The sequence below is a fragment of the Bos taurus genome, chromosome 22 (assembly GCF_002263795.3).
Source record: "Bos taurus isolate L1 Dominette 01449 registration number 42190680 breed Hereford chromosome 22, ARS-UCD2.0, whole genome shotgun sequence".
NCBI classification, from domain to species: domain Eukaryota; kingdom Metazoa; phylum Chordata; class Mammalia; order Artiodactyla; family Bovidae; genus Bos; species Bos taurus.
Genome location: NC_037349.1, coordinates 5594780 through 5666868, shown reverse-complemented (window position 1 = coordinate 5666868; position 72089 = coordinate 5594780). Strand labels below are relative to the sequence as shown.

Here is a 72089-nt window from a genome sequence, read left to right as displayed (position 1 = left end):
TGGGGAACAGGGAGGCCCCTGACCTTCTTCCCTATGATTCACAGTGACAGCGACGACAATGATGGTAACTTAACTGCTCCTGTGTGCCACCCAGGAGGCTAAGTCATTTCTAATTCTTGCAGCAGTGCTTCAAGGAAAGGGTTAGTTTACAGACACGGAAGTGAATGAGAGTGCAGGGAGGTAAAGTAAAATTTCCAAGGTCAAATCACTCACAGCGGCAGAAGTAAGAGGCACACCTGGGTCTTTCTAGGTCCTGTCTCCTCTGCTGCAGTGCGTCCCAGAGGCATTCAGGGACCAGTCCCGTGACCAAGCTTTAGATGAGTCTGTCTGCCGTAGGCACACGCAGGTGGCCCTCCTGGGGACTGGGGCTCCCCTTCTCTCGGGCTGTGCTCAGCTCGTCAGAAGGTGCACTGACCCCTGGACTCCGAGACTCTCCCCACTTTGCCTGCATCCATCTCCCCTCCCCCACATTTCCCCCATGTTTTACTTAAATCTCCGTGTGTGTTGTGTTTGTACCCAGAGGATTTCCCTCCGTGTTCAAATCAGGCGTTGTATGCTGTTGCCACTCTTTCATCCACAGATTTATCCCTTTAAAGGTGTACGTCTAAACTGAGACAGTGTACAATGTAAAGCCATAGAAAGCAGTTATTGCCTTTTGAGCCTTCGTATGCTAAGGTAGATAATAATAGCAACGGGCCAGTGAATAGCAAACATCACACAAACACATCCACACATGTCAAGATAGAACAGCACATGGCAATGATGAATCCAGGTATACCTGAATCTCAGCTTCACACACACCACTTTGTAATCTGGGCAGGTTACTTAATCATCTACCTCTCGGGATACTCAACTAAAAATTGGAAATGGTAATAATGTCTCATAGGGTCGCTGTGGGGATTATAGTTTTTGTGTGGGAGGACTGTAAGTGTGGAGTGGCAATTACAAATGTTAAGCACTTAGCCCAGTGCCTGACTCATAATGAGAACTCAATAGTATTAACTATTTTTATTAGTGTATGTATATACAAGAAAAAATAAAACAGTCATAATATATACACTTGCTGTGTAATATGCACAAGTGTGGAATCAGATTTGTAAAAGAATAATGGAGGCTGAAATATATAGATATATATATTTGGTTATTGCAGTTTGGCCCTAGAGACCAGACAGCTCTTTAGAGAGGATGCTTTTCATGAGAAAAATGGAGTCTTTTATCCATTCAGACTGTAGTCAGGGACTAAGAGCCACAGCTTTTGACACACAGTCTCTGAGGTACTCAGACATAGTCTGGATATAGAAATGTCTCATCGGGACATATCAGGACCAATCGCCAACTATCAGGGGCACCGGTGAGACAACAGATCATTCTTGAAGAGTGATGCCCACAAACGATTCAAGAGTCGTTGTTGATTTCCAGGGGCCCCCAGGTCTCAGCAGAGAGAACAAGACAGGAAGTATTGTCAGCTGTTAATAGGGCAAATTTCACACGCCTCTCACACCCACTCAGTGACCGCAGTTTATGTCTCCTCAGTCTTCGTGTGCTGTTGGCACAGCTCCGATTCTCCTTTTCTGAGAGCTGCCACCAAGGTAGCACACCCCTGAAGCCCTGTCTCTATTAGCCTGATGCCCTCATCTAGCATCATTGATTAAACAGCTGGGCCTATCAGTCCCTCCTGTAGTAGTCTGCAATTTGCAATGTGTCGTTACTGGTGAGCTTTCTGAACTGAGGGCTTAACAACTTGGGCCCTTGGGAGAGTGAGGGCCAGGCGAGGATGGAGAGGAGTAGGAATGAGAGCAAGAGAAAGAGGGAGAAAGAGAGAAGGGACGATGCCTCAGTTCCCGACTGCTCTCCAGGTCTTGGTTCTGCCACCTGCCTCTGCCCACCACCCCCCAAAAACCATCACTCTTGAATATTTTTTGAGTCCTAATAAATGCCACTCACTTTTTTGGGCTTCCCTGGTAGCTCAGCTGGTGAAGAATCCGCCTGCAATGCAGAAGACCCTGGTTTGATTCCTGGGTCAGGAAGATCCCCTGGAGGAGGGCATGGCAACCCACTCCAGTATTCTAGCCTGGAGAATTTCATGGACTGAATAGCCCATGGGGTTGCAAAGCATGGGATGTGACTGAATGACTTTCACTTCACTTCACTTTTTTGTTAATACTAGCTTGACACATGTCCTGTGTTAACTTTAAAAAGTATGTAAACAGATAATATCCAAGTTTCCCAATATTTCTTTTAATCTCTTTTTAACTTTAAATTTATTAATTTAAGATTTCTTTTTAATTAAGGGTACCATGTACACAGTTAACAGACACATATCATATTGAGAGAAAACATTTGCAATGTCTAAACTGACAAGTTATAATTTCTAGACTATATTAAAAACTTTAAAAAATTAACAAGAAAAACCCAACACTCCAACAGAAAAACAGATAAAAGATATGAGCAGGTAGAGTATAAAAGATGGACTCCCAAATGGCTAAGAAGCATACAGAGAATACTCTAACTCATTAATAATCAAGAGTTAATAGTAAAGCAATGATGAGTTACTAATATCATTTGACACCCATTCCCAGGTGGCTCAGATGGCAAAGAATCTGCCTGTAATGCAGGAGACCCAGATATGATTCCTGGGTCAGGAAGATCCCCTGGAGAAGGGAATGGCTACCCACTCCAGTATTCTTGCCTGGAGAATTCCATAGACAGAAAAGCCTAGTGGGCTACATATTCCACGAGGTCACAAAGAGTTGGACACCACTGAGCAACTAACACTTTCACTTTTCAGGCTGGCAAAATATAGAAAATCTGGAAAGGGGAGACGTGGGGATCATGTAGACCTGCACAGCCACCTTGGAGAGTTTTGGCATTCTTGGTTGTGTGGCATCTACTTGTAGTCTGCTCTTGGGTGTATAGCTCAAAGAATACCCACCCTGGTCTACAGGAGGCATGTAGAGATCTCATTATTCCAGCTTGTTTGTGGAGGTGAGGAGCTGGAAGTGATTCCACCATCCGAGGAATGCATAGGCAAAATGTGGTTTTGCATATGTGAACAGCAGAAATGGACTTGAGCCGTCTATAACAACGAGGACATTTAAGAAATTAGTGCTAATATCCAAAGTATATAAAATACTCATACAACTTCAAAGTAGAAAACCAAGCAATCTGATTAAAAAACGGACAGAAGATCTGAAAAGACATTTTTCCGAGGAAGACTTACAGAAGGCCAACAGGCACACGAAAAGATGATCAACATAACTGATCATCAGGGAAATGAAAATCAAAACAATGAGGTAGTGTTGCTATTGTGCTGAGGCGTATCATCTCACAGCTGTCAAAATGACTCACCAAAAAGACGAGAAATTACAGGTGTTGGCAAGGATTGGAGAAAAGGGAACCCTCCAACACTGTTGGTGGGAATATAAATTGGTGCAACCACTATAGAAACATGGAGCTTCCTCAAAAAATCAAACCTAGAACTGCCATATGATTCAGAAGTCCCACTTCTGGGTATTTATCTGAGGAAAACAAAAACACTAATTCGAAAAGATACACGCACCCCCATTCATTGTAGCATTATTTACAACAGCCAAGATACAGACACAACTAAGTGTCCATTGATGGATGAATCGATAAAGAAATTGTGATTTATACACACACACACTCACACATACAATGAAATACTATTCAGACATAGAAAAGGGTGAAATCTTGCCATTCATGACATCATGATGGGACCTTGAGGGCATTATGCTAAATAAAATAAATCAGAGAAAGACAAATACTGTATCATCTTGCATATGTGTAATCTAGAAAAAAAATCAATAAATATAAAAAGTAAAGCTAAGCTCACAGATACAGCAAACAGAATGATGATTGTAAGGTGGGAAATGGGGCAGGGGTAATGGATGAACTGTATTTTTTTGTTTGTTTGTTTAAATAAATAAAAAAAAATTTAAAAGCTAGTGCTTAGTAGAGGTTGGAAGGAAGCATAATGAGGTGGGTCACATTTCACATAGGAGAGATGCTGCAGAGCAAAGAGCAGCGTGTATTTATAGCATGGACCTAAAAACAGGATGATGGCTGCTGATGGGGAGGGAAACAGGAAAAAGAAAAGTCATAAGAAGTGTGGGTAAGTAAATAAAGCAAGAGTAGGCTCTTGTCCAGACTGATCATGATAATGTCCCATGGACCAAGGGATATGATTAACTCCACGCTTTCCATAGAGGTCCACGTTTTGGTCATGTGGGGTGACTCGAGTAGCCCTGGCTTTACCTAAAAGCCTCAGGCAGTGGGAATGGAGAGGTGGGTGGCATAAGGACCCTCAGGCAGCATCCTCTGTGTTGTTAACATCCTGTTTTCTACCAGATGAGTGTGGGTGACTCAAATGCATGTGGAGGTTCTGTTTTGTTTCCAGCTTCTCCCATTCACTATTTCTTGCCCTTGAATTGGAAGGATTTATTACAGTTACAAGGCTTTATCTTCTCCTTTTCTCTGTTCTGTTCAGTTCTGTTTAATTTAAACCTTGCTTTCTCCTTCTCCAGATTGCTTTGGATTCAAACTTGCTGCCAAAGCATTGCCAGATCCCTCCCCCTTGCCAGTCAGGCTTGGCACAGTCGCAGACTCCTTGTGTGGAAATGTTTTTCATGGCAGTGTCTCTCAGCTGACTGTGGTGATGTCATAGGTGGCCTCAGCGCACAGGACAGACATGTAACAGGACCCCATGTAACAGGGGTCGTGAAGCTGCCATGAAAATCAGACTGTGTGCATTGGGCATAGGATACTGGCAGCAATTGTGTGTGGTGGTACACGCTTGGGGATTCAGCTGGTCCATAGGACTGTTTATCCTTCTCAAGTAGGTTGGGCCACTCCCTTGGCTGATTACACACCCAAAATTCTATTTTATGCAAAGCTTACATGATTCTCTCCATGATTTTATAAAAGGAACAGCCTCCTTAAATTGTGAGCTGGTTTGACCCAGTCTCACTGATGGAAGTAATAAGCAACTATATAGAAATGTGTCCTTTCTGGACTGCCCGACTGAAATGCTTAATATTTACCAAACAAACATGTTGAGATCAGTTGTCCTTTTTCTGTTGGTTTCTGTTTGCAAATCATGACTTTGATGATTGAATTTTACAGTCTTCCATGTGGTAGATTTATTTTTTGGGGCTCCAAAATCACTGCAGATGGTGATTGCAGCCATGAAATGAAAAGACTCTTACTCCTTGGAAGGAAAGTTATGACCAACCTAGACAGCATATTAAAAAGCAGAGACATTACTTTGTTAACAAAGGTCCATCTAGTCAAGGCTATGGGTTTTCCAGTGGTCATGTATGGATGTGAGAGTTGGACTATAAGGAAAGCTGAGTGCCGAAGAATTGATGCTTTTGAACTGTGGTGTTGGAGAAGACTCTTGAGAGTCCCTTGGACTGCAAAGAGATCCAACCAGTCCATCCTAAAGGAGATCAATCCTGGGTGTTCATTGGAAGGACTGATGTTGAAGCTGAAACTCCAATCCTTTGGCCACCTGATGCGAAGAGCTGACTCATTGGAAAAGACCCTGATGCTGGGAAAGACTGAAGACGGGAGGAGAAGGGGATGACAGAGGATGAGATGGTTGGATGGCATCACTGACTCAGTGGACATGAGTTTGGGTGGACTCCGGGAGTTGGTGATGGACAGGGAGGCCTGGCGTGCTGCAGTTCATGGGGTCACGAAGAGTTGGACATGACTGAGTGACTGAACTGAAACTGGAATGTGGTAAGATAATTTTTCTGGTCTTGGCCTGTAGTCCTATTTGGATAAGATCCCGTCTCATTGAAGTTCCAAAATTCTGAGTGAACAAGTTGGAGGACCAGTAAAGGGGGCAGGACACACTCACTCACTCACTCACTCACTCTGTGTCTCTGTTTTCATGAGAGAGAGTCAGTGAAACAGAGAGAGACACATGCAGAAAGGAAGTCGGCATCAGGGTAGCCCGAGAAGCTTGTCCTCTGTGGTCAGGGAAATACGTAATGGTCATCATATTCCCAGAGGAGTAATGATGACTCCGATGCTCTCTGTGGTGGCTGCAGATTTGGATTCCATCTTGGCCAGTGTGATGAGGGATGTGGAAGTGTAGAAGAGATCTCCCTTCTACTTTGATCAGTGATTTCTCCATTTCTTGTAGGCACCAGCCTCCCTGGGCCTGATTGCTGAAGAAACCAAAGTTATAAATATGTGTAATGTTCTAATTCTATTTTTGTTGGGCAGGAGTGAAATTGGAAAAGGAAACTAATTTCCTTAAAAAACAAAATGCATCAATGCATCATGCTAAAACAGGGATGGACCTCAGAAACATGCCGAGTGAAAGAACCAAATGCAAAAGACCACATTATTATGTGATTCTGTTTATATGAAATTGCCAATAAAGGCCATAGGTAGAGACAGAAAGTCAACTGATAGCTGCCCAAAGCCAGGAATGGGAACCAGAAGTGCCTGCAGATGGATAGAGCAGATCTTTATTGGGCTGATGGAGGTGTTCTAGTATTAAATTCTGGTCCTGGTTGCGTAACTCTGTGAATTCACAAAAAAAATTGTTGAATTTATATTTAAGACAGGTGAAATTTATGGTGAATAAGGTATACCTCAATATGTATATTTGTTAAAAAAGAAGATAATTATGCTCAATGATGTTGTAGGTTACTGCCATTTGGTTCTGTACAAGTTGACAGTGTAAGCCAGTTCTTGTTTCCTGGTCTGGAGGAAGTGGATTCCTAGTGCCAGGAGACAGCCACTGCCTGCTGGTTTATATGGAGCTGCCCCACATGCCATCCCGCCGCCGTCTGAGGACTGGAGGGACTCGTCACTGGGCTGGTCACTCTGTGCCCAGTGGCGGCCCCATGCCTGCCTCCCGGCCCATCATGGGCTCTGCACCTCCTCAGCCTGTGGTCTTCTCTCTGTGAAAGATGGTGTCTCTTGGACAGTGGAGTTACCACTCATCACCCCTGGGCTGGGAAGGCAGTCCAGTGCCCATCTTAGACTCCTATGGTTTTCCAGGTGTGGTTTTCTGGGTGTCCGTGTCCCACACAGGACACGAGCTCTTCCAGGATGAGAGCCTCTGATAGTCGTCCTCAGTGCTTGGCGCATCGTGAATGCGCAGTCATTCGTCACTGGTCTGAGAGGACGCTGTCTGCCCGAGAGTTGCTGCTGACCTCGTGGAAGGGGATGGTGACGTTGACTCATTAAGGGCAGTAGGAGAGCGCCAAGTCATAAGTAGACTGATTTTTGTTGTGTCATTTTCTTTTTCCACAAAACTCCTGACCTAAAAACCACCCAAACTCAGTGTGGAAGCAGAGCTGATCTTCTCACTCATGCACCTGTGTGTTGGTCGGGGGATGAGGTTGACTGACTGAGGCCTTGCTTGTCGGAGCTCACCTTGAAGCTGTGGGTTGGGTCCAGGTGTTTTCCATGTCTCTTGTCCTCCTTGCACCAGTGAGCTACCTGACCCATGCTCTTCTCACGGCCGTGTGAGCAGTGTGAGCAGGAGAAGAAAGCATGATGCCTCCTAAGGTCTATGCTCGGAGGTGTTACGATGCCACCCACACCCAGCTGGCGAAAGTTAAGTTGCTTAGCTGAGTCCCACACCAGTGCTTGAGAAATGGACTCTGCCTTTATCAGAAACTGCAGACTCAGTTGCAGTGTCTCTAATGGGGAATTGGAAATAATAATACAAGTACAGTATGCTTACTTGTAAATGCTTTCACCAATAAAGCCATGTGGATCACAGGAAGCATGTTAAAAATGTATGTGGGATGCTCTATATGCCCTGTGATTTCCCATCAGACGACTTGTACCAGTCATAAAAATCACTGCCTTCTCATTTCAGCTGATTTGCTGACCCATCCCTTCCACAGGCTCAAGTTGTCAAGAACGCCGGGTCAACAGGCAGTTCCGCTAAGGTGAGGCCATCACACAGCTCTCGGCAGCTTACAAAGGAGGGCTCAAGTGAACGCACATAAACTCAAAGCATCGTTTCACTTTCAGAAACCTTGCTCTCACCTGCTGAGGACACTGGAGTCAGAAAGGGACACCCTCGTAGGGAAGGAAAATTGTCCCAGTGCCCGTGGAGGGCGCAGGGATATTCCGCCTGACAGAGTAATGGCGAGCTTTCTGAAGGGCTTCCATTTCCTGAGGACACCAGCAGAGCACGATCATTTAAGTGCAGTGTTCTGACCAGTGTGTTTGCAGGCAGTGCCTATTAATTTGTATTTCATTAGGTCTCTTTCCAGGCAGGAAAAAAGCCTGTGGAGAGAGTTACCCACCAGTCAACCACAGAAGCAACTTTGAAAGCCTGAGATGCATTGCGAGGTTGCAGCAGTATCTAATCACTCCTAGTAAGCACATCACAGAGGCCCTGCTGGAGACAGATGCCCTCCATCCTGACCTCGTTTCCTTTCTTTCCATACCAGTTAGGGAAATTCAGTGTTATGTGTCTGTCCTTTTTTTTTTTGTTCACCTGGACAACACTTTTTTAAAGATTTGTTTGTTCAAAAGTGTGATAGGTGCTGTCAAAGGAGGAGACAGAGGCTTGTAGTAGAAAATATCAGTTGGAGACCTGCTGGTGTGGTGACCAGGAAGAGGAGGCACCCAAGCTTAGGTGCCTGGGAGAACACGAACCAGCTGGTGAAGGGCGAGGGGAGACCACCCAGTGAGAGAGCAGGATGAACAGCGTCCTGAGGCTGAAGAGAAGCCCTGGGTGGGAGCTGGTGAACCTGGGGAGAAGGGCCTTGGGGTGAGCTTGGAGACAGGCTGGGGCCTCGGGCTGTGATTGGAAATGTGAATTTTTAAAAACTTTTATTAAAGTTTGAGGTACATGGAGAAAAGTACGTAAACCACAGTACAATTTTTATAAATTTTGTCACACAAAACATAGCTGTGTAACCAACATTCAAATCAGGAAACGGAACACAGCCCGCAGCCAGAGCACTCCTGGTCCCCTTTCCAGTCACCATGGACTCCCTCCTGCCCAAGAAGCACTTACCAGACTTCTGATCACCCTCGTCAGTTTTGCCTGCTTTTGAATGTGGCGCAAACAAGTCATGCAGTAAGCACGCTTTTGCTGTCTCTTGTTCAGTATGACCTTGAAATTCAAGCATGTATTTCCTGTGATTTAAATCACTTTCATTGCTGTTGAATAATCCATTACATGACTAAACCAAGATTTATTTATTCATCTGCCATCAGTGAGCCTTTGGTTAATTTCCATCTGGGGCTTATTTATGAGTAGTGCTGCTGACAGTGGTCTTGTAGCTGTCTTCAGGTGTATGTATGTATGCAGAGACCTGGCAAGCCCTATGTGTGTATACATACAGAGGAGTCTGGGGGGTTGCAAGCAGTCGGACATGACTGAAGCAGTTTAGCATGTTCACATGCATACGTCGATTTTGGGGGTGTGTGTGTGTGTAGCTGAGGGTAGGATTGATGGAGCGTAGGGTGTGCATATGCTCAGCTTTAGTAGAAACTGCCAGATAGTTTTCCTGCCATTTTGTACCAAGTCACGCTGTCTGCAGAAGTGGGTGAGCATTCCAGGTGCTCCATACCTGCCCTAATGCTGGATGTTATTCCATACGCCTTGTTCACTTCAGCCATCCTGACGGATGCAGTGGTCTTGCATTGAGACTCGATGAGTGAGCTGAGCCCTTTTCATATGTATGTTGACCATGTGGATGTTCTCTTTTGTCAAATATTTGGCTCATGTTTCTACAGAGTAGTTTCTAATTTTCTTATTTGTCTGAGTTCTTTTATTTTTAAATACGAGTCCTTTGTCAGGTATGCGTTTGTAAATACCATCTGTTGCTCAGTGGGTTGCCTTTTCAATTAATTCTGTTTGATGATTGAAAGTTGTTAATTTCAACATAGTTCAATTTATCTTATTTCCCTTCATTGTGCGTGCTAAGTCACTTCAGTCATGTACGAATCTTTGCAACCCTATGGACTGTAGCCCACCAGGCTCCTCTGTCCATGGGATTCTCCAGGCAAGAATACTGGAGTGGGTTGCTGTGCCCTCCTCCAGGCGATCTTCCCAACCCAGGAATCGAACCGGGGTCTCCTGCGTTGCAGGCGGATTCTTTACTACTAGCGGTTTTTGTGTCCTATTTAAGACATTTTTACAGATTCTAAGATAAGTGTTTGGAATTTTATCTGTGCAGTAAAGATCCATTGATAGGCATGAGCAGGTAACTGACAAGACCTGATTTATGTCTGTAGAAATAAATGGATGTTGCTGCCTAGAACTTAGAATTTAAGGGAAAGGTGTGGAGGAAGTGAGTGAGTATAGGGTCAGCTGCCTTAACCCTGGATGATAGATGACGATGAACTGACAGAATTCCCAGGTGGACTGGTCGAGCCATATGGAGGAAAAGCGAGGTACCGAGAGTGACCCACAGATGGAGGGTTAGAACTGAGTTGTTAGTGAGGCCATTCATTGAGATGGGGAAACTGAAGGGACTGTGGGTGGCAGAGAAGGGATGGCTTCTTTGAAAAAAGTGAAATACATATTATATATGTTATGTTTGAGACGTTCTGAGGCATGCAAGTGGAAATGTCTGGAGGCATTTAGATATGCTAATTTGGATCTCACACTTGGGGGAGGAGTGTGTGTGTGTATGTGTGTGTTGGAGGAGGGGGAGTCTGAACTCAAAGACCCTTAGAACGTTTTCTTATCTCTCCAGAGGAAAACTGATCACTCCCTCCCTTACATACCTCCTTGTTCTGTATAGATTTCTCTCATGGTATCTGTAATTTTTTGAAAACAAATCTATCCCACTCAATTAGTCTGGGAGCTCATTGAGGGCATGAAAAAGTGCTTGTGCTTTGCATGAATCATTCATTTTTGTTAACCAGATGAATGGGTTTTCTTAAAGAGGTAAAACACAACTGAAAAAAAAAAAAAAGACTTTTTAAAATCAAAACCTACTAATCAACCAGAATTCACAAAATGTTCTGCAAATCCCAGTAATAAGTCAATAGGATAAAGAAAGACCTCAGTACTTGAGTAAATAGAACAAAGTTGGCTTCCAGGATATTCAGATTGCCTCCCAACCGTGAGTAATGAAATGATTTTGAGCTGGTGCCTCAGTGCAGAGTGGAGGCTGCTGGCACACCCGATGGCCGGCTTATTGAAATAGACTGCTGGGCCGAGTCAGGGCAGCAAAAAGAGGCAAATTTCCATGACCCAGTGGAGCTCAAACAAAAGCTGAAAAAACTGGGGCAGAGAAGGGAACTGACACCTTTTCCTGCTTCCTGTGTTGTCAGCATCCCCCCAAAGGTGATTGTTTTCTGGAGGCAAAAGGAAGAGTTAATGCATGAAATAAAGCCACGCTTGTGCTCCTGGCTGGCAGGCAGGTCCAAACCCTCCTGCCTGATAGCCTTGCTGAGGCTGGTGCCAGTGCTTCTCATGGGAGTAGGACGCTCTGGGGTCCAGAGGAGGAGGGCACATTTCCACAGATGACCTTACCCACCGAGTTGTAAAATTCTGTCCTTTGTCCGAATGTACTGAAACCAAATTCAGCTGCTCACCGCTGGAAAGACCTACACTCAGGAGATGAGTGTTGGTGGAAAAGGAAAAGTTGCTTCATTTAGGAGACCAGCAACCTGGGAAGATGGTGGATACGTCCTCCGACCGTCTCCAAGGTACTGGTTAGGAGACAAAGGTTATTTCGGTTGTTTGTTTGGCTGCGCTGGGTCTTCATTGTGGTGCGGAGGCTTAGCTGCCCCGAGGGATATGGGATCTTTATTCCCTGACCAGGGATGGAATGCGCATCCCCCGCATTAGAAGGCAGATTCTTAACCACTGGACTCCCAGGGGAATCCCCAGGAGACACAGGTTTTAAAGGCAATATGAGGGAGGGGCTGCAGTGTGCGTGATCAGCTTGTGCACAGATCTCCCATTGGTTGGCATCAAAGGAAAGTTTTGAGCATCACCAGTCTTTGGTTTTAAACAATCTGGTGTCTGAGTGCTTGTGGTCAGCAGTTTTCATCTGGTGGGGGTCTTCCTCCTGTAAAAACAGCTTAGGAGTGTGACCTTTATCCATATATTCAGGGAATTGAGAGTTTGGTGACGTTTAGGTGGCTGGTTTATAGTCTAAATTGTTGCCTGCCTCCTGTCCCATGTCCTGGACGTTTTGGTCTGGAATTAAGCAAGCAAGATTAGTTCTCTCCTAGTCAATTAGTCATTGTCTAAAACAGCTCTCAGACATGCTTGAGTCAATGGGAATGGAAAATATGTGTTTCCAGTCTTGTGCTGCTCCAAGTGGGGCAGCTTTTGCTCTGGCTGCACAGACAAGTGGTGTTCAGTAGATAAGAGATATGGACTGTGTATGTGTAAAATGGGTGAAAATAGACAAGGGGGATTAATTTTAATAATGTTTTATTTAACCTAGCATATTACAGTTGAGGTCATTTCAGCATGCAGTATAAAAAACTAATGAGCAACAAATACATGTCTCCAAAATTGAATGTATATCTTAATTCTGAGCAGCCACATTTCAAGAGTTCAGTAGTGACATGGTGAGTGGTCACCATATTGGATGGTGTAGGCCTAGACTTAAAAAGTCATGCAGCTCCTGGTGACACGGTGCTTCCTAGAGCTCTGGCTTTGGTCTGACTGCCATAGACCTGTCTGAGATCAAGAACATCTTCTTCCACTTGCCTTTTCTTTCTGAAATCCCCCAATTTGACTTTGTCTCTTCCTAAAGCTACTGTTACTCACTATGTAACATTGGTTTCTGTTCCTTCTGAAACCAGCTGTTGGTGGGACCCAGACCTTCTGCCCTGTCTCACTCCATTTCCTGATTTGGGACCACAAGCGTCTTCCATATTGGGCTTTCCTATTAATATCATGCAAAAACAGGGAGATAAAATAACAAATGTAGGGTAATACAGCGTTGAGAATCAGCTTCAAAAGACTTTAATCTTTCTCTGTGCAGTGCCTGCCTCTTCAGTGAGACAGAAACTGGAAGCTTCTTTGTCCTTTGTGGAGGGCCTTCTGCATTTTTTTCCAAGGATGGGGCTCACCATGCCTCCCACTTCTGCAGCACCCACCATTAGTGAAGGTCGAAAGATGGCTTCCTGCTAATGGCCCATCTTCCTGGATGTCAGCCCAAAGGCCAAGATTGACAAGCAGTCTCTGAAGGACTCAGCTGCCTGACATCCTCCCTGAATCTCTGTCTCAAGCAGGAACTGTCAGACACCTCTGAATCTTTCCTCCTACAGGACAGACTTAACGTGAATGATTGCTTGGCTTAGAAAGGGGCACAGGTTACGATGAAAAGTAGGGTGGGGTTAATGGACTTGGATTGGGGTGGCAAAAGAAATTGGCTCCATTAGCTTGTTAGAATTTAAAGGACTTTTACAGAGGAAATAAAAAGTGGAACCAATTTATTTCCATGCCAACAAAGATAAAAGCCCCAACTGAAGGCAAACTCCATCCCTCTGTGCTCTGCACATGGCTGACAGCACCAGTCTCTGGCCTCAAGTCCACACTGAAGGGACAGCTCCAGGTCCCAGACACTCTCCTTTCTCTTCCCCTGTCTGCCGTGAGGTGTTTGACAGTCCCAGCCGGGGGGAGTTCTCGCTCTGTGACCTCCTCAGAAGGGTTTCCCCTTTGGGAGATAATCTCAGTGAACCATCTCGGTGCCTGGGATCTAGGAAAAGTTCAGGGAGCAAAATGGCAGCCAGGGTCCCACACTGAGGCAAAGGGTGTGTCTGGAACCAGCTCCTGGCTGTGAAGAGAAGTCTGGTGAGGAAACCTTCATACAAAACAAGAATAAACTCTAGATTCTGTTTCCAAAGACCCTTTATGGCCCAGGTTATTGATCATTAGGTGTCTTGGCTGCAAAGACTGGATAAGAATAAGTGCTTTCTAGGCAACCTTTCTACACCTGTGTTAGGTGTGAAGCTGTGCATGCATGTGGGGATATTCGACATTTTGCTGTATAATCAAGGGCTGGCGTGTGGCACAGCTACTCCTAAGTGGTTCTAATGTAGGTCTGAGCACTCAGATCAATGAAGGGAAAAGTGGTATGAATACCTAATCATTATGGAAAATGTTATCCTAATATGGGCGATGAAGATGTATTAAGCCCGTTGCCGTAGAAATGTGCATGTCAGACTCATGGTAGGTTCTTCACAGAGTTGAAGGCTAAAACTTCTTATTTCTCTAAAGGAAGATGAAAAGCTCAGAACTCACTGGGTGATAAGTCCAGTCCAGGATCCAGACGCAGGTTTTCTCTGCCAGGGCAGTGAAACAATGACAGCGACAGCAGACACTCATTGCCTGTGCCCGCTTATGAGAGAAGCCTTTTCCAGGAAGACTGTGGCTCTCATCCAGAGGCGCGCTTCCTCGGTCACCTGACCCCAGTGGTGCTCAAGTGTCTGCTGTGTGGTGCCCATCGTGTTCATCACATTCTCTGTGTGATTACATTTGGCCAGGGATGTGTGACCCCACTGTGGGCCAGTGACATGTGTGGAGAAGGCTTGTGGGCCTTCTGAAAAGTATTTTTTTCTCTATTAAATTGAGAAGAATGTCTTTTGGACAAACTTGAGGTTGAAAGTCTATATGTATACAGTCTCCTCAAGAAGACCATTCTGAGAAAGATATTTAAGTTCAAGAAGTTTATTTGGGAGTAATCTCAGGCAGCGTCCGCAGGGAAGTGAGGAATGACAGGGGAAGGAAGGCGGTCAGCATGCTATGCCTTAATGAGCAGGCTTCACTCCTGATCACTGAGCCTCAGTCCTGCTGGGACCTTGGGGATGAAGTGTAGGCCATATCTCAGAGTTGTCCCGCCTTGGAGGTGAGTAAGCGCTAATTCTGTCCATCAACCTCCTGAGGCATTGTGGAGCACTGTCCCTGGGTGTCACCTCCCTCCACATGGGGAGGAGACAGCCCCAGGGACAGAGAGAGGCTGCCACCAGAGGCCCCCTTAGATCTGGGGGTGCGGAAGGGCAGGCTCTGAGGGACGTGATGGGCACTGGCATTTCGACTAGTGGCACAATTAACCAACTCTGGAAGCATCATCCTTTTACGAGAGTTAATAGCACTTTCAGAAGTGGACTCTCTCGCTCAGGGGTAGGGCTGCCATTCAGCTCGTATGCTCTGGTGCAGACGTAAGGGTTGCTTGCAGCCAGCATCTCTTGTGATAACTTAGATGCCTCTTTTCCTGGTCAGTGCCAATGCTATTTCCCTTAAGATATCTCAGTGGCCGCCGTGTAGAAGAAACAGCTAACTGATCTACCTCCTCCCCAGTCTCTTTGCTGTTAACCTCTTCATTGCCTCGTTTTTCTGCAGATTAATGACTGAGCAGAAAATCTTCCTTAAGCACCATTTTCATCATATCATTATCTGCGGGGAACCCATAGTCTAAAGATGAAATTTCTTAATGAGATCTTCAAGTTCTCCATTCTGGCCCTGACCTACCAGTCTAATCTTATTAATATCCCCTACGACTTTCATATATAAAAACTGGCATCAACTTGTATACTTTTCACAACAGTCACAAGGGTAGGTAGTATCAACAAAACCATTTTTTAGATAAGAAAGCTGAGGTTTCAAGAAGTCATACATTTTAAGGAAGCAGATTCTAGGCCTTTCTAAATAGAGATATTGGGCTACAGTTTATCCCCATCTGGAGAGTGTGCTTCTATGGGCATATTTATATATCTTAAAATTTTACCATTGCTTTGCACAGTTTTTGCACATAGAGTTATTGTTCATCATTCAGTCACTAAGTTGTGTCTGACTCTTTGTGACCCCATAGACTGCAGCACACTAGGCTTTCCTGTCCTTCACTATCTCCTGGAGTTTGTTCAAACTCATATCCATTGAGTTGTTGATGCCATCCAACCGTCTCATCCTCTGTCACCCCCTTCTCCTCCTGACCTCAATTTTTCCCAGCATCAGGGTCTTTTCCAATAAGTCAGTTCTTTGCACCAGGCAGCCAAAGAATTGGAGCTTCAGCTTCAGCATCAGTTCTTCCAATGAATATTTGGGGTTGATTTCCTTTAGTATGTACTGATTTGATCTTGAAGTCCAAAGGGCTCTCAAGCATCTTCTCTAGCACCACAGTTCAAAAGCATCAATTCTTTGGCACTGAGCCTTCTTTATGGTCCAACTCTCACATCTGTACATGACTACTGGAAAAACCATAACCTTGAATACAGACCTTTGTCAGCAAAGTGATGTCTCTGCTTTTCAATATACTGTCTAGGTTTGTCATAGTTTTTCTTCCAAGGAGCAATCATCTTTTAATTTCATGTCTGCAGTCACCATCTGCAATGCTTTTGGATTCCAAGAAAATAAAATCTGTCACTGTTTTCACTTTTTCCCCATCTATTTGCCATGAAGTGATAGGACCGGATGCCATGATTTTTGATTTTTGAATGTTTTTCAGAGCTTTTTCACTCTCCTCTTTCACTTGCATCAAGAGGCTCTTGAATTCCTCTTTGCTTTCTGCCATTAAAGCGGTATCATCTGCATATTTGAGGTTGTTGATATTTCTCCTGGCAATCTTGATTCCAGCTTGTGAGTCATCCAGCCCTGGCATTTCACATGATGTACTCTGCATATATATTGAGTACCTGAAAAAGCATTTGCTGAGCAAATGCTCCCACAACTCCATATGGAGAGTCATCTGATACCATGACTTTTGTTTCTGACTCTCTCTGCCCATGGCTTCATGACATCATTTTGCAAAAAAGGAAATTATCTCAAGACTGAAAAGGGAAATATAAATCAGAACTTACTGATGTAAATATCTATTGAGAGTCTGTAAAGAAAAAGGGATTTTCATACATTGTTCTCAAAAGTGAAAAGGTGAATGAAGAATGTAAACACAAACTCCATTTTTAGCAAAACTAAAGGGCAGCAAAAATTCCAAATTGAAAAGCTGATGGAGGGGCTGCCAAAAGCAGTGGGTCCAGCAAAGGGATGCGCAAGAAGCACAGAGAAATGTCACAGCTAAAAAGAGCCAGAAACAAGTCATCTCCAGGTGAGAGCACCTGCAGGTAAAAACTCTACATCTCGACAGTTGCCAGAGCTCCCAAGACCTCATCTAGATTTTTTCCAGATGACAGAGGAGCTGAGGTTACATGAAGAATCACATAGGTGAGCCTTGTTTGCAAGAAGCTGTCTGTGGTGGAGGAGGAGGGAAAAGTCTTTGCATTGCAAAACCCCCTGTAGTTGTCTATCTCCATTAGGGGTGAGGGACACACACACACACACACACACACAATATTCAAATACACCTGGAACAGGAAATCTAAACAACACAGGCCTCCCAATTTTTCTAACACAAATTAATTCAATTTAATTGTATTACCACTGTGTAACTGGAACATAAAGCAGAAATGTATAAACTCAGAGAAAAAATAGTAAGAAAAAAGAAGATATCAAATAGGACTTCAGCACAAAAATTGGAAGAAAATATTAAATAGTAAATATTAAGCCATCACATAAATGAATATTATAAAGGTATCTGTGAAATTACTTGATTGAGTAATTGGATGATGGAAGTGAAGGAAGGAGAAAGGATAATATATTAAATTCATCACTGTTTACAGATTTAGCAGATACAGTATAAATTGCGATCATAAAAGTAACCTACTTGGATAAAACTACGTATGCTACTAGGATTAGAAGCAGCAGACAACAAAAAGCAAAACACGAGATGGTGAGGAAGTTTTGAAACCAGAAAAGAAAGTACAATATAAAATAAGATGACAAACATCCTTATCACATCAATAATTATAAAGGAGCTAAAATCTCTTGTGGAAAACAAAGCCTTTTATGTTGGGATCACTAAGCCATATCCTAACAAGATTCCTGGACTTCAAGGATGAAGAATCAACTGACTGAAGACACCAGCGCTCACAGACAGTGGAATAGCAGCTCCAAACACTCCAGGAGCTAAGTGGGTTCCAGAGAGTCCACACCCAGATCAAAGCTGTTCAGGGATGAAGGTAGCAAGCAGATCTAAACATGAAATAACACAGAAGTTGTTTTTTCCCCATAAGCCGTTCTTTAGGTGTCTAGGTACAATAGTTTGCAGACTAGTCTGTGGCTCAAATATAGCCAGCTACTTTTTTTTCTTTAACAGTTTTATTGTGATACAGCTGCGTCCATTCACTTACATACTATCTATAGCTGTTTTGCTTGGGCTTCCCTTGTGTCTGAGCTGGTAAAGAATCCGCCTGCAACACAGGAGACCTGGGTTCGATCCCTGGGTTGGGAAGATTCCCCTGGAGAAGGGAGGGGCTACCCACTCCAGTATTCTGGCCTGGAGAATTCCATCGACTGTGTAGTCCATGGGGTCACAAAGAGCTGGACATGACTGAGTGACTCACTTTCACACTTTCATGGCTGCTTTTGTGCTGCAAGGCAGAGTTAAGTAGTTGGGACAGAGCTTTTATGACCTGCATAGCCTAAAAGAGGTGGACGTTTGCAGACCCCTGCACTAGGCAATAAGCTCCTAAGGCTAGGGGTCCTCCTGTATCCCCAGCACTCATTCCTGGGAGGAGGGGGTGTTCCACACACACGCCAGATACAGGAGGAAGCATCCTTGTTCTCATTCTCTTAACTAACTGGAGCACGCTCTCTGCATCCATCTCCTGAACCACCCTTTATGCCTCAATTACACCCTTGGTGATAGTGACACATGGGGCTCCCAAGTGACTCGGTGGTAAAGAATCCACCTACCAGTTCAGGAGATGCAGGAGACATGGTTCCATCCCTGAGTTGGGAAGATCCCCTGGAGAAGGGAATGCAACCTACTCTAGTATTCTTGCCTGGGAAATCCCATGGACAGAGGAGCCTGGTGGGCTCTAGCCTATGGGATTGCATAAGAGTTGGACACGACTAACTGATTAAACAACAGCAGTGGCACATGAAGGTCCAATTCTTCGTGGTAAAAGTGCCAGAAGCTGCAAAGAGTTAACAGACTTTCAGCGAGCTAGTCTTTGTGAAGGATTTCTTTCATGGAATTTCTTACGGCTTCAAACACTGCGAAAATACCTTACACTTGTGCACTGATCTACAGATAACAATTTACTTGCTCTTGTCCTTTCTCTGCTCAACTGTCAGTCAAATGTACTCTGTTCTCCTGTAAAAAAGTTTGGAAGAAAGAAGGGCTATATTTAGCAGGTATAGAAATTAAACAACAGGCTTGCTTGTTAAATCAGTCCTGTTTCTCTCTCCTCACAGCTTCCTGGTCCTTGTTCCTCCTCTTTCCCTTTTCTTTACGCCAGGCAAGCTTAGAACCCTAAGAAGGTCTGGGAACAGGGGAAATTGGACACAGCCAGTACACCTCACTTTTCCAGGAGGCAGTAAGAGTGCTGGTTGAGAAAGTGAGCTCTAGGGTAAAGTAGCTTAATGGAAAATCGTTGCTGTGTCCCTCACCAGCTTGTGGCTCTGGCTGTGATACTTAACAGGCCGGTGTCCCAACGCCCCCATCTGTAAGACGGGTATCCTGACTGCCTACTTGTAGGCTTGCGGGAAATGGAACGTTTTAGTATGGACTGAAGCAGTTACACTGGTGCTTGGCGCATAATCGGCCCTCCCAAACGTCCGCTGCTGGCACTGTTGCCGTCCTCGTTCACTCTTTACTCTGAAGGGAGTGATCAGTGGGGGACTGGCATCCACAGCACTGTCTGCAGCGTGGCCTCCAGAAGGCTTCAGATAAGAGCGCCTGGGGTGTGCAGCTCCGGAGCTCCCAGCTCGGCACGCCTGCTTTCCCTCGGTCTCTGCAGGGCAGACGGCCTGCTCCATGGGCCGTGACAGCTCTAGAACCAGCTCTGAACACAGCGCTGGTTCCTGGATGCTCTGGGTTGGGGTACAGGAATTCCACCTTCATCTGACTGTTCAATGAAGATGGCGAAGATGATTCTGCACGGCTCCAGGAAGTTGTTTCTGGTTTTTGTTACTTTGGGAAAACTTGTTGGGACACCTGATTACTCATTTATTTATTTTCAGCCGTGCTGGGTCTTTGCTGCTGCCTGGGCTTTCCTCAGTTGCGGTGAGCAGGGGCTCCTCTCTAGTTGTGGTGCGCGGGCGTCTCGTGGCAGTGGGGCACAGGCTTTAGGGTGCCAGCTTCAGTAGCTGCGCCACGTGGGCTCAGTAGCGGTGTTCCCAGGCTCTAGAGCGCAGGCTCAGTAGTTGCGGTGTTCAGGCTTGGTTGCTCTGAAGCACGTGGTATCATCCCAGATCAGGGACTGAACCTATGTCTCCTGCAGGGCTTCCCTGGTGGCTCAGACGGTAAAGCGTTTGCCTACAATGTGGGAGACCCGGGTTCGATCTCCGGGTCAGGAAGATGCTCTGGAGAAGGAAATGGCAACCCACTCCAGTACTCTTGCCGGAAAAATCCCATGGATGGAGGAGTGTGGTGGGCTACAGCCCACAGGGTCGCAAAGAGGCGGACATGACTGAGCGACTTCACTTTCTTTCTGCATTGGTAGGCGAATTCTTTATCACTGAGCCTCCAGGAAAGCCCCTACCTCATTACTTATTAAAGGGATAAGACCTCTGCTTGCTAGGAGATTTCTGTGTACTTGGGGGGCTTCTAGGAAGTGATATGTAACACTGCTTTACATATTGCGTTTCTGAAGGAGTTACTGTAATCTGATTGTCACAAATAGGATTCATCTGATTTCAGAGCTGCATAAAGCAGTTCACGTCATAGTAACGTGCATTGCCTCAGAACGTGAACGAAATAGTGTTCCTGGTTTTGCTCACTCTGGGATGACAGAAGACCTCTAGTTCATCGGGGCTGGATTGTTTATCTGTTACTATACTCAGATTTTTTTTTCTTTAATCTTGGGACATTCTTATAAGAAAAAAATGAAGAATGACCCAATCTGTCTCTAAAATTAGAACTATATGACACTGACTATATATGAACTTTAAAGCATTAAGCAACACACTACAGATGATATGTAGTAAATTCTGATAGAAACCTGTAATGTCTCTTCTTTAAGGAGGGGGTAGTGACCCTGAGCCCAAGCAAATGGCTTTTATTCTATTTTGGTCTGGTTTCTTCTGTAGCAGAGAAGGCGGCTTTCCTTTACCCTTTTAGGGTCCCTGGCTGAGTGTGAAAATTGAAGTGACAAGAAAAGTAACAAGAGAAAAGCACACACATTTGTTTGATAGATGTTTTCCCTGAGGTGGAGCCTTAATGAGGAAATGAAGACCAGAGGAAACAGACCTGCATATTTCTGTGCTTGATGTGGTGCCGGGTGGGCCGTGGTGGACGAATATCATAGCTTGGGGGTGTGAGGTCAGTGCAGTGACCTGGGGACTGAGCAAGGACTGTCTGCTAGGGTCCTCCTCTGTCTCCCTCATCTTGGGAGGTGAGGCTGCTCCTCTGCTGCACGTGTAGGGAGCACACCTCTCACAGGAAGGTTTTACCACGTGTTTCAGGGAGGAAGGTGGAGGGGAGGAGAGCAGAGCAAGCTTCCTGCGTCTCCTGTTTTCTCAGACTCCTCTGCTGGGCTTCACATGTTCAGCATGCAAGGTGCCGTGTTTGGGGGAGTGTGTCCTGAACCTCTGGGTTCTTCCCTCTCACGCTGTCCACATTCAGAATCCTGTGCAGCTCCACTGCCTCTGCCACTTCTCTTCTCCCAGCCTCCTGCTGTTCACCATAAACTCGCAGACTGGGATGAGGGGCCCACTCACGTTCCTTCCCTCTCAGCACAGCCCCAACCCTGACGGGGCTATGGGAGTCTGGGTCCCACGAAATACTGACCTTTGCTAAATACTGTTTTGAGTGGCCCTTGTGTGTTTCCTTGGGGTTGGGCTCTTTTTATTCCAAGGAAAAGAAGACTTTTCTCTCTGTTTTTCCACAGTGACTCATAAGTACTGCTCTTAGTGGATACAGTAATGGAGGTGTTGATGTAAACAGGGACTGTACTTTCTCCTGTGATCCTCACTATAACCCTATGAGGTCTTTAATATTTAATTCTTCAATATTTAATATTTAATTATAATTTATTTACATAAATAAAATATATTAGATAAATTATATAAACGGAAATTTATTAATAATAAATATTATTTAATATTTAATGTTATTATACTCCTTTTATAGACAAGGAAATTGGAGGTAAGAGAATTTAAGTAACTTGCCCAACATCACATGACTAATATATCTTGGGGCTGGAACTGAAGCTCAAATCCAACCATCTACAGAACCCTAAATTTTAACCACCAACATGATAAAAAATAAACACGTATAATTTTAAAAGAAGAGTTCATCGGGGCCATGGTCTAGTCATACAAATTATAATTGCTTGGAAGTGGCTACAGATTGGAAAAAAACTAAAGTCATTTAGTCTATACCATGAAACTACTCTCTCCTATAACCAGCCCGTGAATTCTCTAACAACTACTTAGAATTTCAAATATTTGTAAGATTCAAGGACTTCATAGCCTTCAAAAACATTATAAAAAACTTTAATTTCATTTGACTAAATTCAGGTGCTTTATTTGAGTTCACTCAGACAATGGTAATAAATGACAGATGACGCTTCCCAGATGGCACTAGTGGTAAAGAGCCCACCTGCCAATGCAGGAGATGTTAACAGACGCATGTTCGATCCCTGGGTTGCGACAATGCCCTGGAGGAGAGCATGGCAATCTGCTCCAGTATTCTTTCCTGGAGAATCCCATGGACAGAGGAGCCTGGCGGGCTATGGTCAATGGTATCACAGAGTCGGACACTGCTGAAATGACTTAGTGCGATGACTCCACTATAATTTCTGATACTCTTAAGTTGTGCAAGTTAGTGGTAAGTGACATTTTTAACTCCTTGGATAGTTTCTAGGATACTGGTCATATATGGAGGACTTGGATGAATAAGTAAAATGAGAATATTTAAAATGTGCATTTCCTGATTTCTGTGTTGTCAGCTTTTGGAATAGTGGTTTATATCCCACCACTCAATTTTAATATATTTTGTGTTCTGTGTATCAGTTTGTAGACAGAGTAGAGGCCCCATATGGCAGCTTGATGGATGTGATACAGGCTCCCGCTGTGTCCTGAGGCCACTGAGCTGGTGTGTATTGATTATTGAGTCCTCTGACCTCCAGGATCACACTAGTGGTAGGCTTGTAAGGGGTGTGTCTCTAGCTTCTTGAATCTTAAAACTGGAAGAAATCTCAGAGTGATCTCCAGCTCAGTGATCTCATTTTATTTATTAGGAAAGACTGATGCTTGTTATTCATTGTAACTTTAGTATTTCCAGTCCAGGCCAGTCATCTCCCTATCAGAAACACTGAGTGCCTTCCAGGGCTCATGCATCCTGGCCTTGTGGGAGATGAGACTCCCTCCTGGCAGGAAAAGCTAAGCCTGTCGGAGCAGAGAAGGCAGTGGCACCCCACTCCAGTATTCTTGCTGGAAAATCCATGGACAGAGGAGCCTGGTAGGCTGCAGTCCATGGGTTCGCTAAGAGTCGGGCACGACTGAGCGACTTCACTTTCACTTTTCACTTTCATGCATTGGAGAAGGAAATGGCAACCCACCCCAGTGTTCTTGCCTGGAGAATCCCAGGGACAGGGAAGCCTGGTGGGCTGCCATCTATGGGGTCGCACAGAGTCGGACACGACTGAAGTGATTTAGCAGCAGCAGCAAGCCTATCGGAGAGCCAATGTCTGGGAGAAAATGGACTGAAGTGGTACACCGGCTATCTCAGTAGAGGGTCAGTGGGCCGAGAAGCAAAGTCCAAGTCAGAGGCAACTGCCCAGAACTAGAGGCCTCACCGTAGCACTGGGAGACCTAAGGGTGGAGCTGAGGTAGAGCCCGGGGCCAGTTTGGGAGCTGAGGAGCCCTGAAGCCAGGGTCTTGTTATACAAGGACAGTTGTCATGATCACGGATGGGGAGAAAGGCATTGTGTCCTGCATCCAGTGATTTTTTTTTATTTTTAGTTAATGTTGTTTGTTTGCCATGAGGGTAGCTAGAACTTGGTTGTAGTGTTCCAAAAGAGTACCAGACTAGATTAAATCAGTACGTGGTATTGCAGCTGAAACCAAGAACAATAAACAGCTGTCAGGACTCCACGTTGCAAAGGACAGAATATCTCATTTCAGTCAGCCCTTTCAAAGAAAGGGTTTATCATTTCACGTACCTGAGCTTTCAGAGCCTAGGCAGGCTCCATGATTGGCTGATCCAGAAGGTTGCGGTTTCTTTCCATCTCCCTGCTTCAGCTTCCACGGTGTCATTTTCCACCCAAACCTGTTTCTACTCGTGGTTTAAAGATGGCTGCCATAGGCCTGGGATTCTGGGGTTCCTGTTCAGCTTTGGTGAGATGCTGAGAGTTTCTGCCCCAGCATTCTGATCAAGTCCTGAGATCAGCTCTGATTGCATAGGTGTTCACCCTTGAACCCAAGCCTGATTTAAACCAACCAGGGACTACTAGTGGAATGAGAGAAGGAATGAGAGAAGGCATGAGCTTATTCTGGAAAAATACGGGATGTGGACAGAGAGGTAGCTACGGAAATAAAATCTAGGTGCTGTTAAGCAGAGAGAGACAGGAAATGCATTGGTCATTCAACTCGATTCACATAGACAAGAGGCCTGGACTTCTGAGCTTGTGAGCTGAGACACACTTTCCCCAGGTTCTCGACCCCAGCACTAAGGAGTCTGATTCAGTAGGTCTGCATTTGAACACATCTTCCCTGTTGATTCTGTTAATGAACCACCTATGAGAACCATGGGAGTACATGACTTTGGAAAAAAATGTTAAAAATATTTATAAAGTCTTTTTCCTTATAATAATAGAACATGTCCATAACCTAAAACTTAGAAAATACAAAAATGATAAGACAATTTTTAAAGTTGTTTTTTTTTTCTTTCCCTACTAGCAGGGAAATGCCTGTAGTGCTTGCTAAAGAGGGACAGTGGTTGTTCAGTTAAAGGACTGAGCATGAGCTTTGAAAAATCTATTGTGTTCCTGTTTGATGAATGCTTTGCATTTCATTAGAATTCTTGCACAGCCTCAGAGCAGCCTTGGGATACTCGCCAACAGCTGATGGCCCTGCTGCTCTGCTAACACACAGGGGCAGAGGCTCTCTGTTAGTGTCATCCCCAAGACTGGCTTTATGGAGAGAGTCATTCATCAAGGCGAGCAGGGCACTCTGCACCCATCCAGGCCTGGAGGAGGTGACCACAGCCACTGAGAGCCCTCATACCTGGGAGAATCCCAGCGAGGCCCGGCCTTCCCTGCAAATGACTGGGCTTCAGCACTGGCCTTACACGTGGGGCTTCCCTGTGGTCAGCTTTGATCTTGCCATTTGTATGCTTGGTTGAAGGTGAGCTGTGACCCTCACTTGTATGTCCACAGTAATTTCAATAACTTTTGGCTTATTTCTGGGCTGGTTAAAGGAACCCACATAGACAAGCACAGGGCCTTGGATAGATGGCTAGAAATGTGGACTCGAGTTAGGCTGTCCTATTTACTGATTTGCCGGCTCTGCTACTTACGTCTCTTCAGCAAGCTTCTTCACCTCTCTGTCCCTTTGTTTCATTGCCTGTGAGATGGGGCCACTCCAAGGACCCGCTTCCTGAAGCTGTGTGAGCGGTAAGGCAGACAAGGACCTAACTTGCCAAGGGCCTGGTGCTGGAGACACCAGGTTAAGGAGGACACTGGATCTGATCAGTTCTACTCTGATGAGTGATCTCATTCGTTGACTTAAATGAAGTTGTTTCTACTCTGATGAGTGATCTCATTCGTTGACTTAAATGAAGTTGTTGCAGACACTGTCCACAAGAGCAAACAGCAGCTTCTGTAGACAACGTGTAGTTTGCTCTGCACTGAGAAACAACAGAGGGTTTTACGTAAGAAAGGTGCTATGATCTGATTTTTATATTTTCTTTTTCTTTGCCTTAGGTGTGCAGATGATGCACACAATGCAAGCAGAGAGACCAGCTGGGGGAAGAGAGTGTTTACCTAGGACGATACTTCGGATGTACACACGGGAATACCACGGGACAGGGGCTGGGGGTTAAGGGGAGAGCTGCGTCCCTGGCTGATGTGGCAGGTGGAGAGAGCCGGGGAGGAGCCCTGAGGCTTCTGTCTCAGGTGGCTGTACGGTGCCATCCCTGAGCACCACTTACCAGAAAGCCGCTGGCTTCTGTTTGTTTTTATTCCAAGGTGGATCAGATAATAATAACAATCAACTTTGGTTTGAGTGCTTGAGTTGGAGAGACCTGTAGTTGACTTAGGATGCCTGGGGAAGTCAGATACCTCCAGGTGGCTGGGTGTATTTACCCCTGTAAGTCATCCACGCAGAGTGCATACGCTAAGTCCTCTGGAACCTGCAATAGCAAAAGAACAGAACCCTGAAGAGAGGCCAGAAACACATCAGCATTCCTTTGTCAAAACAGAGGAACCAGTAAAAGAAATGAAATTAAGTCAGAGGAAAGGAGGAAAATTATGATTTGGGTCACAGACTCTTAAAGGAGAGAAGAAGGTAGCGTGGCTTTGAATGGTCATGTGGGATTAGGGTGGAACGGTACCTGATGTTGGCCTGGAATGCTAGGCACAGGCTGCCAGTAAGCTGACAGGGAGGGGGGCTTGGGAAATGACCAGAGTGGCTGCACACAACTTCCTCAGCCTGTGGGTTTAGGAGCCAAGGTGGGAACAAGTCCAGAGAAGAATTGGGGAGAGGAGTGTGCAGGGATGAGGGAAATCGTCATGGGGTGAGATCCAGGGCTTTCCTGGGGGTCTGGCCTGTGGGTGGTGAGGAAGGCTGTCCTATTCCCAACTCTCAAAGGACTTTCAGTCCAAGCCTTGCCTCTTCTCCCAGGGGTCCACAGCGTCTACTTGTATTGACTGACTCTCTAGGACCTACTTCTCAGGGACACAGGAGTGCTGCCCTCTGGAGCTGCGCACGCCTGCTCCTTTGGCCAGGCTTTCTGCTTGGCTTCCGCCCATCCACATGTCCCAGGCTCCTGGCCGCAGGGATGGGTAGAGGGTGGACACGCATCCCAAGTCAGGCTACTCAGAACGGAAGACACAATTGCAGGGGTGTCATTTAAACTCTTAGGGTTGCAGCCCTAGTTTCTTCCAGGTCTGTACCACCAGCTGCGTGATGGCCCTGGGTGCTGTTGGCATCATGTGACTGTGAAAGTGGGCATGAGCGGAGGACCTGGGGCTGAAAACTGAGGGAGGGGAGGTGGGCACTGCCTGCCCATCTAGCTTCTCCAGACGCTCAACTAATACATCCCTCTTACTGCTTGAGTAACAAGACACATCTTAGTGAATATACCCTTCCACTTCTTCAGACACAGTTGTAGAAATAAAAAAATAAAATGTTCATTTTTTAGAAATTCTTTGACATTTACAGGGATATTTTGCATCCATTGTCCCATTTGATCCTGACAAATATATGCACCATTTTACAGATGAAGGTCATTAATGGGCAATAGGAAACTAGAATTCACATTTCTGGTTCTTACTCATGACATCACCATGTAAATTCCTTTTAAACATAGTCAGTTGAATATTGAATGAGCAGTTTCATATTCCACTGCTAGTTCTGTCTCCATGCTATGTTTATATTTTTATGTATTGTTCTAAATCACAGAAGCTTTTTGCAAAAGCTGTGGCCTTTAGTGAGTAATCAATGTCTTAGTATGAAGATGCAGCAAGTATTAATGAGTTAGCAAAGAAATCAAAAAGCTGCTTTAAATGCATTTACCCCAACAAGCTCAGACAGGTCACATTCCAGAGTCCTGAAAGCACTCGCAGGTTTTATCTTGTTTATTATTTTAAGATTATTATTATTGTCCATATTTGAAAATTTTTGGAGAATGGGAGAGACACAAGAAAGGTAAAGCTGGGAAAAATATGACCTGTTTTTCAAAAGGGAGATCCTAGGAATTACAGACCTAATGCTATGCTTTGTCCCTCAGCCGTATCCAACTCTGTGATCCCATGGACTGGAGCCGGCCAAGCTTCTCTGTTCATGAGGATTCTCCAGACAAGAATACTGCAGTGGGTTGCCATGCCCTCCTCCAGGGGATCTTCCCAACCCAGGTATCGAACCCAGGTCTCCTTCATTACAGGTGGATTCTTTACCATCTGAGCCACCAGGGAAGCCCATGAATATTGGAGTGGGTTGCCTATCCCTTCTCCAGGAGAACTTCCTGACCCAGGAATCAAACTGGAGTCTCCTGCATTGCAGGCCGATTCTTTACCAGCTGAGCTACAGGGAAAGCCCACATATCTAATAGTTGATAGAAAAAATTGAAAACAATTCTAGAAGATAACCAAGCAATGTTCTATCTGTGGGAATTTGGAGAAGAATTTGACAATTACTGGTGTAAGTCCTGTCGAACTAACCTGGTCTCTGATAACAAGTCAATTGTTGTGATAAAACAAAGGCTATAAGATCCGAGGGTTCAGTAGATTTATGGGTAGTTTTAAAACCTCCCTGAAAATGAATGACTGTGTGTGTGTGCATGCGTTTGTGAGAGACTCAACTGCACAGAGAGGAGTTTGAGTGCACACTGCAGTTGCTGGCCTGATCCCTGCTTTAATCTATGCAGGCATCTTCTTTTGTTTTATACTAATATTTTCATTTTTAAAAACATTAATTTACTTATTTTTGGCTATGTTGGGTCTCAGTTGCAGTGCCCAGGCTTCTCTCTAGTTGTGGCGAGCAGGCTCTGTTGTTGGGGCACTCAGGTTTGGTTGACCATTGGCATATGGGATCTCAGTTCCCTGACCAGGGGTCAAACTCACACCCCCTGCATTGGAAGGCAGGTTCTTAACCATTGGACCACTAAAGAAGTCCCCCACGTTTATTTTATTCTCTTCCATCCCCACTTCCAATGCCATTTTGCCTCTTAGACACTCAGTCTGCTGCTGCTGAAACGCCAATACTTTGGCCACCTGATGCAAAGAGCTGACTCATTTGAAAAGACCCTGATACAGGGAAAGATTGAGGGCAGGAGGAGAAGGGGACGACAGAGGATGAGATGGTTGGATGGCGTCACCGACTCGATGGACATGAGTTTGGGTGAACTCCTGGGGTTGGTGATGGACAGCGAGGCCTGGTGTGCTGTGGTTCATGGGGTCACAAAGAGTCGGACACGACTGAGCGACTGAACTGAAATACAGCTGAACTGCTGTATTTAAGAAGTGAACTTCCTCTACTTCAATAGTATTTAGACGTTGGTGTACTTTGAGAATGTTTGGTGGTGTGTATGTTTATTTAAATTTACATAAGTATAGCTGAAATGCTAATCAAATGCTGTTTCTCCCACTCGATGTTATGTTTTAAAGAACTCTTTATGTGCACTTGGTGAGTCTGGTTTGTTTTCCTGCCTATTGCAGTTTCCACAGTGTTCCATCACATACACTTGTCACATTCTACTTGTCCCTTTGGAGGTGAGTCTTGCTTTCACAAACAGTGCTGAAATGAGCATCCTCGCACATGCCTCCTCATGGACCCGTTTGAGAGGTTCTCTGGGCTTTCCCGATGGCTCCGCAGTAAAGAATCTGCCTGTAGTGCAGGAGATACAGGAGATGAGGGTTCGATTCCTGGGTTGGAAAAATCTTCTTCAGGAGGAAACGGCAACCCGCTCCAGTATTCTTGCCTGGAAAATCCCATGGACAGAGGAGCCTGGCAGGTTACAGTCCAAAGAGTCGTAAAGAGTCAGACATGAGTTAGCACATATGCATACTGGAAATAAATGACAAAATGTATATATATATATAGGAAATAATACCAAATTGCTCATTGAATTCTCTGAACTAGTTAGTAACTCCCGTCAACGCTCCATGACGGTTCCTTTTCTCGTAACCTCTGTGTTCAATTGATAGTGGTATAAAATAGTCCCCAGTGTGAATATTCCACAGTTTATTTACCCCATCTCCTACTGATGGACATTTTAAATTTGTCACTTATTTGCAACAGTCCTGTTATGATCACTCTAGTAATGGTACATATGGGCAAGTTTCTCTAAGGTGTTACTCAAGCAAGGTGTGGTTGTGTCTTATGATATGTGAACACTTGAATTTATAAGGAAGAGCAAATTGCTTACCACAATTGTTCTAACAAGTTACCTTCCAATCAAGTGCAGAAGAGTTCTCATTGACTTGCATCCTTTGGGCATAGCATTGTCAAATTTCTTAATTTTTGCCATGGATTCTATTTAAAATGTAACTTCTTATGGTCTTAATTTGCATTTCCTTCAATGATAATGCAGTTGGTCATCTTTTCTTATGTTTATTTGCTATTTGTAATTCTTTTCCATGTGAAATACCAGTTCATGTCTGTCCATTTTTTGTTTGTTTTTCTGATTTAAAGAATTCTTTCAATACTCTAGATATTAATCCTTTGTCTATTATATGTGTTTTGAAATTTTCCCTTATTTTATGATGTCTTTGTGCACTGGATGGTGGTTCTCAATGAATATATATTAATTTTAATGTAGAAGTTTTCAGTTCTTTCTGTTCAGTGATTTTTGTTTAAGAAATTCTTCCCTACCTTTGGGTCATAAAAATATTCTATCAATAAGAAAGCTGGTCATTTTCATATTCTTTTCTAGTTTTGGATCAGAGTCATCCTGCCTTCTTAGAATGGGCTGTGAATATATTATCTTTTATTCTCTGGAAGAGTTTGTATACTTTAAATATAGTCTTTGAAAATTTGATAGAATCCTCCTGAAAAAAGATCTTGCCTCTGGGAAGATTTTTAAATTACTGAATCTGTTTTTTAAACGCTTCTAGCGCTGTGGAGACTCTATTTCTTCTTGAATGAATCTTCTTTTTTTTTCTAGGAAATTGTCCATTTTCATGGTTGTCAAATCATTAGCATAGAAATTGTCCATAATGCTGCTTTGTTCTTGCTTTAATCTGCTGAGTCTATCAATAGGGCCAGCTTTTCATTCCTAATGTTATTTACCTTTGTCCCCCTCGCCTGCTTTTCCCCTTGCTGAATATTACTAGACTTGGCCTATTGCCACAGTCTTTTTGAAGAACTAACTTCTGGCTTTTTGATCCTGTTCTTTGATCTGCACTTGTTTTCTCTTCTTCCCTTTACTTTTTGGATTTATTTTGTTGTTTTTTCTAAATTCTTAACTTGGATATCTAGCAAATTAAAGTCTAGCCTTTTCCCTCAAATACAAGAATTTAGAATTGTTCTCTTCCAAGTAACAATTTTGTTTCAACCTACAAGTCTTGGTGAATAGAATTCTCATTATAATTCAGCTATAAATACTTTTACATTTCTATTATGATTTTTAATCCTCTGTATTTTATTTTTGATTTGTTTTATAAGCTTTCACTCTTTTCTTCATCTTTGTCTCCCTTTCTTTGGAGTTTTTCTGCAAACCCTTTAAAAAAAATAATTTATTTATTTTAATTGGAGGCTAATTACTTTACAATATTGTGGTGGTTTTTGCCATACATTGACATGAATCAGCCATGGTGTACATGTGTCCCCCATGCTGAACCCCCCTCCCACCTCCCTCCCCATCCCATCCCTCAGGGCTGTCCCGGTGCACTGGCTTTGAATGCCCTGTTTCACGCATCAAACTTGGACTGGCAATCTATTTCACATATGGTAATATACATGTTTCAATGTTATTCTCTCAAATCATCCCACCCTTGCCTTCTCCCACAGAGTCCAAAAGTCTGTTCTATACAACTGTGTCTCTTCTGCTGTTTTGCATATGCGGTCATTGTTACCATCTTTGTAAATTCCATATATATGCATTGCTAAGTCACTTCAGTCGTTTCCGACTCTGTGAGACCCCATAAACAGCAGCCCACCAGGTTCCCCCGTCCCTGGGATTCTCCAGGCAAGAACACTGGAGTGGGTTGCCATTTCCTTCTCCAGTGCATGGAAGTGAAAAGTGAAAGTGAAGTCGCTCAGTCCTTCCCAACTCTTAGCGACCCCATGGATTGCAGCCTAACAGGCTCCTCTGTCCATGGGATTTTCCAAGCAAGAGTACTGGAGTGGGGTGCCATTGCCTTCTCCGATATATATGCATTAATATTCTGTATTGGTGTTTTTCTTTCTGACTTACTTCACTTTGCATAATAGGCTCCAGTTTCATCCACCTCATTAGAACTGATTCAAATGTATTATTTTTAATGGCTGAGTAATACTCCATTGTGTATATGTACCACAGCTTTCTTATCCATTCATCTGCTGATGGACATCTAGGTTGCTTCCATGTCCTGGCTATTATAAACAGTGCTGTGATGAACATTGGGGTGCACGTGTCTCTTTCAATTCTGGTTTCCTCAGTGCGTATGCCCAGCAGTGGGATTGCTGGGTCATATGGCAGTTCTATTTCCAGTTTTTTAAGGAATCTCCACACTGTTCTCCATAGTGGCTGTACTAGTTTGCATTCCCACCAACAGTGTAAGAGGGTTCCCTTTTCTCCACACCCTCTCCAGCATTTATTGCTTGTAGACTTTTGGATCGCGGCCATTCTGACTGGTGTGAAATGGTACCTCATTGTGGTTTTGATTCACACTTCTCTGATAATGAGTGATGTTGAGCATCTTTTCATGTGTTTGTTAGCCATCTGTATGTCTTCTTTTTCATCATCTTTGTCTCACTTTCTTTGAAGTTTTTCAGCAAACCCTTTCTTTTTTTTAATTGGAGAATAATTGCTTTACAGTGTGTGCTGGTTTCTGACATACAACGCATGAATGAGTCATAATTATATATATATATATATATATATACACATATATATATATGTATATATATACCCTCCCTCTGGAGCCTCCATCCCTCCTCCCATCCCACCCCTCCAAGGCATCACAAAACACCAGGCTGAGCTCCCTGTGTTATATAGCAGCTTCCCACTAGTTATTTATTTTAAATACGATAGAGTATATCTGTCAATGATACTTTCTCAATTCATTCTACCCTCTCCTTCCCCTGCTGTGTCTACATGTCACTTCTCTACATCTGTGTTTCCATTTCTTCTTTGCAAATGAGTTCATCAGTACCGTTTTTATAAATTTCATATATATATGCATTAATATATAGGTTTTCTCTTTCTGACTTACTTCACTCTGTATAATAGGCTCTGTGTTCATCCACCTCATTAGAACTGACTCATATTTGTTCCTTCTTCTGGCTGAGTAATATTGTGTTGTATTTATGAACCATGTCTGATTTATCCATTCATCTGTCAATGGACATCTTTGTTGCTTCCCTATTCTGCCTGCTGTAAACAGTGCTGTTGGGATTTATTTCAAATAGTAAATTGGGATACATGTGTCTTTTTGAATTGTGGTTTTCTCAGGGTATATGCCCAGTAGTGGAATTCCTGGGTTATATGGTAGTTTTATTCCTAGTTTGTTAAGAAATCTCCATACTGTCTCCCATCGGGGCTGCATCAGTTTGCACCCCCACCAGCAGTGCAGTAGGGTCCCCTTTCTACACATCCTCTCCAGCACTTATTGTTCGTCATTGTTTTGATGATGGTCATTCTGGTTAGTGTGAGCTGATACCTCATTATAGTTTTGATTTGCATCTCTTTAATAATGAGTGATGTTGAACATCTTTTCATGTAATCTATTGGCCATCTGTATGTCTTTGGAGAAATGTCTGTTTGGGTCTTCTGCCTGTTTTTTGATTGGGTTGTTTGTTTTTCTGATATTGAGCTGTATGAGCTTCTTATATAGTTTGGAGAGTAATCCTTTGTCATTTGCTTTGCTTGCAATTGTTTTTTCCCATTCTGAAGGTTGTCTTTTCATCTTGTTTATTGTTTCCCTTGCTGTGCAAAAGCTTTTAAGTTTAACTGGGTCCTACCTGTTTATTTTTGTTTTTATTTCCATTTCTCTGGGAGATGGGTCAAGGAGAATTTTGCTGTGATTTCAAACTGCCTGTGTTTTCCTCTAAGAGTTTTATAGTTTCTGACCTTAAATATTAAAGTCTTAAATCCATTTCTAGTTTATTTTTGTGTATGGTGTTAGAAAGCATTCTGATTTTTAAAGTCTTAAATCCATTTCAAGTTTATTTTTGTGTATGGTGTTAGAAAGCATTCTGATTTTATTCTTTTACATGTAGCTGCTCCATTATCCCAGCACCACTTACTGAAGAGGCTGTCTTCTCTCTGTTGTATATTCTTGCCTCCTTTGTCAAAGATAAGGTGCCTACAGGCATATGGGTTTATTCCTTGGCTTTATTCTTGTTCCATTGATCTACATTTCTGTTTTTTTTGTGCCAGTACCATACTGTCTTGATGACTGTAGCTTTGTAATATAGTCTGAGGTTGGGAAGGTTGATTCCTCTAGCTCCATTTTTCTTTCTTAAGATTGTTTTGGCTATTTGGAGTCTTTTGTGTTTCCATACAAATTGTGAAACTTTTTTTTCTAGTTCTGTGGAAAATGCCATTGGCATTTTAATAGGGATTGCATTGAATCTGTAGGTAGCTTTGGGTAGTATAGTCATTTTCACAATGTTGACTCTTCCAATCCAAGAACATGGTATTTCTCTCCATCTGTTTGTGTTATCTTTGATTTTTTTTCATCACTGCCTCACAGTTTTCTGCATATAGGTTTTTATTTTCTCTTTAGGTAGGTTTATGTCTAGATATTTTATATTTTTTGTTGTGGATTAGATTGTTTCTTAATTTAAAATTTTCTCTTTCTGATTTCTCATAAATTTTATGTCCTATGACTTTACTAAATTCATTAATTACCTCTAGTTATTTTCTGGTGTCATCTTTAGGGCTTTCTATGTTTATTATCATGCTGTCTGCAAACAGTGAAAGTTTTACTTCTTCTTTTCCAATCTGGATTCTCTGTATTTCTTTTTCTTCTCTGATTATTGTGGCTAGGACTTCCAAAAACTATATTGAATAATAGTGGCAAGAATGGACACACTTGTCTTGCTCCTGATCTTAGAGGAAATGCCCTTATGTTTTTCATCATTGAGAATAATGTTTGCCATGTGTTTGTTGCATATGGCCTTTATTATGTTGAGGTAGGTTTCTTCTAGCTGATTTTTCTGAACAGATTTCTTTAATCATAAATGGGTGTTGAATTTTATCAAAAAGTCTCTGCATCTATTGAGATGATCATATGTTTTTATCTTTCAGTTTGTTAATATGGTATATCACATTGATCACTTTGCATATATTAAAGTATCCTTGCATCCCTGGAATAAACCCACTTGATCATGGTGGTGGTGGTGGTGGTGTTCCGCTTAGCCATGTCTGACTCTTTGCAACCTCATGGACTGTAGCATGCCAGGCTTCTCTGTCCTTCACCATGTCCCAAAGGTTGCTCAACTTGATGTCCACTGAGAAGGTGATGCCATCCAACCATCTCATCCTCTGTCATCCCCGTCTTCTCCTGCCTTCAATCTTTCCCAGCATCAGGGGCTTTTCTAACGAGTCAACTCTTCACATCAGGTGGCCAAAGTATTAGAGCTTCAGCATCAGTCCTTCCAGTGAATATTCAGGATTGATTTTAGAATGGACTGGTTGGATCTCCTTGCAGTCCAAGGGAGTCTCAAGAGTCTTCTCCAATACCACAGTTCAAAAGCATCAATTCTTTGGCACTCAGCCTTCTTTATGGTCCAACTTTCACACCCATAAATGACTACTGGAAGAACCATAGTTTTGACTAGATGGACCTTTGTCAGCAAAGTAATGTTTCTGCTTTGCAATACGCCATCTAGGTTTGTCATAGCTTTTCTTCCAAGAGCAAGTGTCTTTTAATTTCACGGCTGCAGTAACCATCTGCAGAGATTTTGGAGCCCAAGAAAATTAAGTCTCTCACTGTTTCCATTGTTTCCCCATCTATTTACCACGAAGTGATGGGACTGGATGCTATGATCTTCGTTTTTTGAATGTTGAGTTTTAAGCCAGCTTTTTCACTCTCCTGTTTCACCTTCATCAAAAGGCTCTTTAGTTCCTCTTCACTTTCTGCCATAAGGGTTGTGTCACTTGCATATCTGAGGTTAATGATATTTCTCCTGGCAATCTTGATTCCAGCTTGTGCTTCATCCAGCCTGGCATTTTGCATCATGTACTCTGCATATAAGTTGAATAAGCAGGGTGACTATATACAGCCTTGGTGTATTCCTTTTCCCAATATGCCAGCAAATTTAGAAAACTCAGCAGTGGCCACGGTACTGGTAAAGGTCAGTTTTCATTCTAATCCCAAAGAAAGGCAAAGCTAAACAATGTTAAAAGTATCACACAGTTGCAGTCATTTCACATGGTAGCAAAGTAATGCTCAAAATTCTCCAAGCTATGCTTCAACAGTAGGTGAGCCAAGAACTTTGAGATGTTCAAGCTGGATTTAGAAAAGGCAGAGGAATCAGAGATCAAATTGTAGGTATCCGTTGGATCATAGAAAAAGCAAGAGAATTCCAGAAAAACATCTGCTTCATTGACTACACTAAATCCTTTGATCATGGTGTATGATCCCTTTAATATGTTTTTGGATTCTGCTAGAACTCTGTTGAGGATTTTGCATCTATGTAAATCAATGATATTGTCCTGAAACATTTGTATGTGTGATATTCTTGTCTGGTTTTGGTATCAGGGTGATGGTGGCCTTGTCAAATGAGTCTGGGAGTGTTCTGTCCTCTGCAATTTTTTGAAAGAGTTTGAGCAGGATTGGTATTAGCTCTTCTCTAAACTTTTGGTAGAATTTGCATATGAAGCCATCTGGCCCTGGACTTTTGTTTGTTGGAAGGTTTTTGATCATAGTTTTGATTTCAGTGCTTACAACTGGTCTGTCAATATTGTCTGTTTCTTCCTGGTTCAGTCTTGGGAGATTGTACTTTGTAAAGACTTTTTCCATTTCTTCCAGGTTGTCCATTTTATTGGCATATAGTGGCTTACAGTAGTCTCTCATGATCCATGGTATTTCTGCATTGTCAGTTGTAATTTCTCCTTTTTCATTTCTAATTTTATTGATTTGAGTCTTCTTTTTTTTTCCTTGATGAGTCTGGCTAATGGTTTGTCAATTTTGTTTATCTTCTCAAAGAACCAGTGTTTTGGTTTTATTGATCTTTGCTGTTGTTTCCTTCATGTCTTTTTATTTCTGCTCTCATCTTATGATTTATTATCCAAAGTCTACCAACTTTGGAGGCTTTTTGTTCTTTCTCTTGTTGCTTCAGGTATAAGGCTGGGTTGTTTATTTGATGCTTTTCTCGTTTCTTGAAGTAAGCTTGTATTGCTCTAAACTTCCCTTTAGCACTGCTTTTGCTGCATCCCACAGGTGTTCGGTTGTGTTTTCATTGTCATTTGTTTCTAGATATTTTTTGATTTCCTCTTTGATTGCTTCAGTGACCTCTTAGTTATTTAGAAGCATAGTGTTTAGTCTTCATATGTTTGTGCTTTTTGCCATTTTTTCCTGTGATTGATATCTGATCTTACAGTGCTGTGGTCAGAAAAAATGCTCACTACAATTTCAGTTTTCTTAAATATACAAGGCTTAATTTGTGACCCCAGATGTGATATATCCTGGAAAATGTTCCATGTGAACTTGGGAACAAACTGAATTCTACTGCTTTTCAATGGAATGTTCTATAGATATCAATTAGGAACATCCGGTGCAATGTACCGCTTAAGGCTTGTGTTTCCTTGTTAATTTTCTCTCTGGGTGATCTGTCCACTGATGTGAGTGGTGTGTTACAGTCCTCCACTACTGCTATGTTGCTGTTGATTTCTCCTTTTATAGTTGTTAGCATTTGCCTTATGTATTGAGCTGCTCCTTTGTTGGATGCATATATAATTGTTATATCTTCTTTGAGGGAACCCTTGATCATTATGTAGTGTCCTTCCTTATCTCTTGTGATGGTCTTTATTTTAAATGAGTATGGCTACTCCTGCTTTCAATTTCCATTGGCATGGAATCTTTTTCCAGCCCCTCACTTTTAGTCTGTATGTGTCCCTAAGTTTCAAGTGGGTCTCTTGTAGACAGCTGATAGGTCATGTTTTTGTATCCCTTCAGCCAGTCTGTGTCTTTTGGTTGGAGCATAAAATTCATTTACATTTAAGTTAATTATTGATATGTATGATCCTGTTACCATTTACTTGTTTTGGGGATGTTTTTGTAGAACTTTTCTTTCTTTTCTGTTTCTTGCCTAGAGAAATTTCTTTGTCATTTTTTGTAAAGCTGGTTTACAAAACCAGCTGGGATTTTCCAGGCAAGAGTACTGGAGTGGGGTGCCATTGCCTTCTCTGGAAGCTGGTTTGGTGGGGCTAAATTCTCATAATTTTTGCTTATCTGTGAAGATTTTGATTTCTCTATTGAATCTGAATGAGATCCTTGCTGGATAGAGTAATGTTGGTGGTAGGTCTTTTCTGTTCATCACTTTAAGTATATCCTGCCACTCTTTTCTGGCATGCAGTTTCTGCTGATTAATCAGTGGTTAACCTTATGGGAAAGATTGAAAGCAGGAGAAGGGGATGACAGAGGATGAGATGGTCACATGGCATCACCGACTTGATGGACATGAGTTTGAGCAAGCTCTGGGAGCTGTTGACAGGGAGGCCTGGCGTGCTGCAGTCCATGGGGTTACAAAGAGTTGGACGTGATTGAGCAACTTAACTGAACCTGATGAGGGTTTCCTTCTATGTTACTTGTTGCTTTTTCCTTGCTGCTTTTAATATTTTTTCTTGGTTTAATTTTTTCTGGTTCGATTACTATGTGTCTTAGTGTGTTTTTCTTTGCATTAATCCTGCATGAGACTCTGGACTTCCTGGACTAGGGTGGCTATTTCCTTTCCTATGTTAGGGAAGTTTTTGACCCTGTGTGTGTGCTAGATACTTGGTCATGTCTGACTGTTATTGACCCCATGGACTGTAGCCTGCCAGACTCCCCTGACCATGGAATTCTCCAGGAAATAATACTGGAGTGGGTTGCCAGTTTTTTCTCCAGGGGATCTTCCAGACCCAGGGATCGAACCCAGGTGTTCTGCATTGTAGGCAGATCCTTTACCATCTGAGCCACCAGGGAAGCCCCATTTTGACTATAATCTCCTCAGATGTTTTCTCAGATCCTTTCTTTTTGTCTTTTTCTGGGACTCTTATAATTCGAATGTTGGTGTGCTTAATGTTGTTTCAAAGGTCTCTAAGACTGTTTTCATTTCCTTTCATTGTTTTCTTTATTTTGCTTTGCGTTCATTGTTTCCACCATTCTATCTTCCAGCTCACTTACCATTTTTCTGCCTCAGTTATTCTATTGGGTCCCTCTAGTGTATTTTTTATTTCAGTTATTGTGTTGTTCATTGCTGGTTGTCTATTCTTCATTTTTTCTAGCTCCTTCTTAAACATTTCTTGTATTTTCTTGATCTGTGCCTTCATTTGGTTCATCTGTGCCTCCATTTTATTCCTGAGAATTTGGATCATATTTAATGTCATTACTATGAGTTCTTTGTGGAGAAGGCAATGGCACCCCACTCCAGTACTCTTGCCTGGGAAATCCCATGGACAGAGGAGCCTGGTAGGCTACAGTCCATGGGGTGGCAAAGAGTTGGACACGACTGAGTGACTTCACTTTCACTTTTCACTTTCATGCATTGGGGAAGGAAATGGCAACCCACTCCAGTGTTCATGCCTGGAGAATCCCAGAGATGGGGGAGCCTGGTGGGCTGCCGTCTATGGGGTCTCACAGAGTCGGACACGACTGAAGCGACTTAGCAGCGTGAGTTCTTTTCCTGGTACACTGCCCATTTCCTCTTCATTTGTTTGGTCTTGTGGGTTTTTACCATGTTCCTTCATCTGCTGAGTGTTTCTCTGACTCTTCATTTTGTTTAATTTACTGTTGCTTGGGTTCTCCTTTCTGCAGCCTGCAAGGTCATGGTTCCTCTTATTTGGGGATTCTGCCTCCAGAGGGTGTGGTTGGACCAGTGCCTTGTGAAGGTTTCTTAGTGAGGATAACTGGTGCCTCTGTTCTCTTGGTGGGAGCTGGATCTTATTTCTCTGACGATCAGTGCCATGTTCAGTGGGGTGTTTAGGGGTGTCTGTGAACTGGGTATGGCTTTGGGCAGCCTGTCTGTTAGGTAGGATCGTGTTCCTGATTTGCTGATTGTTTGGTGTGAGGCATCCTGCCCTGGAGCTTGCTGCCCTTTGAGTGGGGCCAGGTCTTAGTGTTGAGATGGAGGCCTTTGGGAGAGCTGTTCTCAATTAATATTCCATGAAGTTGGGAGTCCTCTGGTGGTCCAGTGAACGTGGATTTGGGTCTCCCACCTCTGAGATTCAGGGCCAGCCCCTTGGTAGAGCACCAAGACTTCACAAGCTACATGGCATAGAAGAGAAAGAAAGAGAGAAAATGAGAGGAGGGGAGAGAAGAAAAAATCAAACAAAAAAGAACAGAAAGACAAAACCCCAAGACAAATGGTAAAAGCAACATTAAATGGACAAGAACTCACAAAGAACTTCAGGCACTCCCAAAAAGTGTTTTAAATAAAAACAAACACTGCTAAAACTATACTAGCAAAAATAGAAAACCAAAAACATGGGGAAAATGCAATATAAGAAAAAAGTACTGTAGAAATAGGAAAAAGGTAAAGTAAAATAAGTTTACGTAAAAGCAAAAACATTAAAAAAGGACAATGTAAGTAAAAAACTGAAAAGGAATAACAAAAACAAACAATAGAATAATATGAAAAAGAAAAAAGATGAAAACCTATATAGAGAGGGTGGCAATAAGAATTTCTCCCACGGCCTCAGTTGTCAGTGTCCTTGCCACACAATTAGCTCCAACCAGTCTTCCTACTCGGGAATTCCCTCGGGATTTCCGGGTTGGTCTCTGGAACTGCTGTGGGCACTGTGTGGTCAGGTTAGACTGGTCTTACTCCAGCTGTAGTTGCCCCCGAAGCCCACAGTCTCAAGCTAATTGTGGGCATTTAATCTGCTGATCCCATGACTGCAAGCAAATCCCCCTCCTGTTCTTGGGTCACACGGCCCCTGCTGCTCAGTTTTGTTTTGGTCCCGTCTCTGTTGGTAGGCCTCTCTCTGGCATCTGTTCCTGCCCAGACAAGAGAGGGGCGAAAGCATTGGCTTATCAGGGCTCACTTGCTCAGTTGGTCTGGGGGCAGTGAGGGGTCCAGCAGACACAACTGGGACATGTGTGGAGTGCCTGCAGCAGTAGAGGCCCACAGTAAGATACCACAGCTTGAGTCCCGTCATGCCCACCTCTGAGGTCAGGGACTGCAGCAGCGTCTTATCTCCTACCTCTAGTACTTGGGTATGCCTAGGCAGCAGCCAGCCAGTCTGCTCATCTTTGGGGTTCCAGATCGCAGTTACAGTCCCCCGCCTCTTGCTCTCCCGTGGATTTTTGTGGTGGTTGGTGGCCGGCAGGCTTGGCTGCCTCTGGGGTCGCAAACCACTGCCGCATCCCACCCTGCTTCTGGCCCTTGTAAAGGTGGTGTTCTGCAGATTGTGAGTGAAGGGAGTTAGAGGGTCCCTGCAACAAAGATCTCTTGGCTCTCTGACTGGCCCAGGCTTTTCTCTGGTCTCCCTCAGCTGTGTTGTACTAGCCCCTCCAGAGTATCTTCCCAGCAGTCTACCCCAGTCCTCTGCCTGAGGTCTGCCTCTGAAGTCTGAGCTTCAGCACCTAGCCCCAACTTGCTGCGGTGGGCGTACAAATGTCCCACTGGGGAGTGCTGGTCGGCACTGATCTCCGTGGTGAATTCTCTCCACTTTGTTTTCCATGCACTTGCTGCTACACTCCCCGCCTCTGAGGTTCAAAAGGACCCTTCTGTCCCCTCCGTAAGGGGATTTCCCAGTGTGCAGAAACTTCCTTTTTCACATCTCCTTCCCTAAATTGCAGGCCTCATCCCATTTCTTTTGTCCATTTTTTTCCTTTCTTCTCTGGTCTTATCTCATTTTGTGGAGATCAGCTTCCCTTTTTTGAAGTCTGTGGTCTTCTTGCAACATTCAGTAGATGTTCTGTAGGGGTGGTTCCATGTGTAAATGTATTCTGATGTATTTGTAGGAAGGAAGATGATTTCCATGTCTTCTCCACCATCTTGAAAATGCCTACGTATATTCAGTCCTTTTCTTAATTCTGGCACTGGTGATTAGCTCAATAAATTTCAGTCTCTACTTCTGTTATAAGCATCCAAGACTATCTGTCCCCTCTAAATACAACTTTTGTAGTTTTTCCCAAATTCAGTTCAGGAATTCCTCATGTTCCAAATTCTTGCCATGTGAGTTCTTGTTACACGAATGCAAAAAGCAAATACATTCAATAAATATTTTTTAAAGATAGATTTAGAGACCTTCAGATATCACCAACACAATGGACATGGGTTTGGATGAACTCCGGGAGTTGGTGATGGACAGGGAGGCCTGGCGTGTTGTGGTTCATGAGGTCACAAAGAGTCGGACACGACTGAGTGACTGAACTGAACTGAAATTACTTTATATGCAATATACAGTTTGTATCAGTTAAGATTCTTTCAGTTCCAAAAGACAAGAAACTTTAGACCAATCTGTTTATTAAAAAGATAATTTAAAAAACCACAGGTACATGTATTTTAAGAGTGTTTTCAGAATGGCCTTAACCTAAATGAATAAAGGCTCCGGGCTCCTCATGTTTCTTGGCTGATTCCTCTTCTGTTGTCTACAGCCTCAAACACTTCCCCTAGGAAGATCGTCATAGTAATTTCAATCCAAAATTTTAAAATGTTGATTGGTAACATTGTGGTTACAAACATGAGGATGAAAACCATAGAATAAGAAAATCCAAACAGCAGTATAAGTACCTGATTGCATCATGAGGTTGCCAGAATTTTATACTTCTTTGTGCATTAAAAGAAACAACAACAACAAAAAACTATAGAAATGATCCCTGAAACCTATCATATAAAAATATATACACAATAAGGACCTACTGTATACCACAGGGAACTGTATTCAGTATCTTATGATAACGCATAATGGAAAGACTCTGAAAAAGAATATATATTAATATGTAACAGTCACCTTGCTGTGTGCCTGAAATTGGTACAACGCTGTAAATCAACCATACTTCAATAAGTGAATAAATAAGTCAACATTAACATAAAAGGGAAACAAGAGCAACTCCGTTTCTCAAAAGCTATTGTACGTAAAGTTTTCCATCATTTGTTGCCAAACACAGTTTTTAACTGAGAGCAGCTGAAAAGCCGTAAAAAGACTGACTCAAATTGTCTCAGTGAGTAGAGCCATCACCACCCCAGTGCTCCCCAGGAGGTGGAATTGGCGTGGAACTTTTGGACAAAGCTTATTAAACCATACTAGGTGGACATCGTAGACGCTTTATTTTTAGGACTTCTGGGAGGTCAGATCTTCTTATTGAAATTAAGTTTCTGTCTAGGAAAGGAAAGTAGGGATTTGGGAATGTAATTGAGGCATGAAGTTCAGAATTTCCTCCCTGAAGGAGTGGTTCTATCCCATGGAGTCACGTGTGAAGAGTATGAATGAGCATGGAGAGAGTCAATGACTGATTCTATCTGGTTGGCCTCTAGGTCATTTTGGCTGTGGCTCATACAGCACAGAGAAGACAGCCTAAAGAAAATCCAAGGTGGCCACAGCTTTCCTTGCCCATGTCTAATTAATGACTCTGCAGCTCATATAAATGAGAGATTTTACACTGACCACACAGCTGTAATTGAGCATTTCACTGTCTTTTTTGTGCAGAAGTGGCCATGTTCATCCTGTGGAGTGGAATAAGATGATTACCCTCGCTCTTGTTGCATAATAGTTATCCCATCAATAAAACATGGTTTCACATCTTTCAAGGGGAGCTAAAGTACTAACATTTATGTTGAAATAAAAAGGAGGCACTTTAAAGCCTTTCTATATAAAATCCCAAGCCATTTAAATAATGAGTAGGCTTTCTAAATTTGCCTCTTGATAAGTTATAGTTAATATAAGGCTGAGATGAGTAAATAGTAGCTTTGTAAAAGGAGAGTATTGAACCAGAAATCTCTCCCCCTTCACGCTCACACTGATTGTGAAAATGGCTGCGACTCTTTCCTCTTCCAGTTCCCATGCCCTTTACAAGGTGGCATTGTCACGTCTCTCATAAAGCTGGGGCTTAGAGCCCACTTATGGCAGTTTTAAGATACAGTCTCAAGTCTCCCTCCTCCTGAATAAGGATGTGATAAAAGGAGTTGGCAGAAGTGATGCTACACCAGTTTCTGGGCCAAGACTTAAGAAACTAGCAATTTTCCATTTCCAGTCTCTTAGGATCCATCTCCCATGATTCAAGAAGTGTAACCTGCCCGCTGAGAATCTCCCCTGGACAGGAATTTGCCAGCCATGGGATGGGGCCATCTTGGAAGTGGATCCTTCAGCCTTAGTCCAGCTGACATCTAGTGGAGCAGAGATGAATTGTCCCCACCGGGCTCTGGCCAAATGATAGATTGGTGAGTAAAATAATGAATTGTTTTAAAGTAGTTAGTTTTGAAGTGATTTGTTATATAGAAATATAGATAACTGAACTATTTCCCTTGAATAGGAGCTGGCTGGCCAATAAAATGTTGAAGAGGTGATGTTTAGCTTATACCGATACTTAACAGGCCTTAGGAGCATCTACTTCCATCTTGATATCCTGCCTACTGGAAGATAAGAGACTTCTGCCCAGCTGCTCTTTGCCCCAGTCAACAGGCCAGTAACCACGCTGCCTCTAGAAATGTGAAACCTTCCTGGACCAGTCCACTTCCCCGTGACCAACTGCAGATGCATGAGCAAGCTAGTCAGGATCCACCAAGCCTGGCCCAGTGCAGAGCATCTTGGATGTTTCTCTTACCTGAGTAATCTTGGCCTCAACCATGAATGGAGTAGAGGAGAGGCAGCACATCCCCCAGCGGGCCCTCCTTCACATACTTAGAACCAGTCAGTGCCAAACTCCAGCCATGGCGCACATCTGCTAGGGAGTGACATGAGCATATGTGGAAGGATAAATGATAAGGAAAAGAATATTTGGGGATGCCAAACTGAAGTAATAACTTAAATAACTATTAGTACAAGAATTAATTTGGAAACAGGATACACAGACAATGAAATGCAATATAGCACCGGAAATGAGTAAACAAAAACTACACGTATAAGAGAAATCTCACTAACATAATTTTGAGTGAAAAAATCAACTTGGGTAGCAAACTGAAGCATTTTTCTATCAGGCATCTAATTTTTTTTTTTTTAAGCCTGTGTTCCCGTAATCAGACACTTATAAGCTGCATGGGAAAACATAGTGATCATAGCTTATTTGATAGTTGGAGTACAGACTCTATCTGTTCAGTTCAGTCACTCAGTCGTGTCCAACTCTATGTGACCGCATGAACCGCAGCACGCCAGGCCTCCCTGTCCATCACCAACTCCCAGAGTTTACCCAAACTCATGTCCATTGAGTCCGTGATGCCATCCAGCCATCTCATCCCTCTGTCCTCCCCTTCTCCTCCTGCCCCCAATCCATCCCGGCATCAGAGTCTTTTCCAATGAGTCAGCTCTTCGAATGAGGTGGCCAAGGTACTGGAGTTTCAGCTTCAGCATCAGTCCTTCCAATGAACATCCAGGACTGATCTCCTTCAGAATGGACTGGTTGGATCTCCTGGCAGTCCAAGAGACTCTCAAGAGTATTCTCCAACACCACAGTTCAAAAGCATCAATTCTTCGGCACTCAGCTTTCTTCATAGTCCAACTCTCACATACATACGTAACCACTGGAAAAACCATAGCCTTGACTGGATGGACCTTTGTTGGCAAAGTAATGTCTCTGCTTTTGAATATGCTATCTAGGTTGGTCACAACTTTCCTTCCAAGGAGTAAGCGTCTTTTAATTTCATGGCTTTATCTGTAATGTTATGTAAGAACAGTTACAACATTTCATCAAATTTATTCATATAAAAATAAAGCTTACACCTAATAAACCATCTGTCACAATCAATGAGCTGTTGATACTTTAAGAGAGAATAATTAGTGACCAACTTGGGATGTATACAAATAGGCATATCAGTGATGTTAGACTTTAGCTTTTATTTCATCAGTTTTATGAACATTACTCAGAATTAGACTATAATAAGATTTTTCAGAGATTTTATGCAGTGTATTTATTTCAAGTGTTCACAATGTATTGTCTTCTATTTCCAAGGCCTCGGGCTCTGCATGGTTTTCTTCCAGCCCAGTCAGTGCCTCTGGGAACTGAAGCACACCAGGGCTAATGCCAGATTATTCCTGAGATTCTCCTCACAGAGCTGACACGGGCTTTTAAAATCTTGACTCATACTTCCCTGTAGGTTGCTTCTGGAATTGTGACCTTCATGCTGCAGAAGCGCTCTGAGGTCTCCAAGAGCTGTGGTCACACCAGCGCAGGGCACGTCCCTCAGGGAGGTGAGTACTGTCCCTACCTGCCGTCCTCCACGTCTGGTCTGTGGCTACGTGTAGCCCCTCTGAAAGCCAGTCAGTGGGGTTCTTCCTTCCTCCATGGTTTCGCTTTCGTTGTAGGTTCAGTGAGGTTACTGCCTCTCTGTGGGGGTGTATACATCTGTGACCTTTGACCTGACACTTTGCAGTGCCTGCTGCTCTGGAGGGAGTGTATGTCCTGCGCTCACCCTGAATGTGGGCTCCGCTGCGTGACTAGGATGACATGAGGCGAGGTGGCTGGCCTGGGAGAGCTTGTCCTCTTGTTCTTTTGTCATCACTATGGGAAAAATTTGTCTCAAATAGCCTCTGGTTCAAAGGTAGAGCAGATCTGAGCCTGCTCATATTGAGGCAGAGCCACTCTAGCTGACTTGCACAGCTTTGAGTATGAAAAATAAATGTTGCAGAAAGTTGGATTTGGCAGCGGGGGTGGGGTTGTTACACAGCAAAAACTGACTAATGCCACTCAGAGCCAAATAATTCCAGTGAGCTGAGGAACTTTGGTAAATCTCAATATCTCGGACAGCTACTTCACAATATTAAAATAAACTGAAGATATTCTATAGGCGTAATAAGTATGCTATTTTGTCTTTTAATATAACTTTTAATATAATATGTATTTGAATTTCTCCTTAGATGTTTATATGCATTTTGTTTCTTTTCTGTTTTCAATGTGTAATTTTCAAAAATTTAAAAACACCATTCCCATACAAATATAAAGTGAACGCATGTCACCAGTTTAATTAACTCATTAATGAGGGAACAAGTGAGATGGTAAAACTGGTTCCAAGAGCATATAAGGGACAGTTATTTCTGGGCAATCAGAAAAGATTGTTAAAATAAAGTGGCTGGGTTACATACACAACTGGTTAATTCTCTACAGAATGAGGAAACATTAACCTCTGAGGCTTTCTTTTCTACTGGACTGTGGAGATGAGTGAAGTAACAGAGGTTACTATTCAGAGCTTGGCATAGCAAGGGAGTCAGCCGTGCCACTCACACTTTGGAAGAAACTCAATGGCAGGCAGTTGAGGAAGAAGCCTTTATAGTGGAAATGAGGGGGAGCTCTGGGTGTGCCCTGACGGAGGCTGTTGGGATAGAGCAGCCTAGGTGGGCTATACAGAAGCACGGCATCCTGTGTGATTGTTGGGGTGTATATTTGACAGTTGCACTCATCTCACACACTAGCAAAGTAATGCTCAAAATTCTCCAAGCCAGGCTTCCACAGTACATGAACGGTGAACCTCCAGATGTTCAAGCTGGTTTTAGAAAAGGCAGAGGAACCAGAGATCAAATTGTCAACATCCATTGGATCATCGAAAGAGCAAGACAGTTCCAGAAAAACATCTGCTTCTGCTTTATTGACTATGCCAAAGCCTTTCACTCTGTGGATCACAGCAAACTGTGGAAAATTCTTCAAGAGATGGGAATACCAGACCACCTTACCTGACTCTTGAGAAATCTGTATGCGGGTCAAGAAGCAGCAGTTAGAACTGTACATAGAACAACAGACTGGTTCCAAATAGGAAAAGGAGTACGTCAAGGTTGTATATTGTCACCCTGCTTATTTAACTTATATGCAGAGTACATCATGCGAAATACTGGGCTGGATGAAGCACAAGCTGGAATCAAGATTGCTGGGAGAAATATCAATAACCTCAGATATGCAGATGACACCACCCTTATGGCAGAAAGTGAAGAAGAATTAAAAAGCCTCTTGATGAAAGTGAAAGAGGAGAGTGAAAAAGTTGGCTTAAAACTCAACATTCAAAAAATGAAGATCATGACATCTGGTCCCATCACTTTATGTGAAATAGATGGGGAAACAGTGGAAACAGTGACAGACTTTTGGGGGCTCCAAAATCACTGCAGATGGTGACTGCAGCCATGAAATTAAAAGGCGTTTGCTCCTTGGAAGAAATCTACGAGCAACCTAGCCAGCATATTAAAAAGCGGAGACATTACTTTGCCAACAAAGGTTCGTCTAGTCAAAGCTATGGTTTTTCCAGTGGTCATGTATGGATGTGAGAGTTGGACTATAAAGAAAGCTGAGCACCTAAGAATTGATGCTGTTGAACTGTAGTGTTGGAGAAGATTCTTGAGAGTCCCTTGGACTGCAAGGAGATCTAACCAGTCCATCCTAAAGGAGTTCAGTCCTGAATATTCATTGGAAGGACTGATGCTGAAGGTGAAACTCCAATCCTTTGGCCACCGGATGCAAAGAACTGACTCATTTGAAAAGACCCTGATGCCAGGGAAGATTGAAGGCAGGAGGAGAAGGGGACGACAGAGGATGAGATGGTTGGATGGCATCACCGACTCGATGGGCATGAGTTTCAGTAGGCTCCAGGATTTGGTGATGGACTGGGAAGCCTGGTTCGCTGCAGGCCATGGGGTCGCAAAGAGTTGGACACAACTGAGTGTCTGAGCTGAACTGAACTGATATTTGACTTCCTCTGGTTGGTCTTCAGTTGGAAGCAGGCATACAAATCAGAAAGCTGTCAGTTATTGATCCAGTCTTAGCCATTTTGGACCGATCGTTACGGAGCTTATTGTTTGGCTCCCTGAGTTGTTACTGGAGATGGAGATCTGATTCCTACAGGTCCAACCTACAGCCATCTGGCTTCCAGGACTGGTTACTGGAGATAATTCCTTCAAGTTCTGTCTCAGAATTCTGTTTTTATACATGGTCTGGCTACTTCCCATTTGTGTATTCAGATTCTTCCTAGAGAACTCTACAGATTAACATGTAACTTCACAGTGGTTGAGCTCTATTCAAATAATAAGCTGTAAGTCAAATATAGGTGCACTCTCTTAGAAAATTACAAAGTCCTTTATGTTGGCCTATTAAACAAAATTCTAGCATGACGTTGAAAAGGCACCTCATTGAAAAGTCATACTCTTTACCTTATTTCCAAATTTTGGATAATGCTTTTCTTATCATTGTATGTTAGGGAAGAATAGATATAAGAGATGGTAACACATAGAGTTCTGGAAAAAGTAGAAATGAGACAGAAACTGGACAGAAGCACTATAATCATATCAGCATAAATTTAATCCCAGGAGTCAATGGTATTATTAGAAAAATCTATGCCGGGCACAGTTTGAACAGCGTTCTTCAATCTGTTTTACCCAGAGTAGGACTTGCATTGTTAAATCTTTGTCTGATTTACTCCATGAGTCCATTTCCCAGTTGTTTCACAATCCAAGAGTCCATTTTTCCCCTTGCATCTTAACACTAATTACTTCCTGCAATGTATCATTCAGTGAACTAGATACATAAGATTTACTTTACACACTCCTTGATCAGTGATTCTAGGAAAACTAGACACACAGACTTTCTTCTTTAAACTTGAAATGCCCTCTTCCCCATTCTAGAGTAGCATCTGGTATAATCGTATTCAGCTTTGCAGTTTTTTGACCAAACTTCTAAAATTCTCAAATTCCATACTGACAGGTGGCTCAGTTAAGTTCAGTTCAGTCACTCAGTCATGTCGGACTCTTTGTGACCCCATGAATTGCAGCACGCCAGGCCTCCCTGTCCATCACCAACTCCCGGAGTTCACTCAAACTCACGTCCATCGAGTCGGTGATGCCATCCAGCCATCTCATCCTCTGCCGTCCCCGTCTCCTCCTGCCCCCAATCCCTCCCAGCATCAGAGTATTTTCCAAGGAGTCAACTCTTTGCATGAGGTGGCCAAAGTATTGGTGTTTCAGATTCAGCATCATTCCTTCCAAAGAACACCCAGGACTGATCTTCTTTAGCATGGACTAGTTGGATCTCCTTCAGTCCAAGGAACTCTCAAGAGTCTTCTCCAACACCACAGTTTAAAAGCATCAATTCTTTGGTGCTCAGCTTTCTTCACAGTCCAACTCTCATATCCATACATGACCACTGGAAAAACCGTAGCTTTGACTAGACGAACCTTTGTTAGCAAAGTAATGTCTCTGTTTTTGTATATGCTATCTAGGTTGGTCATAACTTTCCTTCCAAGGAGTAAGCATCTTTTAATTTCATGGCTGCATTCACCATCTGCAGTGATTTTGGACCCCAAAAAAATAAAGTCTGACACTGTTTCCACCGTTTCCCCATCTATTTCCCATGAAGTGATGGGACTGGATGCCATGATCTTCGTTCTCTGAATGTTGAGCTTTAAGCCAACTTTTTCACTCTCCTCTTTCACTTTCATCAAGAGGCTTTTTAGTTCCTCTTTACTTTCTGCCATAAGGGTGGTGTCATCTGCATATCTGAGGTTATTGATATTTCTCCCGGCAATCTTGATTCCAGCTTGTGCTTCTTCCAGTCCAGCGTTTCTCATGATGTACTTACTCTGCATATAAGTTAAATAAACAGGGTGTCAATATACAGCCTTGACATACTCCTTTTCCTATTTGGAACCAGTCTGTTGTTCCATGTCCGGTTCTAACTGTTGCTTCCTGACCTGCATAAAGATATCTCAGGAGGCAGGTCAGGTGGTCTGGTATTCCCGTCTCTTTCAGAATTTTCCACAGTTTATTGTGATCCACACAGGTGGCTAGAACCTAACAATTCAACTTGTATTTGATGATTAGATTAAATATTTATTTTCTAAAACCAAAATGGACAGTATTTCCTGCCTTATTTGGGTATCTCTGGTGTTCTGTTACCTGTCTTTACCTGCCTGTAAGCTTGTTAATTCTGGTAGGCATCAAACCATGCACCAGCGTTTCACAAGACCAGAGGGGTGGTACTGTTAGCAGGAAAAAGTCTTCACATGTAATATTAATTTAAATATGAATTTAATTAATTGGCTTCAGCCATGAGAGAAAAGAAAATCTGTATTTCTACTTTAGATGTTATTTGAACTAAGTTTTTTTCAGATGCCATTACTGTGTAGTTTATTGATTCCTACCTTATCATTTGTGGCCAAAACATCAGCCACCTGGTCATCCACTAGATGTCAGTGCATCCCCGCACTGAAGATATTGATAAAGTATCCATCTGGGGTCAAAAAAACATCTGTCTTCATGAGAGGTCATATCCTGCCTGCCTCTTATTGGCATGAGAGATGCCATGACAAGACCAGCTTTCCATTATTTTCCCTACAGGACAGGCTCAGATCACTTTTATCACTGGGTGGTTGACATCTGCAAACTCTGGTCTCAATAACCACTTGCTTTCTTCCTCCTTGTTAAGCATGGCCGTCTGCAGTTGGATTTGGAGAGATAATCAATGCTTTGTTTTGCTGCCTGAAATAAATGACACAAAATTAACCTGAATGCCAGGATCAGGTAATACACATATTAACCTGTCTGTCAGTCTGATCACTCACCTAGAGCCAGACATCCTGGAATGCAAAGTCAAGTGGGCCTTAGGAAGCATCACTATGAACAAAGGTAGTAGAAGTGATGGAATTCCAGGTGAGCTTTTTCAAATCCTAAAAGATGATGCTGTGAGAGTGTTGCACTCAATATGGCAGCAAATTTGGAAAACTCAGCAGTGCCCCCAGGACTGGAAATGGTCAGTTTTCATTCCAATCCCGAAGAAAGGCAATGCCAAAGAATGTTCAAACTACTGCACAATTGTACTCATCTCACACACTAGCAAAATAATGCTCAAAATTCTCCAAGCCAGGCTTCAACAATACATGAATCATGAACTTCCAGATGTTCAAGATATATTTAGAAAAGGCAGAGGAACCAGAGATCAAATTGCCAACATCTATTGGATCATCGAAAAAGCAAGACAGTTCCAGAAAAACATCTACTTCTGCTTTATTGACTATGCCAAAGTCTGACTGTATGGATCACAACAAACTTTGGACAATTCTTACAGAGATGGGAATACCAGACCACCTGACCTGCCTCCTGAAAAGTCTGTATGCAGGTCAAGAAGCAACAGTTAGAACTGGACATGGAACAACAGACTGGTTCCAAATAGGAAAAGGAATACGTCAAGGCTGTATATTGTCACCCTGCTTATTTAACTTATATGTAGAGTACGTCATGCAAAATGCCAGGCTGGTTGAAGCACAAGCTGGAATTAAGATTGCTGGGAGAATATCGATAACCTCAGATATGCAGATGACACCACCCTTATGGCAGAAAGTGAAGAAGAATTAAAGAGCCTCTGGATGAAAGGGAAAAAGGAGAGTGAAAAAGTTGGCTTAAAACTCAACATTCAAAAAATGAAGATCATGGTATCTGGTCCCATCACTTCATGGCAAATAGATGGGAAAACAATGGAAACAGTGACAGACTTTATTTTTCTGGGCTCCAAAATCCCTGCAGATGGTGACTGCAGCCATGAAATTAAAAGACGTTTGCTCCTTGGAAGAAATCTACGAGCAACCTAGCCAGCATATTAAAAAGCAGAGACATTACTTTGCCAACAAAGGTTTGTCTAGTCAAAGCTATGGTTTTTCTAGTGGTCATGTATGGATGTGAGAGTTGGACTATAAAGAAGGCTGAGTGCCAAAGAATTGATGCATTTGAACTGTGGTGTTGGAGAAGACTCTTGAGAGTCCCTTGGACTGCAAGGAGATCCAACCAGTCCATCCTAAAGGAGATTCGTCCTGAGTGTTCATTGGAAGGACTGTTGCTGAAGCTGAAACTCCAGTACTTTGGCCACCTCATGCAGAGTTGACTCATTAGAAAAGACTCTGATGCTGGAAAGATTGAAGGCAGGAGGAGAAGGGGATGACAGAGGATGAGATGGTTGGATGGCATTACTGACTTGATGGATATGAGTTTGAGCAAGCTCTAGGAGTTGATGATGGACAGGGAAGTCTGGTATGCTGCAGTCCGTGGGGCCGCAAAGAGTCTGACACAGCTGAGTGACTGGACTGGACTGATAAGTCCTCTGAGTCATCTGTAATGACCCCCAGAGTGGACCTTTGCTCTCCCGATTGTTCAGCCATGCTGCCTACTGTCACTTGTATCTGAAACCCCTGAGACTGACAGCTTCCTTCCGGCTGTACAGAAGGCATAGTGTGTGCAGTGCAATACAGCCATGTATCCTTGCTTCATACAAGCAGGTATTTAATCAGAGTGTCTTTGGTGCAGTCTCTGGCATTCATGGTGGTGATAACTAAGGGTTCAGAAACTCTCTGCGTGGGACTGACAGTCTTTGAATCCTATCTGTTTGAGTTAAAGGTGCATTTGCCAAAGCATCCTCTAAAGAACATTGGTCTTGTAGGATGTGACTGGATGGTACTGAGAGATCTAATTGAGGACCTGAAGAGGATTCCATGAAGCACTCTGCAGAAACCCAAATCAAACATGTTTCTGTGATATAGAACTTCCAACAGCTTTAGTGTCTTATGTGCATTATGAATATCCAAGAAGACGTTACTGTGTACAGAGTTTTACCACTTTTTAAAAAAAAAACCTTAGAATAATTATTTGACAGCGTATCTTGCCAAACCAGTTGATTTTGAAGTGTGAAAAAAGACTAACAGACTTCTGGACTATAATCCGGAAATGTCTCACATTCCTCGTTCATCTTTCTTTCTCCTTTCTTCCTCCTCATATACTGAGGACATATTATCATTCCGGCACTATTCAGGAACAATGTAATAAGGGAGGTGCCATACACGGAACAAAGGGAATTAGTGGGGCTTAGTTTTTCCAGTAACGTATTAATATCATCTTTGATCTCGGTGCATTTTACACTTAAAAGATTTTGAAGTCCACAAGCGCCTGGAAGAGGCCCCAGGCACCGCCACTGGACACACGGCTCATGGGGGAGGGGTAGCCCCCTCTGTATTCAGAGGGATCTTTTCCCCTTGCAATACCATCGTTTAGTGAGGGGTCACAGGAAAGAGACTTTGCCAACAGGAATCAGACAGGCAAATTCAGACTTGCTGGCACGACGGAGACAAATGTCTGAAACAGAATTAAGTGCTCTAAAGAGACTGGCTTTAAAAAAAAACACACAAAGAGGGATGTTAGAGGTAAGAACCACGGTTAAAATGCAGAGAATTGAAAGCCTGCTCAGAACTCACAGTGTCCAGTGGGAACAAAGCCTTAAAGCTGAGAGAGTTTCTCGTTTGATGCTTCTCTCTGGTGTGCAGCAACAGAAGGTCTCAAAATGCCTACTGAGGCCTGAATGAGGCAAACCCCAGGCTGCTAAATATAGATGCTGCAAGATCGAAGCTGGGCCTTCCCTCTCCTAGGAATGTTTGCATAGTGGGCCCTGTCTGCCCTCAGATCATCAGTTTACCCCGAGAGTCCTGTCCTGGGGATCGAGAACTCTCCTGTCTTGGCTTAGCACCGATTTCTAGCACTTTCTCATAGAAGTGCAGAGAAGGTGGAGTAGGGGTGTGGAGAAGCAGTCAGGTCACAGCGTTGTCTTTGGGAGGACACTGGGAAGATGGCTGGGTCATTAGAGTGGGCTGCTTAGTGGAGGGATGACAGAGTGTCTTGACCTTTAACCAGTGCCAGGGAATGTGAGGGTAAAGTTAAGGCTTTGATAGGCGTTCATGTGTAAGCCTCAGCTTGAAGTCAAATATCGCTTTTAAAAAACTTTCCTTGGAATGATGGTATACCTATAGAAAGTTTGGCATAAGTGTAAATCTTGATGAATTTTCACAAACTGAAATGTACCCTTTTCACTAGTACCCAAGTCAAGAAATAAAACAGCACCAGGGCCTCAGAAGTCCCCTTTCACTCGTTAACCCATGCCAAGAGCAACTACAATCCAACTTATAATAGTGCAGATTAACTTTTGCCTGTTTTTCAACTTCCTATAAATGGAACCTTGCAATTTGTGCTCATTTGTATATGGTCTCTTTTATTCAATGTTGTATTTGTGAGGCTCGTCTTTACTGTGGAAATTGGTCATTCCCGTGGGTGTAGAAATTTTTATTGTGTAAGTTGGTAGCCATGTATTCACCTATATACTGTTGAAGGGCATGGCAGTAGGTACAGTTCAGGGCGATGGGAACAGTGCCATCACGACCATCCTTGTACGTGGCTTCAGGAGAATGTGCAGATGGGTCACGTTGCTTTAAGTGTTCAAATCTGTTGGCACAGAATCAGTGGGATCTGATTAGGGAAAGTCCACCCTTCACTCTCTCAGATCCCATTTCCTAGACAAGTCCAAGGACAGCAAAAGCTCAGAACCACCAGCTTGCGGAGGAAAAGCAGAAGCTGTAGTACCTCTGCCTCTAATGCTCCTCCCAGCTGCCCTTCGAGGTGGCGTCTGCATCACCCCCCCTGCGTCTGGCCACGGGAGACGTGGTCTCCACGTTACAGAGCCTCCACCGTCCAGGGCGATCAAGCTGACTTGCTGGCAGGACTGGTTCTTGCCGTGTATGCACAGATAGCCTTGCCTGCCCCAGCCTCTCCTTCTCCTGCCCATGAGCCAGGGCATCCAGATGGGATGAAGTTTGGGCGCCACATCCTCACACAGTGTTCATAACCAGATATTCTCTAGTCTGTGCCTAGAAATAGGCTTGCTTTACAATCTGAGTCTCAGATTAGATTCCCCACGATTATGGGTACCCTAAGAATTCTCTGTTGATTTTTCCTGCCACCTAGCCTCCGCCAGGGCCACATTAAATGTGTCTATACAACCTGACACTTAAGAGGATTTGGGCTTTGCGCTTGCTCTTGTTTCTCCCAGAATGCCCTTGAGTCCTCTGACAATGAACAGATTCAAAAAGGCACATGAAAGGGAGAACCCTAAAAGGATGGGCGGGGGGTGGGTGGGAGGGGGACTCCAGAGGGAGGAGATATATGTATACTTACAGCTGATTCACACTGTTGTATAGCAGTTGTAAAGCAATTATCCTCCAATTAAAAATAAATTTAAAAAAAAGACAAGAAGGTACCATCTAACTCCGTCTGCCATCAGCTCTCAGCTCTGGGCCTTTGCAAAACTGGAACATTTTTTAACAGAACAATGGATACATGTTTTTCATTTGTATAATTAAATGGAAAAGAGATTATCTTTATGGAGATGACCTAATGTTGAATGATAGAAAGCAAATTGCAAAAGGATAATTTTTGCAACATAATACCATTTATGGGAGATATAAAACCCCAAGAAATATTGACATATTTCATTGGCAGCAGTTAAAAATAAGGCTGAGAGTGGAACATACCAGTCTCAGGATGGTGGTGACCTCTGGAAAGGGGTGGTTGTGGTGGGGTTTGGGGGGACATATTAAGTGCATCTGTGACATTGTTTGCAGAGTAATCTAGAGCAAATATAGTAGAATAGTCATGTCTCTTAAATCCTGGATAGTTGTTATATTACTTCCTGAACTTTACATTTGAAGGGTTTCATAATTTTTTAATTAAATTTTAAAAAGTCTTCTTCATATACACTTCTCCAGTGCTAAGCTGAAAATATTAAAGTAGAAAAACCAAGAAATGAAACTGTATATATAGTGTGATCCCAAAGCTGTACCAAAAAGTGGAAAGAAAAATTAAAAAACAAATCATAAAAAAAAATGTTAACAGTCATTTCGTTGGTGTCAATAGTGGATGGTGTGCATGTGTGTGTGCATGCCTGCGTGTGATACAAAGATAGCACATGTAGTTTTATTTATATCCTCTTATTTTCCCAATTATTGAAGGAAATTACACCCAATGTGGCATAAAATTATTTTGAGCTGAACAGTCATTTGAGAATCAAAAGATGCAGAAAGAGAGTCTGTCTGACCCCCATCCCCCTTTATTTGCCTACAAGTAGAATCTTCCAAAAGAATTCGGTTGCCATAAGTTCCCCTTCGGGGGGCAGGGTTCCTATACTGGGGGAAGATGTACTGGGGAGAATGAGAAGTTGACACTGGGAAGAGAAATTGCAGAAACAAACATTGTTAGAAAACCATCATCCCTCCCCATCTACTCTCCTGGAGTAGGATTTATCTTTGCCCAAAGTCATTCATTTTCCCCAAAGTGTCCTTCCTTCCCCTCCTCTTCTCCTATTAAGATGCTATATAAGCCCCAAATTCTAGCTGCTGCTTTGAGCCACATTTTCTGGAAGCTCCCCTGTACTTACAGGAATAAACTTTGTCTTTTCTTGGGTTAATGTGTCTTTCTGGTTTACTTTGAATACCCCTAATTATTAAACATAAGTGAGGAGAGGAGAATTGGTTTTTTCCCTCACCGATATTATCTATCTAATCATTTGCCTAATTGTTAATTAGTACAAATGAGAAGTGAGGAAGAGTGGGATATAGTAAAAAGGGGACAGAAGTTGGTCCAGATTTAGTGGGCATTTGCTAAGCCTGGGGCTGTTTAGGTCCCAGTTCCTTGCGTTGCCTTTGCCCTGTGGGAAGTAAGGTCTACCTCCATTTCTTTCTGCCTCACTCTGACCCTCTCGGGCTCTAGAAAACTGGGACTTCCTCAGTGGCCCAGTGGTTGGGACCCTGCCTGCCAGTGCAGGGAACACGGGTTTGATCTTTGGTCCAGGAAGAAAGCTCCCACCTGCTTCAGAGTATCTAAGCCTGTGTGCTACAACTACTGAATCCCACACCCCCGAAACCCTGTGCTCTGTAACAAGAGAAGCCACCGCGATGAGAAAAGAAGCCTGCGTACCACAGCTAGAGAGTGGCCTCTACTCACTACAACTGGAGAAAGTCTGCACATAACAGTGAAGACCCAGTGCAGCCAGAAATAATAAACGCTGGGGCGCAGCTCCCCTTGTTCCAAGCTACCATTGCATTTAGACGTGGCAGAAAGAGCCCATCCATCCGAACTAGGGAATTTCATTTCACACTTCGCAGCTGCGGGCGGAGGCTGACTAATCTCATTTAGACAAGGCCTGGCACTACTGGAGCCTCTTGTTATTTGCATCTGAGTTGTGCTTCCTAAATTGCAAGAAGATATTGTCAGAAGAGGGAACCAGGTTGAGAGCAGGACCGACAGGGCTACTTTGTGGAAGGGAACGTTGCGGAAGTGGAGGACGTGTGATGTATCAACCATCCCGGATCACGTGTAGACCTGCCTCACCGATGCTGCTGCAGCCTTGCATTTGAGGAGCTCTCCTTGACGTTCTCTGCTTTCTGGAATCTCCCTCTCATCTGTCAGTGCAGTTAGTCCCTTCCTGTATCCCCTAGCGGCGCTTCCTAAACCTTTGTGTGCAGAACGCGCACCTGGGGATCTAGTTAAAAGGTAGATTCTGACGCAGCAGGTCTGGGCTGGGAAGGGACATACTGCATTCCTAACATGCTCCCAGGTGAGACCAAGGCTCCTGGTCCACAGGCAGAGGCTGGAGTACTAAATGCCTATAGGACTTCTTTACTCTTTAAAACGAATACCTGTGGCATCAGTTGGGTTATTGGCAGAGAAGAATGCAGGAAAGACGGAAGTGAAAATTGATTGAGACCTACTCCTTGGAGGTAGTCAGCTCATTTAGTGCTCACGTCTGCCACTTACGTCCGTCTTTGAAGCAGAGCCCTCCACAAGGGATGGCCTTCTACCCCAGCCAAGGGTAAGTGACAAAGGTTTGCAAATTGAACTCCCAAAAGGCAGATCAACAGGAGAAAAACATTTCAGTTTTATGTGCACAGGGCTCCACAAAAAAACGAAGAGCCAAAAAAGTGGTTAGACGTGGAAGCTTATATACCACTTTAAGAAAAGGTGATAAGAGATGGGACAAGACAAGGGAAGTTTGGGCTTCTTAGAGTAGTAAATTGTGGGAGTGTATTTATGTGTGGGGAAACTAATGGAAGATAAGGTTTACTTTTAGCTAGATTTGTTTCATTCATCTTGGTGCTCAATTTCCCATTTTCTTTATGGTCACAAAACTCCCCTGGAGGAGTGATATAGGGCAGTTCTCATTTCTCAGAAGTTTTTCTGCTTTTCATCAGGCAAGAGAAGCTCTGAGAAGGTTTCTCTCTGCATCTGTTTTCAATTGTCTTGGGCCCAAAATGATCCATGTGCCAATGTGACATATTTCGGAGTGGCATATTCTGTAAGTCCCTTCACACTGAATTAATGTTTTTTAGAGGAATAAGCGAATCCCTGAACAACAATCATGAGAAATAGATATTGTCACCCAGATTTTATAGACGAGGAAACTGGGAATCAGAGTTTACATGACTTATCCAAGATCACACAGTAAACAGTAGAGACAGCATTCAACTTTGTAATTATGTTACTTCAAGCCTCAAAAATTAAAAAAGACAAATTATTAAAAGTTGTGAGTGGTAACTTAGAGAAAATATTCCTTGTTGCTGTGTTCCTCTCCCTTAGCTATGCTGATAGTATATACAAAGCTCCTTTGAGACCAGACTCTCAGTTTGAGTGTAATCATATACTTTATTGTTCACGGTATAAAGTATATCCCAGTAAAACTGGATTAAGGCAAACTTGAGAAGCAGCAGAATGTATCTCTGGGCACCTGTTTGCCCCTTTGATGTTTTCTCTTGTTTCTTTTATATAATAAACACTGAACTGGGTGTCCAGTTTCCTCATTATCACCTTATACCTGTTAGGATGTCTTATCAAAAAGATAAGACATAAGTGTTGACAAGGATGTGGAGAAATGGGAACCCTTGTTCACTGTTGATGGGAATATTAACTGGTGCAGCCACTATGGAAAACAGTTTATGGAGGAGTCTCAAAAAATAAAAAAAAGAATAGAACCACCATATGATCCAACAATCCTCCTTCTAGGTGTGCATCCAAAGGAAATGAAATCACCATGTCAAAGGTCAAAAAGTATCTGTGCACCCAGGTTTACTGCAACAGCACGCGCAGCAGCCAGGGTGTTGAAACAACCTGCATGTTTGTCATGGGATGAATTGAAAAGAGAAAATGTGGTAGATCTATTCAGTAATATTCAGCCATGATAGACAAGGAAACCCTGCCACTTGCGACAACATGAATGAACCTTGAGGGCATTATGCTAAGTGAAATAGTCTAGACAGAAAGGCGAATACTGCACAGTATCACTTATATATGGAGTGTAAAAATTTTTTAAAAGTCAAACTCAGAGACAGGGTAGAATGGTAGTTTCTAGGGCCTGGAGGGAGAAGTTGGTAAAAAGATACAAACTTTTCTGCTTTAAGATGAATAAGGTCTGAAGACCTAATTGTGTGACATGGTGACTGTAGTTGACATAACACCCTATTGTATAATGGAAATTTGTTAAGAAAGTAGAACTTAAGTATTCTCATCCAAAAGAAAGAAACATGTGAAGTAACAGATGTGTTAATTAACTTGGTGACGGGGATCTTTTCACAGTGTAAGCTTTTGTCAAATCGTCACATTGTACACTTAAATATACAACTTTATCAGTTATATCCAGTAAAGCTAAAAACCCTATAGGTAGGGAAGAACTACTATAACAGAGTTTGCTGTGTGAGGTGATACTTGTATTAATTTAATTTGGTAATTATTTCACAATGTGATATATATACATATATATATATACATATATGAGGAAACAGATGTGTTAATTAACTTGGTGATGGGAGTCATTTCACAGTTAAACTTATGTTGAATCGTCACATTGTACACTTAGATATATGACTTTATTTGTCAAGTTATATCTCAATAAAGCTAACTACTACAACAGAGTTAGCTACATGAGGTAAATGTTGAATTAATTTGGTAATTATTTCACAATGTGTGTATATATGTACACAATGTGTATATATATATTTACAGTCCAGATATGTACGGTTTTATTTGTCAATTATTCCTGAGTAAAATTTAAAAAGCTTTAAAGAAGATGATATCGAGAGAATATTTTTAATATTTTAGGTGTGACTTTGACACTGGGGTTATGTAAAATATTTTCTTATGTATTAAAGATGCAGATGGAAATACTTCGAGTAAAATGGCACAGTGTCAGGGATTTTCTCTAAAATAGTGCCGTAAAAGAAAGAGCTAAAGTCCAGTGAAATCGTGATAATTCAAAATTCAGGCAGATGGGGGTAAGGAGCTCATTATACCACTTACTGTACTTTTGTTTATTTTTCAAAACTATCAAGAGATTAAAAACAACTGCCCAACCCCAACAGTCAAACTCCCAGGCATAAAACCCAGGGAAATTCCCTCTCAGGACTTGGTAGGCTGGCCACTGCGGCCTGGTTTGTAGCAGCAGGGCGTGGACTTGGACACAACCACCCTGCCCATTTCTGAGGGCATGCCTGGGCGGGAGGTGATGGCAGCGCAGGAGGATATGATGATCTGATCTGCAGTTGTTCCACTCTGCGACCCCGTGGACTATAGCCTGCCAGGCTCCTCTGTCCTCCAGTGTCTCCCAGAGTTTGCTCAGATTTGTGTCCATTGAGTCAGTGATGCTACCTAACCATCTCATCCTCCACCGGCCCCTTCTCCTGGTCCATGGGAGGAGGAAATGGCAAACCAGTATTCTTCCCACAAGAACCCCATGAACAGTATGAAAAGACAAAAAGATCGGCAGTTAGAACCAGGGAATTCTGTGGGGCAACCCACAGCCGTCAGAATAGATCTTAAAATAGAGTGCTGAAGTGAAAAGCAAGAAAAAGAAACATCTATACCACAACTTAATTCTTTTTTTATATTATACCTATAACATTATTTTTATCTAATATATATTTATATAAAATTTATACATACATTCATGTAAAACCACACTACATATTTCCCAGAGATACTTTAAAATTCTGGAAAATATATCCAATGCTTAGAGATGGTTGCTTATAGAGGATATGGGAGTTGATGGGAGTCAAAGCAAGTCACTGGATAAAACAAAGAAGTGGCCTCACGTGGAGTAGCGATGTCAGTGTGCCAAGCCCGACAGGATAATGACCTCAGCATTTCATGCTCCAAAAGACGCAGAAATGTCCACCCAGGGCCTCCTGAATCAAATGGGAAATAAGAGAGCTAGAAACTCCATTTTTTTCTGAGTCCTCTTAAGTGATTCTTAAACACCCACAATTTAACCTATCTTCAGGGGGACCTCCTGGCTCTAGATCACTGGCTGAAGCCAAGAACAGCAGAACTCAAGCTCTGAGGAAGCGCATGCAGAGCTCCCCTCAGTGTAAACTCCTCTTTGTGTGTGTAAATGGGAATTAGTTCTGAGAATGAGCACTATATAAATGCTAATTACTTCTGGGCCAACTTAATCTCCTGTTTACTACTGAGGGAATTTCCTTTTCAGTCCACCTGTAGAGGAGGAAAAGAATCCATTGTTCCCTTCACCAGTGTTAATTATAAGAAGAGTTAGGCATAATGCAAAACGAGAGAAGAAAGGATAATATCCAATCTTGAAGAAGTACAGAGGAACAGGCAGCTTCAGATGCTGTTGATGGGAATGTAAGCCGATACAGCTCACAAATCCTATCTCAGAATTCCCCTTTATAGGAATTTACGCTCCAGAAACACTCCTCTGAATGTGCAGGGCATACAGGTAAGAACGGTCATTTCCACATTAGATTGCCATTGGAAAAAGGAAGGAAGCAGCCCACAGCTCCTTGAATATGAGAATAGTTGATCATGTCAGAGTAACTGTTTCAAAGAATAAGAATCTCTTCATGCTGTGGGGGAAGGGGATATCCCCATCCTTCCCCTTTTAGTTCTTTTGGCTGGCAATTAAAAATTACTTAAGGCAGATGAATAGGAAAAAAAAATCAAATTTATTATGTGCATGGATAATTCACATAGGAATGAAGAGTTCCAAAGACAGCCAGGCAAGATGAGGTATATATATTATCTGGAGAATGAAATGGCAACCCACTCCAGTATTCTTACCTTGGAAAATCCCATGGACAGAGGAGCCTAGCAGGCCACAGTTCATGGAGTCTCAAAAGAGTAGGACATGACTTAGTGACTAAACAAAGAGAAGAAATAAGGGTCTCAGACTCCAAAGGAAAGTAAGATAATTCACAGGAAGGTAAAAAATGTTAATATTTGGCAGACAGCTGTTTGCTGGGCCATCCAAAGACGGTGACACAGAGAGAACTTTGATCAAATGGGCTTTGCTACATTTCTCCCCGTCTATCACACTTAATCGTTCACTATAGTTAACCAGGAAGATAGCTACTTCCTGGGACAGGCCTCTTATTTTAAATTCTTTTAGGCAATAAGAAGCAAGTCCAAAGGTTCTTCCTGAATCTTTTACACCTCAGTTGTTTTCAGCTCAAAATAATCCGTTTGCCAAAGTGGTACATCTTACAGCGTTGTGCCCCAAACCCCGTCAGTACTAATGCAAAACATCTTTCTAAGATGTAGTCTTTCCAAGAGAGACTTCTAAGAGAAAAAAATACACGAGAGAGTACGTATAAGCTCTGTTTTTTAAAGGAGAAAATGAAAGTAAAATATTTTAGCATACAAGTTGAATGTGTGTACTCTGATTTGTTTATAATGATAATTGATAAGGCAGGATATTGGGCAAGTTCCACTTTATGTATTATGTGTCGTTGACTGGAAAACAAAAATATACAACATGTGGAAGCTGTGAGTCAAGTTTATTCAGTGTTTTACTGAGACTCTAGCCGGGAGTCAGCTTCTCACAGCTCTGAGGAACTGTTCTGAAGGGGTATCAGTATATTCGTGATTTTTATGAAGGGGTTTCTGCAGCAAGCAGGAACATTTGGTAGAAGGTTGCTGCTGGTCACAAGGAACAGATGTCTTAGTGAATGGTTTCAGTGCTTTTCTAAGGATGGGAAGGTGCAAGAATGGGGTTCATAATATTTTCTCCTGAAAACGTCTAACTCTCTGAAGGCCTGATCTGACAGTTTCCCAGTGCACAGAGTGCCTCATGGAGATCTGCACCCTGCACCCCTCTCAGGGTATGTTGTAGATCAGGGTTTGCAGTGGCTCAGGACTCAGTCCTTGTAGGACTAGATGTCGAGTGACATTATTTAGCTGGCAGGACTTGGAAAATAGTTGTATGTCAGCCAACTCTGTATTATAGTTTGAAAGAAAACAACAAAGATTGGTTGGTCTCCTAGCAAATTAAGTAGAAATCTGAAAAGTCTCTCCTCTCCTTTGCAATATATTATAGGGCTTCCCTGGTGGCTCAGAGGGTAAAGAATCTGCCTACAATGCGGGAGACCTGGGTTCAATCCCTGGATTGAGAAGATCCCCTGGAGAACAGAACAGCTACCCACTCTAGTATTCTGGCCTGGAGAATTCCATGGACTGTATGCTGCTGCTAAGTCACTTCAGTCGTGTCCGACTGTGTGTGACCCCATAGACAGCAAGCCACCAGGCTCCCCCGTCCCTGGGATTCTCCAGGCAAGAACACTGGAGTGGGTTGCCATTTCCTTCTCCAATGCATGAAAGTGAAAAGTGAAAGTGAAGTCGCTCAGTCATGTCCGACCCTCAGCGACCCCATGGACTGCAGCCTTCCAGGCTCCTCCGTCCATGGGATTTTCCAGGCAAGAGTACTGGAGTGGGGTGCCATTGCCTTCTTCATGGACTGTATAGTTCACGGGTTTGCAAAGAATCAGACGTGACTGAGCAACTTTCACTTTCACTTTTTTTCATAGGACTTAGGCACCATGCTATGAGAACACATCTTGATTAAGTAGATGTTTTGTGGTCGAGGAAGTTCACTAATAGGAAGTCACTGGCTTATGATTCGTGGAAAATGGAATTGTTTAAGTAATCAAGGACTATACCAGCAAGAAATCCAAGTCAGCCCAAGTGCTAACACATAGAAAGAGCCAAAGAGAATATAAGTTGCGCTGAAAACTGAAAGCAACTGGTTCTCGTAATAAGATCTGTAATCTTCTGAACTGGACTTCCTTGGTGCTCAGACAGTAAAGAATCTGCCTGCAATGCGGGAAACCTGGGTTTGATCCCGGGGTCGGGAGGATCCCCTGGAGAAGGTAATGGCAACCCATTCCAGTATTCTTGCCTGGGAAATCCCATGGACAGAGGAGCCTGGAGGGCTACACTCCCTGGGGTTGCAAAGAGTCAGACATGACTGAGTGACTAACACTTTCACTTTTCAATCTTCTGAGCTAATTACTTTCTTTGTTGTATCCTCCCCTGGAGAGCAGGGCAGGTTTCTAGAATGAGGTGTGAAATTGCTCCTGAAGCATCCTCGAGCCCTTCCCCGAGCAGGGAAAAAACCACTTACGCCAGGAGGGAAGTCAGAGTGCAGTGACAGGGAAGGAATATGGATACTTGAATTGCAGTTACCTGGGGGCATGGGTTTTTTTTTAATTTAATTTTTATTTTATATTAGAGTTCATTTACAATGTTGTATTAGTTTCAAGTGTGCATCAAAGTAATTCAGTTTTACATGTGCACATGTCCATTCTTTCTCTTTTAGATTCTTTTCCCATGTGTAGAATATTAGAGAATATTGAGTAAAGTTTCCTATGATATCCAGTGAGTCCTTGTTGGTTATCTGTCTTATATATAGTAGTGTGCGTATGTCAATCTCAAACTCCTAATTTAATCCACTGCCTAAATTTGTTTTCGAAGTCTGTGACTCTGTTTCTATTTTGTAAACAAGTTCATTTGTATCTTTTTTTTTTTTTTTTAGATTCTGCATGTAATATCATACGGTGTTTGTCTTTCTCATTCTGACTTGTGATTCACTTAGTTCGATAATCTCTGGGTCCATCCCTGTTGCTACAAATGACATTACTTTATTCTTTTTTAATGGCTGAGTAGTATTTCATTCCCAGGTGATGTTAGTGCTAAAGAATCTACCTGCTAATGCAGGAGACATAATAGATACGGGTTTGATCCGTGGGTCGGGAAGATCCCCTGGAGGAGGGCATGGCCACCCATTCCAGTACTCTTGCCTGAAGAATCCCGTGAATGGAGGAGCCTGGTGGGCTACAGTCCAAAGGTTCACAGAGAGATGGTCACGCCTGAGGTGACTTAAGCAAGCGCAGCATTCCATTGCATATGCACACCTTTGTCCTCTCCCGCGTTGCTGGATGTCTAGCTTGCTTCCACGTCCTGGATGTTGTGAATAGTACTGCAGTAGACATAGAGGCGCATGCGTGTTTTCAAGTTATGGTTTTGTCTTGATGCATGCCCAGAAGTGGGATTGCTGAATCATATGGTAGTTCAATTTTTAGATTTTTTAAGAGGCTTCCATACTGTTCTCTATAATGGTTGTAACAATTTACATTCTTACCAACAATGTAGGAGGGTTCCCTCTTCTCTACATCCTCTCCAGTGTTTAGGTTTTTTGATGACGACCATCCCGACTGGTATGAGGTGATAGCTCACTGTAGTTTTGATTTGTGTTTCTCTAATAATGAGTACTGTTGAGCATCGTTTCATGTGTCTGTTGGCCATCTGTGTGTTTTCTTTGGAGAACTGTCTTTTTAGGTCTTCTGCTCATTTTTTGATTTTTTTTTTTATAGTTAGCTGTATGAGCTGTTTATATATTTTGGAGATTACTCCCTTGATCATCAGTTTATCTGCAAATATTTTCTCCCATTCTGTGAGTTGTCTTTTAATTTTGTGTGTGGTTTCCTTTGCTATGCAAAAGCTTTTAAGTTTAATTAGATACCATTTGTTTATTTTTGGTTTTATTTTCATTACTGTACAAGGTGGATTCAAAAAGATATTGCTGTGATTTATGTCAGAGAGTGCTTTGCTTATGTCTTCCTCTGAAGAGTTTTGTAACATCCCGTCTTACATTTAGGTCTTTAATCCATTTGAGTTTATTTTTGTATATGGTGTTAGTGTGTTCACAGCACAAACTTGTGATTAGTTCGTTGTCTTTGCACTCCCAGTGAGGGCTGCACCAGACTGTAGGAAGTGGCGAGCTGGCGTTCATTATCCAGGTCTGGAGGATTTGGGGGCAATATTCATAGCCCAGGGGCTTTGTTCCCCTGAGTTTTTAGGAAACCAGTACCTTAGATGAGGTCTTGGTGAGTTCTGCCAAACAGATGTAATAGGGTGTCAGTGAGGAGAACCCAGCTCTGGGGGCCTGGGGATGAGCAGCCAGTCTTGGCTGTATCACCACCTAGCTGGTAGACTTTGAAGAAATTGATTGCCTTTTTAGGCCTCATTTTTTTTATCTGAAAAATGCGACTATTAATAGTACAAACCTAATTCTGTCATTCATTAAGTAAGATAATATTAAGGATTAAATAAGGTTATGATTGTAAAGTATTCAGTATAACACCTAACAGATAATTAGCACTTGATATATAATACAACTGATTCTTACCATTGCAGTTGATGAGCTAAAGCATATTTTCAGGCCAGTTTTCTTCTAGATTGTATATTACTTTCCTATTTCTGTATAACAAACTGCAATAAATATTTAGGACCTCACATGATTTCTTTGGGTCAGGAGCTGGGAACTACTTACCTGAACAGTCTCTGTTGGGGTCTCTCATGAGATGGTGCAATTAGAATTTCCACTGTGACTGTGGTCTTTTGAAGGCTTGGCTGGGGCTGGAGGATTGGTTGCAACATGGTACCTCACATGCTTGGCAAGTTAGGGCTTTTTCTGGGATGAGGTATCACTTCCCCACTGTGTGGGCCTCTCCATAAGGCTGCCTGAGTTTCCTCATGACATGGTGGTTGGCTTCCCCTGTGACGATCCAGGAGAGCATGGTAGAAACATCACTTTCCTTTATGACTTCGCCTTGGAAGTCACACTCATCACTTCCCCAATGTCCTATAGGTTACATAGGTCAGCCCCGCTTCATGTGGGAGGAGACTATACAGGTGTGAGTACCAGGAGGCAAGAGTCCTGAGAGCCAGGATCTTAGAGGCTGGATCTCACAGACCTTAAGCCTTCCTTGGACCATATGAAACTCTAATTCTCAGTTGACCAGCATCCAGACAGTGGAGGCTTCTTGACACATGAAGATGGAAGTTTCAGGAGTAGAAAAGCAAAAATAACTTATGATACCCTTCTTAGGGTATTACAATCCAGGAGGAAAAGTGGACATACATATAGGAAGTCAGGGCAGGGAAAGGGGTACTTATGAATCAGTGTTTTAGCTCTTGGGTGGGTAACAAGTAATAACCACAATCACAGCATTAATCAACACTTATTGAGCATAATCTTCGTGTAAGAATATACTAAGTCTCTTTGCAGTAGTTCGTTTAATTCAACTCTGTAAGGGAGCAGGGGAAAGTACTATTATCCTATTTTCCAGATAAGGCAACAGAGACACAGAGAAGTTAAGTAATAGCCCAGGGATCGCACAGAATAAAATTAGATGAGATTTCTGTCCCAAAAGACTATCGCTAGAGTCCATGTTCTTAGGCCTTACATGTATCAATCTGGGTTCAATCAGGGAGCCAAAAGCACCGTGAGAACTATAGAACAAGGGATTTACAGGAGAAATGGGCCTTACCCAGGTGTGAGAAGAGCCGGAAGAACAATGATCCACAGCTAGAAGTTGACAGGTCATAGAAAGGTTGTGTATTTGTTGGTTGGTTTGGTGGGTTTAGTCACTAAGTCGTGTCTAACTCTTTACGACCCCGTGGATATACCAGGCTCTTCTGTCCATGAGATTCTCCAGGCAAGAACCCTGGAGTGGATTGCCATTTCCTTCTCCAGGACATCTTCCTGACCCAGGAATCAAACCCAGGTCTCCTGCATTGCAGGCAGATTCTTTCCCAACTGAGCTATAAGAAAAGCTATAAGGGAAGCCCATTTGCTGGTTAGGGCGGCCATAACAAAGTACCACAGACTTGCCGGCTTAAATAACAGAAATGTATTTTCTCATGGGGCCCAGAAGTCCAGACCAGGGTGTCATCAGGGCTTCTTTCTTCCAGGGGCTCTCACTTTGGCTTGCAGATGGCCATCTTCCCGGGGTCCTCACGTGGTTTTTCCTCTGTGTGTGTGTGTATGTGTGCCCTAATTTCCATTTTTTTCCAAGGACACTGGTCACATTGGATTAGGGCCCACTCATATGACTTCATTTTACCTTAATCACTTCTTTAAAAGCCCTGTCTCCAAACAGTCACATTCTGAGGTCCTGGAGGTTAGGACTTACACAAATGAATTTTGTGGAGACATAATTCAGTCCACAGCAGGTCACAAAGCAGTCCTGGTGGGGATGAACGAGCAGAACCTCCAGGAAAATATGGAAGCTATGACACAGTCCAGCTACTGGAAAGGCAAAACAGAGCGGATATAGGAGTTCTCAGAGGGTCAGCCTTGCACAGTGTCACCTGGTAAGTCCTAGCTGCGGGCCTGGACTCAGCACAGTTCCCCAGGACTGGCAGTATGAAAGGAAAGTCATCAAGGACAAAGTGGACCCAACAGCACCTCGGTGTCCACCCCTCAACACCTATCACCAACACTGACCTCCAGAGCAGAGTGGCTGCCGCTCCACACCCACGTCCAAATCTCAGTTCACTGTTCACAACGCTAACCCAGACCACCTTAAAAAGGGACTCTGGGAAATGCAGTTCGAAACATAACTGAGTGGTCCACAGAACCATACTGCATATTATATACTGTGTCTCTGGGTGTTAAGGAGAAGAAAATGGCAACCCACTCCAGTACTCTTGCCTGAAGAATCCCATGGACAGAGGAGCCTGGCGGGCTACAGTCCATAAGGTCGCAAAGAGTTGTACTTGACTGGAGTGACTCAGCCTGCTTGTTGGCTGTTAAGCTGCCTCTGGAAAATAGAAAATCTGTAAAATCATTTATGTTTTGAAATACTCTGTATTGGGGTTTCATTGGTCAGCGTCTTAAATACTATTGCACCCTATTAAATCCACAAACAAGGCCTTTGCCTCTTGATCTGAGGAGGATTATCAATTCATGATTACCTCCACTAAGGGGAGATAACTTGTATTAAGTGCTGATTATATGTCGAGCACAGTGCTATGGTCTTTTTATGTATTGTGCCATTTAATTGAATAGCCAGCCTAATCAGGGTTATTGTCATGGCTGGTTTGCAGATGAGGGAGCATAGACCCAGAAGGACAAAGCATTTTTCTCACAATCATACAATCAGTAACAATAAAAATGGCAACTGACTTTTGCTGAGTGCTCGCTATGTGCCTGGCATTGTGATTGAAAAGCATATTATCAATTCCTAGACCACAATACTGGAGTCAGAGACTAGTGTTACTCCTGCTTCACTATGGAGGATGCAGTATGGCACAGAATATTTCCAAACCTTGTCCAAGGTCGTACAACTACACACGGGCAGAGCCTGTGTGGCAGAGGGACTGTGCTTATCAAACACTATATGTGCTATCTGAGATCGCCCAGAGTCCCTTGCAGTGAGTGTGGGCATGTGACTGCGTATGGACAGTGGGCTCTAAGCAGAAGTGATATGTGTCACTCAATACAAATGGGTTAGCTGCCGACTCGTTAGGAAAATGAACACCTTGGCTGCAGTCCTGGGTCCTCGTGCCTCTCCTGAGAGAGCGGTGAACTGTGGAGGGCGTGGAGGGAGGAGAGGAAAGCACTGGGGGAGGGGCTGGGGCAGGATTGGTCTGCACGGCAAATCAAGAATCAATGTCATCTGCTCACAATTTGGACTCCAGCTAGCTGCTTAGAGAATGCAGATCACTCTTCTGTGACTAGATCCCACTAAATTGCCATTCCCTGTTCTCAGGGCTTGAGGGTGAAGGCAGCAGCATCTCTCTGACTCGGGTAAACAAAAAGGCAAAGACTCTTAGGAACAATTTAACATCAGCTCTTGTGAGCATCTCTCAGCTCTTAAGATCCTGTTACATGTTGTTCCCATGTCTGAAGTTCCCTCCCTGTTCTCTGATGGGTTAAACTATATGCCAAGGGCAAAGCCCAGTTTAGGCCTGTCTCCTCCAGGAAGCCTGCTTTGCACTGGTTAAGGGTAGTTGTTTTCTTGGCCCCAGTTATTCACATTACCGATACTTTCCAGGCCATTGGAGCCCCTGCTCTGCATGCTGTGCATTTGAGGACTCCTGTCAGTCCCCCGGAGTTTCCCCGGTGGCTCAGATGGTAAAGAATCTGTCTGTAATGCAGAAGAGCTGGGTTTGATCCCTGTGTCAGGAAGATCCCCTGGAGAAGTGAAGGGCAATCTCCTCCAGTATTCTTGCCCAGAGAATTCCATGGACAGATAAGCTTGGCGGGCTACAGTCCATGGGGTTGTGAACAGTCGGACATGACTGCCTGACTGACACACACAGGTCAGGCCCCATGTGGGCTGTATTCCTCCTCTGGTGAGGTGAAGAGTCCCAGCCCTGCTTCTCGATCATTCTTGAATAACCAGGACCCTGAAACCCCTATCCAAAATGGCCTTTGCCTCTTTCCAAGAGCTGCAGGGGTCTCTTTCCCAGGTTCTTTGCACCAGAGGGCAGATGGTGTAGCTGGTGTGCATGTCTGGTTCTAAAGGACAGCGAAGGTAGATCAAGTTTGGACACACGGGCGGGGTGTCCACATAAGAACCCCTGAAGTAGAAGGTAGAACCTGGAATGAGAGGAGAAGGAAGGCAACTTTCATAGTCCCTGCAAATGCTGGTAGTGGGCTGGCCATCATAGCACCGACTCTGTGATGTTGCTCAGGTTGTCCTCTACTAGACTGTGATCATGTTGTGAGGGCAGGAATTCTTCGTCATTCCCAGCTGGATGAATTCCACATGCCTTGTTAACTGCTGCAGTGTAGAGAAGCACTTGGAAATGGGGCTGCACTGCAGCTCTCACATCTTCCCATCTGCAGGAATATTTTTGTAAAGGCTGAAAGTTCAACCAGGTTCTCTCCCTATGTGCACCATCTGCAGAATTCAGTTGCCTGGGCTGATAATGAACAAGGAACCTTCCTGGCAGACTTCCTTCCACCACCTGACCTATTTCTAAAGTGTGAAGCTTCATTTAAAGATTGGCAATATCAGTTGACCT

The 72089-nt window shown here is 43.1% G+C and overlaps 2 long non-coding RNA genes across 3 annotated transcripts; one reads left to right on the top strand and one right to left on the bottom strand.

Annotated features, from left to right (window-relative positions):
• Positions 1-23919: 23919 nt before the first annotated feature.
• LOC132343472 (uncharacterized) lies at positions 23920-67827 on the bottom strand. 2 transcript variants are annotated; one of them, XR_009492319.1, is made up of 6 exons: positions 67603-67827; positions 51272-51608; positions 44770-44886; positions 26142-26342; positions 24154-25838; positions 23920-24048 (listed from the first exon to the last, which is right to left on the bottom strand). It is a non-coding gene; the product is annotated as an uncharacterized lncRNA (long non-coding RNA). The 2 variants fall into 2 exon arrangements; XR_009492320.1 differs by lacking the exon at positions 51272-51608.
• Positions 27889-46343, top strand: LOC132343473 (uncharacterized). The gene is made up of 3 exons (XR_009492321.1): positions 27889-28065; positions 44200-44386; positions 46256-46343. It is a non-coding gene; the product is annotated as an uncharacterized lncRNA (long non-coding RNA).
• Positions 67828-72089: the final 4262 nt, after the last annotated feature.